At 40.2% G+C, this 72,089-nt stretch overlaps 2 protein-coding genes across 2 annotated transcripts; one reads left to right on the forward strand and one right to left on the reverse strand.

The window, feature by feature from the left end:
* Positions 1-9,834: 9,834 nt before the first annotated feature.
* LOC135198239 (protein NYNRIN-like) lies at positions 9,835-10,659 on the reverse strand. Its single transcript, XM_064225811.1, has one exon. The coding sequence runs from the start codon at positions 10,657-10,659 to the stop codon at positions 9,835-9,837; it is 825 nt and encodes a 274-aa protein (XP_064081881.1).
* A 5,217-nt stretch (positions 10,660-15,876) lies between these two features.
* Positions 15,877-46,224, forward strand: LOC135198596 (zinc finger protein 25-like). The gene is made up of 3 exons (XM_064226328.1): positions 15,877-15,980; positions 30,834-31,022; positions 41,552-46,224. The coding sequence occupies exons 2-3, from the start codon at positions 30,845-30,847 to the stop codon at positions 42,871-42,873; spliced, it is 1,500 nt and encodes a 499-aa protein (XP_064082398.1). The 5' UTR covers positions 15,877-15,980; positions 30,834-30,844; the 3' UTR covers positions 42,874-46,224.
* Positions 46,225-72,089: the final 25,865 nt, after the last annotated feature.

Below are 72,089 nucleotides of genomic sequence, written 5' to 3' on the forward strand. Positions count from 1 at the left end.
ATCAGGTTAGTGAACAGGATTCCATTATTACCTTCATAATATTAAAATCACCAACGCTTAGGCTAATAAGGAGCTGTTGTATCCCCCAACAGAAATTCCATATCATTGTCAGACACGTAAGGTAACTCAGAGAAAATAATATCAGTGACACATCCAACAGGCCTCAAAAATGACTACCTTTATTATACATCGCTCATGCTGTACGTGAACTAGACCATTCACAATCACAGTACAATCACCGCTACTTAAAATATCGCAAACAACCTGGGGAGTCCTCTCCTAGAAACCACTGGGTTTTACCTGGTGGGATAATCATGATTCAGGTTCTGCTCTTGGACAGGATAATAACTGTGACGGGTTGCATCGGTGACTTCCAAATGCTGTCAGGTGGATAGTGATCCCAAATAAGTGTCGAAAATAGACAAACTTCTACCGCTATAGCCTTTCACTTTTCACTGAGAAGTTTATATCATAGTTTCAAAATCACAAAATAAACAAATAATAAACAGACAACACATAATCATCTCAAATTATTGTCCCATTTGGCATAGACAACATAGTCTTGCCCTATAATCGTCAATTTTCAAGGCGTGATCCTTTAGCACACTTATCTTGAGGATCCGAGCATGTTTGGAACACCGTTGCCTGTCCAAGGCCTCTGCACTATAAAAGAAAGAAAAAGATAAATAAAACAGCAAAAACTAGCAAAAATTTTACTTTGGGAAATATATCCCGTTACGATAATGTTTCAAAAAAGTTGGTCCGGGAAAAACTGTACTCAGTCTCCTTCTAATATATATTATATTAATATATATATATATATATATATATATATATATATATATATATTGAATTAGATATTGATATTGGCCAGTTTTTCCATATTGTGAAGATAGGAGATCCAGACATTATACAGCGCTCTGCCCACGTGGCTTGCCTTTACCTCAAGCCATTCAACGTTGCCTTGTAAATAAATGTAATGTAAATTAATCAGCTGAGTATTCCTGGCGACTTTCCAGAACCAAATAAATCCATTTTATAGTTATCTTAGGTAAGTCAGAAGCGCTCCATTTTCCATATTCTCCCTCTTAATATTTTTCCCTTACGTTTGGGACTACAAGGTTGCATATATATATATATATATATATATATATATATATATATATATATATTATATATAATATATATATATATATATCATGCAACCTTGTAGTCCCAAACGTTAAGGGAAAAATATTCAAAAGAAGAGGATATATATATATATATATATATAATATATATATATATATATATATACACACATATATATATATATATATATATATATATATATATTATATATATATATATATATATATATATATGATATTATATATTATATTAATATTTTAATAATATAAAATATAATTATATATGCAACCTTGTAGTCCCTAAACGTAAGGGATTATAGGGAGAGGATATATATATATATATATATATATATATATATATATATATATATATATATATGCAACCTTGTAGTCCCAAACGTAAGGGAAAAATATCAAGAGGGAGAATATGGAAAATGGAGCGCTTCTGACTTACCTAAGATAACTATAAAATGGATTTATTTGGTTCTGGAAAGTCGCCAGGAATACTCAGCTGATTAATTTACATTACATTTATTTACAAGGCAACGTTGAATGGCTTGAGGTAAAGGCAAGCCACGTGGGCAGAGCGCTGTATAATGTCTGGATCTCCTATCTTCACAATATGGAAAAACTGGCCAAAATCAATATCTAATTCAATGCTGGTTTCCAAAATTGATATTATCTAGCGGTAAGAAAGCTCTTGCATGCGAGGAGACGGAGCACGTGACTCAGCAAATCTGGAAAATGTATTCCCAGATTAAACACAACATAAAATAGAGACATCTTGCACAATTTTACCGTTAATCACTTTTATCTAACACACACTGGGGGAGGAACTCTAATGTTTAAATGAAATATTCAATGAAGACTTAATCTTGGACACGTCACAGGGGTAACACGTGCCCTGATGATGGACAAAGGGATTTCAGTAGAGAAGTGATAAAAGGGAGATTTGAAATGGAAATAGCAAGATTCGTCTTGGAGGAATAGGGCTGGTTGGATTTTGCACTTTTGAGACATACCTTTAATCCTTAAAGGGTTGAACATGTGTCGTGGTGTAGGAGGAGGGCTCCAACCAGCGTCGACGAAACAAAGGGCTGACTTCCCATCAGAGAGAGGGCACGTCTGCCCAAATGAAGTAGCTAGCGTGGACTGAGGACGGACCAGTGCATGTCCAAGAAGCCTGGGATCACACACAGCCTACGGCATTGTCTGGAAAGATGCAAAAGACAACCAGCAGATTTGTGGGAAGAGAGGTCTTAAGCTAGGAATTCCTAAAGCCCACTTCAAAGCCTATATAACCCCTGCGACCTGCCTTTATTACTCTATACTTTGGGCCTATCGTTAACGGCTTATTGTCTCCCAGACCGGACATGCCAAGCCCCCCCCCCCCCCCCCCCCCCCCCCAAGTCATAAATGTGGGGGTAAAATGGCTGCCCTTCTAGCAAATATCAAAAATTACTGATACTGGGAAGACGAGGCGATCAAAATCCGTATATATATATATATATATATATATATATATATATATAATATATATATATATATATATATATGTAAGTGTTACATAATAAAAAAATATGGAATGTTATTCCATATATAAAAACTAAAACCATAAATAATTAAAACCAGTGACCCAAGAGGTCAACCAGTTTGCTTGCAGGAATGTGATCAGACCAGATAAGATAAAGTATGCCTAGATGACGTGTTGTATCAGTTAATGTCTGGTTTGCCGTCATCTGTGGCTATCAAATCTATTGTTTTGTAAACTGTTGTCTTCCTGCTTGAGACAACCACAGTGACCTATAACCCAGACGGCCTACATGACTTGTAATCTATGTCATCTGTGTGTATGTTCGTACGTTCAAGCTACTGTCTGCTCACTTTATGATTTGTAAACCAGATTGTATGTCAGATTTCTTTTAGCCAGCATCATTGGAAGACCTCTCCAATTTTATCTGATCTTCACAATGTAGACTCAGAGAATACAGATATTTTCGTACTCTGTGTTTCAAAAATAGAACCTCGCATCAGAAAGAAGATACTAAATGAACTTAGAAATTATCATCGAAATCCAAGACACTCCAATGAGGATGAAGAGTCATAACAAACCGACCTTAGCGTAAATTATCGCAGGTCTAAATAACCTCACAGTGCGCCTCGTTATACAAGGTATAGCACAACATATATATGTACTATATGTATATATAATATATATATATATATATATATATATATATATATATATATTTGCTATTTTTTGCTGTTTTATTTATCTTTTTTTTCTTTTATAAAAGATAAATAAAACAGCAAAACAAACATAAATTTTACTTTAGGAAGTATATTTAATGATCCATTTTAGAATAAAATAAACCCCGCTACGATAATGTTTCAAAAAAGTTGGTCCAGGAAAACTGTACTCAATCTCCTTCAAATATATATATATATATATATATATATATATATATATATATATATATATATATATATATATATCGTTCAAAGGGTGATAGACTTCTCTGTTGACTAACAAATGTAAGAAATTTTTGACGACTAATGTGGATAGACTGATGTGTATAGGCAGTAAGAATTAAATGAAAAGGCAAAAATGGAATCCCGAACCGTGACTGCGAGCAATAGTCAACCAATAAAGGAATTCAATATATCACTACGTTATATGTAACGTGTGGATCATATTTCTTTATTAGACATTAGAACGAGTGTTCTATACATGCTTTATGTCAGAAAAAAAAAAAAAAAAAAAGTGAGAAGGCAAAACTATCCTAAACCGCTACTTCTATAGTACTGTTAAGAACAAATTTACAAATGCAATATGTTTATGAAAGTTTTGGGTGCTACGTCATTGTTCAGATTTAAAGAAACCATTGATTGCATGGTTCTCGGAAGACTTTATATGTATATTGTTCGCTTGCTTTTTTATTCCACGAACCATATATGCATGGTCACCAGAATGAGGCTACATGTCATTTTACCATAGTTTGATAATAATTTCTTGCGTAAATGTAGTAATTTCGTTAACTGATACTACTATCGATCAAGGGTAGCAGTCGGCATGTTATCAAAGATCTACACGTAATGATGAGGATAAAATTAGGTTTTATGTATCAGCGTAAGGCATGTTCTTGCACTGCGGCGTTATATAACATGTCTTGCCCTTACGGATAATAAATACATGACAGCCCCTTTCTTTTCTTCAAAATATTTTCAACCATTGATTTCTTTTCAGTTCATTGTTCCTATCTTGGAAGCAATTTTATCTGCAATCGCATACACAACTTAGAAAATGTTGATAACACCGTAACAACCGTTTTCATACATCGTGAAATATAGAAACAAATCAACTACTTTGAAACTGGTAAGGTGAACACTTATTCTACATTAATTCTAGCCAACAATGTGTTTTACAAGTTTTCAAAGTACGAGTTATTTCTTGAGCATTTGGTAACTGATAGAAAAATAACGAATAATTCTTAGTATAATTTCTAACATATCAAATTAATTTTTCTGAGATACTTCATGATTTACGTGCACGAAAACTATAGTTTTTATTTTATTTTATTTTATTTTATTGATTATTATTAATTATTATTATTATTATTATTATTATTATTATTATTATTATTATTATTATTATTATTGGTATTCCTACAGTAGCAATCCGCGATGGCCTAGACTATAGCAATTGACGTTTTCCCATGTTAGTTTACTTACTGAACAAGAATTTAAAGTAATATTTATTCGGACGACTGTAATTAAACACCCAGGGGCCAGTACTAAAAACGGCGAAATACATTGGACGCCCCAATCCCTAGTGGATGTCGTATCCGCGGTTATGTTCCTTGCAATTCGTGCAAAACTATTCTTTAGAATTGCCCTGCAAGAAACGTAACCGCGGATACGACATCCACTAGGGACTGGGCCGTCCAATGTATTTCGCCGTGTTCAGTACTGGCCCCTGGGGATTAATTACAGTCGTCCGAATAAATATTACTTAAAATTCTTGTTCAGTAGGTAAAACTGCATAGAAAAACCGCGCAACTGCCATGGTCTGGGCCGCCGCGGATAGGTACCCTAGATCTACCTTATTATTATCATTATTATTATTATTTTATTATTATTATTATTATTATTATTATTATTATTATTATTATTATTATTATTATTATTATTATTATTATTATTATTATTATTATTATTATTATTATTATTTGAGAATTGCGTGTTGCGGAATTGTTTACAAAAGTCATGGGTAAATTATAGTTTTCTATGAAATCACAAGCTAATTGAAAGAAAACGAAGATAATCATAATACAATAAAAAGAGGGTACCTATTATAACCGCAAATAAAATGCATAAACAAATACAAACAAAATGTCGCAAATATTCTGGTATGCGACTAGCGAGAGCTATAAAAGCAAACCAGGTGTAACACTAATATAACAACAACAAAAATGTGCAGAAGCAGTTGTGTGTATATTGTGTCAATTATAATTTTTTTATTATTATCTGAAAGTCATTAATCGAAAACTTAGGTGCATTCAGAAAGATAAAAAATCATTTTACTCATTTTTGAAACTTGAGCTACTTTGCAAAAACGATCTTAAGATCCTTTTTATGTCTTTTTCAACTTTAATATCATTTAACTAAGTTAACGGGAAATAGCCGTTCAAATGTTTTTAGTAGAATTTGTTTGGTATTAGCAATGAACCATCACCATAGTGTAAGGACAACGCTTTTTCTATATTTTTAGATTGCATCTCATTATCAAGCCGCGTTGTTCCTTTACCCATTCATTTGATGTATAATCCGTTCCCTCTATGTAATATTATTCATGCATTTTCGTCTGTGAAGAAACACTGTCCCTTTTTTATTCATGTTTGTTCGTGCGTGCATGACGGACACTACGTTTCCAACCGCACCCGTCTATGTCAACCCAGTTCGTCTGTAATAAATGTATGGGCTGCTAGGTGAGCAAGAGCCCGTGCTGACACAAGGTCAGCTTAATCAAAAACAACAACAACAATAAATTATCGGTTACCTGTCTTACTCTCTGGTCCTCACATGCGGGAGTAAACAGAACCGCTGATACGGTCACAATGATTAATTAAAGAAAAGGTAATTATACAGTCGTGTAAGTAAAAAAATGGAAGGCAGAGCAAGTTTTCACAATTAAAATGGTGGAAATCATGCAGAGGCTAAGGAGATTAGCCAATTAAAAACGAAAAATATAAAATCCTGGTTGACTATCAGTAGCAAAACTTAATTTTCTACCATACTTTTTGGCACCTGTTTAATTATCGTACGTCTTTCTTACCGTTAATATGTACCACATTCGTAGAAAGCCTATAGCTACTCTCACGTTTTCAGACAAATTTGAAGATGTAGAACTCGCATTCGTTCCTTTAAACGACCCAGCTGACACCGATCCGTATTTGCAACGTTGCAAACATGTTGCAAGTAGATTGGTGGATGTTTGACATTCAGGGAACGCTGCTGCAATGTTACCCAGCTAACATCGAATTGAACGTATTTGCAACGTTGCAAACAGGTTGCAAGTAGGGTGTTAAAGGTGCCTCACACTGAGGGACCTGGGGCAATCCGGACGAGCTGTAAGGTCTTTAAGGTAAGGTAAGCTCTCTCTCTCTCTCTCTCTCTCTCTCTCTCTCTCTCTCTCTCTTTTCCAGTCATATAAAAAAGAAAAAACCGCTATTTCCTAGCCAGTAAAAAATCACTTGATATTCAAATTAGCCCCATATGTCAATGTGATTATGACTAGGTTAATAAAGAATGTTTGATTGATTACTTTCTTTTATTTCCTATAACCCAGCCATTATGTTATTAGTGGATCTGGATGATTTGTTGCTCCCTGGAGCCTGGGCCTTAGAGGCAACAATGTTTTATATATATATATATATAAATATATATATGATATAATATATATATATATATATATATATATATAAAAAGAAAAAAAGAAAAAAAGAATATATATATATATAGATATATATATATATATTATATATATTCTTTTTTTCTTTTCTTTCTTTTCTTTTTTTTCTTTTCTTTTTGATACCCTGTGGTTTGGTAGAATTACATTAAAGATTTTAATAAGGAAAAACTTGGAAATCATTGTAAGGAGTTATAAGTTACTGTTTTTATTTTACTATAATTCAAGGATATTTGAAAGGAAATTAAGAAGGGGATCTAAGAAAATCTAAGGAAATCTGGCGTGAATATTAGGAAGTCAATTTTTTTCTTGTGGAAACTGCCGTTCTTTACCGTTCGAGAGTCGAGGCACGCCGACCGCTGTCGACGCCGTAAGAGAAACCAGTAGTCATATAGCTCCCCACTTTTTCATTTGTAATCTACATTCTTCACTTGTAAAAGGTGTGTATATTTGTCTTAATTTATAACACAACACTTAGTAGTGTTCTTTCGTGTTTTTGTCTTGATATAACAGCAAATTAGCAAGAATTCTTATGATAATGTTACATACCTAAGTTACACCAAGTTGATCTTGCATGTGGTTGCAAATGTGCTAATAACAACCATAGGCTAAGATGTATGATATTCTCCCATTAGTTTATGAAAAATGTCAATTTTTGAGTTAAATGTCACCTGTTATGTATGTAACACCAGGGTAACTGTATCCTACAGCTACACTAACAAACAGTCAAGTTAGGCATGAGTACGATATAGCCTAGGCTAGGGACTGCATACTGTTTGATACAGACACACACACACACACACACTCACACACGCATTATATATAATGTATTAATGTCAGTAATATATTGAAATGTTTTGGAAAAATTTTACTGATTTTCTTTTTTCATATTTTCAGGCAAAAAACCACTGAGATGATCTGGTTGCATTAAGCCTGTCGGATAATGAAGTAGACCTGTCAGATAATGAATTTTGAATGTTGATTATATATGAAAATAAATAAACCAAATCCTATTTTTAAGTCCAATTTATAATCCTGCGCCTTTATATGAATGTTGCACGAATATCTCGTGAACGTTGCACTTTTGCAATGTTGTATGAATGTTGCATGAACGTTAAACTTGCAATGTTGCGGCAACGTTCCTGGGAGTCGACAAATTGATGTTGCTGCAACGTACAAACCAACGTTACTGCAACGTCCATTTGAGAACTATCGATAGTTCTCATATCATCCGCATCTTGCCATAAGTAGTACCTACAGGAGATTTAACAAACTCTTGCTGATACTTACTAACGTGATTCAATGTATGTAGCCCACTACATGATTTACTTTTACTATGAGCAAACAAATCATGAAGATTTTTTTTACTCACCTGGTTTTAGTCCATACTGCAGTCATACATTATATTAGACTGTATTAATTCCCTTGCTTATATGTCCTGGAGGACATTGACTCTTACCCTCTTATAAAACTTGTTTGGGATATGCTAATCGTGTTTATGGTCTATATTCTTCAAGAAGGCTTGTGCTCGTGTTAGAGTCAAGGATTAAACAGTTTGATGTGCACACGCTCAAACAATTGGTGGCAGGGTTTTATGATTTTTCGTTCACCTGCCTGACGCACGATTCACTCCTTATTAACCTATTTTTCTTTTCAAAGATAAAAGAAATCTTAAGTAATGACGTTAAAAACAGCCACTGATATTTTTAGAATACCATGTTATATTATTATGTAAAACTATTTTCCATATAGTAAAACAACCACTGATATACATTACCAAATGTACATTATCAAATACTATCACTAGTAGTATCGCACAAACAGTCTTTATATTATCATTTCAATATTAGGTTGAAGGTAGTTGAATGATCCCATTTGTTAAATTTTACAGAAAACATTGGAAACTCACAAAATGCTATTAAATTTAAACAAAAGAAAAAAATTATAACCTAACAGTGTGAACCATGCGACCTCACTCTATTGCTTTTGATGACGTTATGTGCACGGGAATCTAATGTCAATGTGTCATTTATCAGTCTAAGAAACATCCCTTGCTGAGCGAGAGACATGTGAGGTGTGAACAAAGAGGTAGGTAGAAGTGTACTGATCTTTATTACAGGTAAGGAAATTCAAATATACAGCGTGCGGGCAGAAATGTGGTATCCGACCCGCGAGAGAGTAAAAGTGGGTCGGTGATAGCCGATTTGTGTTTCTTGTGAGACATATAACTTAGAATATAAAAGTACACAAAACATGATCTTGTTAGATATATACATTGGTGGAAAGCCCGCTGAACGCTCTCAAGGAGGGAAGTAAGAACAACACGATTGTAGAATTGTATACAGAGGAATTTGCGATAAGGCGTTGTCCTTACAAATACTCCCCCCAAGACAATAATTAGGGCGTAATTGTTTGATTATTTAGTGCTTCTCATCGCTATTTGTGGAAGCGAGCGGGCCGGCGGAGGCGGCCTTGGGTGCGTGAGACCAGCTGCTGTGATAAATCCTCGGCCTCGGAATCCTCTGGGTTTTTTGAGGACGGGATGCCTCCCCTGAGGTGATCCTAGGGGAGTTCGACAGTCTTCCGAGGGCGGCCGTGGCTACGACTGGGTGGTTTGGTGATCAATGGTGTCGCTTCTCGCTGAGGAGGAGGAGTGAGGCTCCCTATAGGATCCGCGTCGGCGTTATTTCACCCATCAGGAAAGCTGGTTTCAGTCGGTCGATTGTAACCCAGTTCTCACGACCATTTATGGATATGAAGTACGCCTTGTAGGTGCATTGGAGGACGTGGAAGGGGCCTCAGTGGGGTCTCGTCAGCGGCATGTGTCGTCCTGATGAAGACGTGTTTGCAGGAGGATAGGGCCTTTGGGAGGAAGTGTTTGGTTCTGTCGGAGAAGGTCTTGATGCAGGGCATGAATTTTCCGGCGGATTCCCAGAGTCTGGTGATGGAGACTGGCAATGGTTCCTCGTATATCTTCTCCGCAGGTGAGGCTTCGCCGTTCGCCTGAGGGGTGGTCAGGAGGACGAGGAGGACCCACAATAGTTGGCTCTTCCAGTCCTCGCTGGTGCAGCGTGCCATTAGGGAAGCCTTGAGAGATCGGTGGAAACCTTTCCATCGTGCCGTTAGCCGCCGGGTTGTAGGCGGTGGTGGTGTGTGTGATGTCCTAATCAGGCGGGCCAAGGTGGTCCACAACTCCGACAGAAAAACAGGTCCGCGGTCCGTCGTGATATCATCCGGCACTCCGAATCGACTGATCCAGCTGGCAAGAAGGGCTTTGGCGCATGCTTTGGTGGTTGCCTCCGAGATCGGCGTCGCCTCAGGCCATCTGTTGGAGCAGTCGATTATCGTCAGGAGGTATCTGGTGCCTTCAGACGGGGGCAGGGGACCCACGACGGTTACGTGAATGTGGTCAAATCTTCGCTTCGGCTGCGGGAACTCCCCTACGCCCAATTCTGTGTGCAAGCTTACTTTACTTGATTGGCACGGAACGCAGGTCCTGGCCCACTCGAGGGAGTCCTTCTGAATTCCGTGCCAGATGAACTTCTCCGTCAGGAGGCGCATCGTTATCTGGCCCGAGGGGTGCGAGAGTCCGTGTATGATGTTGAATACGGCTCTCCTTCAGGAGGCTGGAATCAGCGGGCGCGGGCGACCCGTGCTGATGTCGCAGAGGAGCGTCGTGCCTGCGGGTCCGAAAGGCACGTCCTCTCACTTGAGGGAGGTGGTGGCTGTGCAATATGCGGCAGTCTCCGGGTCGGCGGCCTGTTCCCGGGTGAGGTCTTCGTAATTGATCCCAAGGTGCACGGCGTTGATCTCTATCCTCGAGAGGGCGTCAGCCACGGGGTTCTTCTCGCCGGGGACGTAATGGATGGTGCAGCCGAACTCAGCGATGGCTGCCAGGTGCCTCTGTTGTCTCGCTGACCAGGCGTCGCCTGCCTTGGTGAAGGCGTGCACCATGGGGCCGTGGTCTGTCCTGATAGTGAAGGGGGCGCCCTCGAGGAGGTAGCAGAAGTGGCGCACTACTTGGTACACCGCCAGGAGCTCGCGGTCGAATGTGCTGTATCTCGTCTCGGCGGGCGACAGTTTTTTACTGTAGAAGGCAAGCGGCTGGGAACCGCCCTGGACCATCTGCTCGAGGACGGCCCCGCAGGTGACGTTGCTGGCGTCAGTGGTGAGGCGTAAGGGCACAGCGGGGTCCTGGTGGGACAAGGTTGCGGTTCTGGTGAGGGCCATCTTCGTGTCGTGGGAGGCCTGCACTTGTTCTGCTTCTTTGGTTTGCCCTTCAGGACCTGTGTTAGAGGGGACATGGTGCAGGCGACACGGGGATGAACCGGCAGTAGTAATTCACAATTCCGATGAATTCTTGCAGGGCCTTGACTGTAGTTGGGGTCGGAAATGTCTGCACTGCGTCTACCTTCAAGGCCATGGGGCACACGCCTGCTGCAGAGATCTCGTGTCCGAGGAAGTCCACCATCTCGGCACCGAAGGTGCCCTTGTCGAATCGGACGACCAGCCCGTTTTCCTGGAGGCGTTTCAGAACCGCTCGGACATGGTGTAGGTGCCCCTCCAGGAACCTGGAAAAGATCAAAATATCGTCGACGTAGCAGATGCAGAAGGGCAGGTCCCCCAGGATGCTGTCCATTAGGCGCTGGAAGGTGGCCCCTGCGTTTCTCAGGCCGAAGGTGGAGTAATGGAAGATGTAGGAGCCAAAGGGCGTGATGATGGCGGTCTTGGGAACGTCCTCAGGATGCACCGGAACTTGAAAATAAGATTTTAAAAGGTCCATTTTTGTGAAGATTTTTGCTCCATGGAGTACCCCAGTCAAGTCCTGCATGTTTGGCAAGGGGTAGTGATCGGGGATCGTAGCAAGGTTGAGTCTCCTGTAGTCTCCGCATGGCCTCCAGCTGCCGTCAGATTTCCGTACCATGTGGAGGGACGAAGCCTAAGGACTTGATGCTTTCCAGCAGATACCCATTCGTTCCATTTCCGAGAACGCCCTTTTTGCATCCTGAAGGCGGCCTGGGGGGAGTTGTCGGAACTTTGCGTGCGTCAGGGGCCCCGTAGTGGTGATGTGGTGGAATATTCTGTGCTTGGGCGGTGTCCCAGCTACCTGACGAAGTTCCGGTTTGAAAACTTCGGGAAATTCCTGCAGGAGGTTGCCGTACTTGTGGGGGGCGATAGTGCAAATTGTGGGGGCGCCTGGGCCAGCTGCGAGTGGTAGGGAACGGCGTGTCCCCGTGTCGAGGAGGCGTTTGCGACCCACGTCAACCAGGAGGCCGTTATGCACCAGGAAATCCACCCCAATTAGTGGAATCCTGACGTCTGCGATGGTGAAACGCCAGTCGTAGTTGCGCCCCAAGATGGATATTTCGAGGGACTTCGTGCCGCAGGAGTGGATGGGGGTCCGGTTTGCGGTGATGACTGACGAGGGCAGTTGGGTTGTCAGGCCCGCGGCTGTGGTCCTTTCCTGACAGTGGGAATATCGAGTGCATCGCCCCGGTGTCCACCAGCATCCTCCAACCGGAGATTACGTCGCGGACATAAAATCCTATGGGCGACTTTGATTTTGTCTGCCGTCGCCGTTTTTTGGCTGCTGGAAGGTGCAGGGTCTTTCGTATTATCTCCTGGAGTACCTTCCGAACTTCCGGTGGTAGTGGCACCAGGAGTTTTCTTCCCGCTGCGGGTGGGAGGACTTCATCTGGGTCACGGCACCGATCTCCTGCGTTGGGTCGTCTTCTTCTTTTCCCTTCTCTGCGGCTAGGCACACGGAAGATCGGGGAGCGGCGAGCTTTGCAGTCTTGTTCGACAGTGTCAGCTTTTTAGCTTTCTCCACAAGTTCGTTGTCGGGGAGGGTGTATGTGTCTGTTAGCTGTCCACGGACATCTGGCTTGAGTTGCCGCAGGAATATTTCGCGGCCCAGGCAGATTTCCATCTTCTTCCCGTCGGGACCTACTTCGGGCAGGCGGAGGGGGCCCGTCACCGTGTCCCAGGCATCCTGTGGGTCGGTGCCTTGCATCGGGTTTGTACCTAGGTCGAGGGCGTGGGCGGCTTTCTCTGCGATGGGAGTGGAGTAGGCTGTTACAGGTTTGGTCTGTGCCCGACCGGTCAGCCAGAGGGTTATTCGGTTAATACCTCTGTCGGGAGGACTGACATGATGAGGTCAGCCTGCAGTACCTTGTCCGAGAGTCCCACGACTCGGAATTGCCCTTCAGCTCGGATGAACCAGGCGGTTGGGTTTGCTGTTGTGAAGGGGGGAAGCTTGACAGCTTGAGCAGCAGCTGTGTGCGAGGCTGCCGTTGAGGCAGAGGAGGCTTGGGTGTCTCGCGCGGAACTGTCTGCGTCCATTGTCCACTTTCACAGAACGGTCGACAGGAGTCGTAAATGGCGGGCCAAACCATTTGAGGAATGCCTGAACATACCTGGGGAAGGTATGTTGTATTTAGTCCGTTAGAGGCATTGGTTTTTCCATGGTAGGAGCTTTCAGAGATGTAAACTGAGGCGCCGTGTGAGTTTGCTAAAGATCTCTGAAGGTGAGCGTCGGTAGTTAGTCCCTTAATGGCTTAGCCAAAACCGCTTGGGTCACCGTCCAAACCGGGAGGTCACCAGTTGTGAGGTGTGAACAAAGAGGCAGGTAAAAATGTAAAGATCTTTATTACAGGTAAGGAAATTCAAATATACAGCGTGCGGGCAGAAATGTAATATCCGACCCACGAGAGAGTAAAAGTGGGTCAGCGATGGCCGATTTGTGTTTCTTGCAAGACATATCACTTAGAATATAAAAGTACACAAAACATGATCTTGTAAGATATATACATTGGCGGAAAGCCCGCTGAGCGCTCTCAAGGAGGGAAGTAAGAACAACACGATTGTAGAATTATATACAGAGGAATTTGCGATAAGGCGTTGTCCTTACAGACAATCATTGCACTGCATTCGGAGCAAGTTCCTGTTGGAGAGATATCAAGAAAGCTTAATATACCAGAGAGAATCATACATAGATGAATTAAATTGTTTAGAGAATGGCAAAGTTTAGAACATGGGCTTAGAGGCGGAACTCCTTGAAGCACCACAAGAGAGCAAGACAATACAGTAGTGTAAATGTTTGTGAGTAACATTCATTTGTGAATTTTGAATTCTAGCTCGTCACGATATTGCTGAACCAGGAATCATGACTAGCTCTACGCCTATGACTGGTGTCTGATGAATACTTTATATGGGGAGGCCAGAAGAGATTTTTAAAAATACACTTGAAATCTTAGATAGGTGTCTAATGAATAAGTCTAATGAATAAGCAAACTTACCTTTGATGGATGAGAGATTCAGTTAGGCTTACTCTTTTTGTTTTGTTTTTTACCGGTGGTCAGGGAATACCACGGATAGGGAGGGAAACAGATTCAAGATGCATGCATTTTTTTTCTTCAAAACTTAAAGAATACATTTTATTGGGAGATACTTTATTGATATCATCCTATTCCCTCCATCACTCCTATACGCCACCTCTGCTCTCTTCCACATCTCAGGTGACTTGATCCAACTTCTCGCTAAATGAGTATTCATTCACATTACGTATCTGAAAGAGTAGTATACTGCTGAAAATAGACTTAGGCTAATCATGTGAAAATCAGAAGTCAAATTTAGGCCTACTGAATGTGTCATGCAAACTATTTTATTGATCAAAAGACAAAATTAGTTTAATTAAACATCGTTATTAAAGAATGTTAATGCCTTAAGGTAGTATTTATTGGCTGTAGGAGATGAAATGACAACACCCCAGTGCAGTACGATACGTTGGGTCAAGACTCGAGCGGCAGCAAAACCGACTTCAAACTGCTTATGCTGTCACGAAGCTAGAATTGAGAATAAAATTAGAATTCGTTGACCCATCAGTATATACTTTCCTCACTTTGCAAAATAATTATCTTTAATACGTTGAATAAGTCTACTCAATTCTAATGTAATTCATTTCAAGTATAGCACCTTTGAAAGGAAATATTATTTATTGTTAAGAACGAACAATGAGTTAAGAAACTACGCAAATTCTTCCTTGGCTGACTGTACTATTAAACAAAGTAAAGCTTTAGACATTTAAAGTTTGATATTGTAAGTAACAGGGGAATACAATGTCAATTTAAATAATGAAAACTGTTTCAAGTCAAGTAGCTCGATCTGCACCAAACAGAACAGCTGTGACGGCAACTGTGTTAATTAGGGCTCCTTTTCGATCCCTCTTAGATGCAAATATGTTTTCAGGGGTTTGCATGTTCGTGCATATATGATAATGTACCCATATGTATCAATCCTCTTGACTTTATTTCAACTAATAGTGAAACTAATCAAGATTTATAATGTGTGTTCATTTGCCCGATGACATTCTCGTTGTGTAGATTATAATTATGGTGTTGCAAATGTTTGCAACGTATTTTTATAACCCAACTTTTAAGAAACTAGCAGGAAATTCCTAATATTCAATATATTTTCAGCTAGAGATTGCCTTTTATTGTATTTCATTGGAGTAATCCAAATTCCTTATTTAACTGCAGCGAAGAGAAACAACATCCTCGATCATATCGTTCGAAATGCCCCAGGAAGTTATTTCAAACGAAGTTTCACCAAATTTGCTCCTTCCGTGTTACCAAAATTTACTTTCTACCACAAAGGCGCAGGGCTTTTTTCTTTCTTTCTTTCTTTTTGCTTGCATTTTTTTTTTTTTTTTTGCAAACATGAAAGAATGATATAGACATCCACGGGGAGCACCGTAGGTTTGGCGCTCCGAACCGTAGAGACTGTGCCATCTATCGTCAGATAGAGAAACTACTCGATGTAAACAAAGCTAGAAATATCGACCGGAGAATATACAGACCTTTTGCCTAGCTATCCGGTGCCTCGTAAGCCTAATTTTATAATTTTATTTATCTTTAAGGCTAAATATTATACAGAAATTGGTGTTTCTTCGTAGAAATGTTATTTTTGTGTTAGTGTGGGAAGTTAAACGCTCTCTATAAGCCAGTATAGGCTGGGATAGCAAGCTAAATGCTAGGCACAACAGTTCAAGCTGATTTCCTTGAACTGAAAAAAACTGAAGTATTGAGTATCGTTTGGCTATTTATGGCCATAATAATCGTATCCTTACTCATATGAATATTATAGCTTACAATACTGCAGGCATAGGTGTAAAATTAGAAGTCTGATCATTAATTGTGGTGGGTTAACCTAGCCCATTGATAGACTGAATCTGGCCATCCTTCCCCTCCCCATCAGAGTTTAAGGGCCTATGGAGAAATAAGCTATCGAGCCAAGCATACCCTTAGGGAATAAGGTACATTTTTACTTTAATACCGGCGACACTCATGAACAGCTTGCTTACCTAGTAGTACCATCCTTATGGAGATACCTAAACATTAAAACAAAAGGGTAAATGACTGAATGGCGACACGGTGGCCACCTTTCTGAAAAAGTTCTTTAACCCGTTCAATGACCCAGGATAAACCTCAGTCAAGAGCTAGCGTCCGTCGAACCAACGCTTTGAGACCTCTACTTTCCATTTGAAGTAGGGTAAACAAAAGCATTGAGTCCGTCTTACTCAAGAAGAATAATCTTTTTCACTGATATTTAATTGAAGAAACAACAATGCAATTGCATCTTTGGACATACCATTCAAAAGATTGAAGTTATAGTGGAAGTATGAGACATCTTAATCCTGGGGTTATGGTTTGAACAGAAATGCATTTACCTTGAATCAGTGGTTTTATCCTTACTGCCATCAGAACAGTGCTTAATTGAATGTACAGTGGAACCTCTACATACGAAAGTCCCAATGTACAAAAAATTCAGTTTACGAAAGGAAAGATGAAGATTTTTTTGCTTCTGTGTACGAAAATAATTTAGGTTGCGAAAGGGTAAAGTCTGAGATTTGCCCAGGCCGCCGAGAACAATTTTAAAACTGGTGCGTCGCCAACTCAGTAGACTCACCACCATCCTCCTGCTCTCCTATTGGTCAGCATCTGTCCCATCATGCCTCTTATGTAAAGGTGTTCCTTGACCATTTTTTGCAGGAGCGTTATCGTAAACACATGGAATTCGTTTGTTCACATATATTTTGTTTGTTAACGTAAATTCATGTTAGTGATTTCTCGTGTTGTGTGTGAACTTAATTACTTACGTTATTAGCCATGGGTCCCAAGAATGTTGCTGAAGTTCACGGAAAGAAGAGGATGTTTTCTATGGAGACAAAGATGGAGATAATCAAGAAGTGTTAATGTTTTCTGCCATTTGTTAATGTGTTTTGTAAAGTGTAGTGTTAATGTTTTCTGCCAATTTTTAATGCGTTTCGTAAAGTTAAGTGTTCATGTTTTCTGCCATTTGTCCTCCCCCTCTGTCGCCACTTTCGGACATCACCTCACTCAAAAGGTAAGGTTCCACATTTTACTACATACGTATGTACATGTACACAGTATTTTTTGTACCCTGTACACTAATACACATTATTTACAGGTACAGTAACGGTTAGGTCAAGTATTGAATGGTCCAAATTGTTGTATTTCATCGTTTATTGGTCAGTTTAGCTTTTATTATAAAATTTACTGTGGTGTTTTTGTAGGGCTTGGAACGAATTAGGCAATTTACATGTAAAACGTAGGTAGTTCTAGATACAAAAAAATCAGGTTACAAAGGCCGCTTCGGAACGGATTAATTTTGTAACCTGAGGCACTACTGTAATCATACACATTTTGTTCTTAATTCACTTTAAATTCCACTTGAAATACATTGAGAGTATGTTGACAGCGAAGTTGTGGCGGGAACAAATTTCCAGCCTTGTCGTACATCTGGCTGATGAAAACCATCACTGAGCAGATGATAGATTATTGTATTGTTTATGACAAAAATTTTTGTATTTTTTTCATAGCAATTTTCGTTAATTAAGTTTAGGGAGAACAACCGACCGGACTAGTGGATCCAGTTTCCACTGCGTTTGGATCCACCTTCTGAAAAAGTACTTTAACACGTCCTTACACTGGAGATGGGCTCCAGTCACGAGTTGTTGGTGGTGAGAGCAAGAGCTCGAGACCTCTGCTTCCCTTTCGAAGTAAGTATTAAGGTCATATTTTAAGATTAAACAGAGGTTAATGAAAGTTTGGCTCTACACAGTGCACACATACCTCCATGATGCTTTTGAAATTTTTACTTACAACTATGAATAATTAGAAGATTGACGCCATCTCGATGTTTGCGGAGTCATGTGTCAATAAATTTCCCATTCCTTGTGCTAAATCCGCACACCACTTGTACCTGTAGACGCTGGGGCACTTTCTTCACACAAATCGTAAACAAAAACACCAACCACGGCTTATCAAGGAAACTACGATTTTATGGTAGAAGAAGAAGACGAAGCGTGCACTAGATAATTATTTAAATAAATAGTTGAATGGCAGTATAAGATCATAAATTGAATAAATTTTTTACATATTCATGATTATTAATTTGAAAATACGTATTCGTTGTTGAGAAAGTAAATAGATTACTAACTCAAATATTAACAGTTTTGCTGTGAACAGTACCTATGGCGTTCTTCGCGCTCTTCTATTCTTTATCAGTGTTGCCAATTGGTATGTGTTTACCCTCCAAACTGGGTATAAGACTTACACAAAACCGGGGAAATAAGTGAAATTAGCGTATCTATTTGTATTATATATACATAGAACAATTTTATCATTATTGCATTACTATGACTACTACAATTCATGGAAACAGTTTGTAAATGCATCGGCGTATGTGTAAAGCCCCACTAAATTGGCAATGATGAGTCATTTTGCCATCTGCTCGTATCTACTTTAGACATATTTGTAATTTTTGGGGGTTAATTTGGTCGCAAAAAAAGGATAATAGACATGAATTAAATAAACATTTTGAAGTAACAAAGTAAAGTTAAACTAAATAATGAGTAAAGTAAACAATTAAGGGAATAAAGCTTCGCACCTCATAAACCGTGTAGTCGTGTGCTGCCTGCAACTGTGTTTGTGGAGTGAGCACTTAGGAACCAGGTACCGCAACGTAGTTCAAGTGCAATTTGGAGTGAATTAAGACCAAAACATGTATAATTACAATCAAATAAGCACTGTGGAGTTTCAGGTGTAATGGCAGTAAGGATAGAACCACCGATTACAAGATAAAAATGAATTTCAGTTCAAACCATGACCCCGGGAATAAGAAGTGTCATACTTTCACTAATATAGGCAACTAAATGTTGTTTTATTGTGCTGATTACAACTGCAGTCTTGAGTAAGATCAATAAACGTTACATATACAGTAGTGCCTCAGGTTACGAAATTAATCCGTCCCGAAGCAGCGTTTGTAACCTGATTTTTTCGTGTCCAGAACTACGTTTTACATGTAAATTGCCTTATTCGTTCGAAGCCATTAAAAAACACCACAGTAAATTTTATGTTAAAGCTAAATTGACCAATAAACGATGAAATACAACAATTTGGACCATTCAATACCTAAGCTAACCATTACTGTACCTGTAAATACAGTGTATTAGTGTACAGGGTACAAGAAATACTGTTCGTACACGTACGTATGTAGTAAAATGTAGAACCTTACCTTTCAAGTGAGGGGATGTCCGAAAGTGCAAGCGTAAGCCTGTCTTTCATAGGCATATGTCCGGGTAGCTTCTTCTCATCCTCCGTGATGTACCTTCGACGAGGCATTTTTTTCCAAAAAAGGCCGGTCTTGTCACAGTTGAAGACTTGCTGAGAACTGTAGCTTTCCTTGATTGTCATCTCGTCGAATGTCTTAACAAAGGCTTGGGCTGCTTTCGTGTCCAAGCTGGCAGCCTCCCCATGCCACACCACCGAATGGATGCCAGTCTGTTTATGAAATTCCTCAAACCTACCCCAAGAAGCCTTGAAGTCTGGGGTTGCCTTCGATGTCCCTTCTCCTGCGTCGTCTTCGGCCTGAGCACTCAGATCACCAAAAATGGCACTGGGCTTCTGGCAGATTGCCGTCTCTGTTATCGTATCGCCAGTGATTTCCTTGTCCTTAATCCATACGAAAAGCTGCCTCTCCATCTCATCATGCACGTGACTCTTCTTGTTGGAAAAAATAATCACGCCCTTGGAAGGTGTAGCTGCTTTGATGGCTTCCTTCTGCTTAAGGATGGTGCCTATCGTCAACAGGTTTTGGCCATATTCCTTAGTGATCACACTCAACCGCATGCCAGCCTCATACTTCTTGATTATCTCCATCTTCGTCTCCATAGAAAGCATCCTCTTCTTTCCGTGAACTTCAGCAACATTCTTGGGACCCATGGCTAATAACGTAAGTAATAAAGTTCACACACAACACAATAAAGTAACTTACAGTACATCGAAAGGTAAATCACTAATACAAATTTACGTTAACGAATGAACTCTACGTGAACGAACGAATTCCACGTGTGTACAATAACGCTGCCGAAACGAAATGGTCGAGGAACTCCCTTATGTAGATGCATGATGGGATAGATGCTGACCAATAGGAGAGCAGGATCTTACAGCGTTAACTAGCATCAGGAACCAATGGGAGAGCGGGAGGATGGTGGCGAGTCTACTGAGTTGGCGGCGCGCCAGTTATAAAATTGTTCTTGGTGGCCTGGGCGAATCTTGGACTTTACAGTACACCCTTTTGCGACCTGAATTATTTTCGTGCACAGAAGCAAAAAAATCTTCGTCTTGCCTTTGGATGGATCCACTGCGGTGTTTCCCCCATATTACTGTTTTGACTTTTTATTTTTAATAATTATACCTGTGCCTGAAATAAATGTAACCTTTAATGTTTGCATGCTAGGAATAGCAAAGTTTCATTGCTAATTTAGTGGAGCTTCACACATATGCCGATGCATTTACAAACTGTTTCCGTGAATTCTAGCTGTCATAGTAATGCAATTATTCAACTATTCAGTGAACAACAAAGCAGTTGCGAATTAAGTCTTGATAAGAGTTATTTTGCTTGGTAGAAGCCCTAAGGAATACTACATACATGGCCAGAACTGTTGTTGATGTTAATGGAATTTTTTTCTATTGTGTATTACCTAGTTTGCTAGATGTTTTTATATAGGCAGAAATTGCACTAAGGAATAGTAACATAACCTCTTATCTCACAAAATATTTTGTTCATGAAACTTACCTGTCAGATATATATATAGCTGTATTCTCCGACGTCCGACAGAATTTCAAAACTCCCGGCACACGCAGTGGGTGGCCAGGTGGTTAGTACCCATTCCCGCCGCTGGGAGGCGGATATCAGGAATCATTCCCATTTTCTATCCAGATTTTTCTCTGTCGCCGGTCGGTAAACAACTGTTTACAGACCTCCGCCTAGGATTTTGAAACTTCTTGTGCTAACTTGAGTATTCTGATTGACTTTTGGTTTTGATTTGGCTTGTTGGCTTGGCATACGTGATAGTGGATTTGATTTGGATTTGGCTTTGACTTTTCTTTGATTACGATGTCTGGATCTAGCTCTGCTAGCTTCAGGGTGTGTAAGGTACAGGAATGTAAGGTGAGGTTGCCGAAAGCTTCGGTAGACCCGCATTCGGTGTGCTCGAAATGTCGTAGTCATGTATGTATGTTGAATGATAGATGCATCGAGTGTGAGCAGTTGACTGAAATTGAATGGAAAGCATATGATTCTTACGTGAAAAAGCTTGAGCGTGATAGAATCAGGAGGTCTTCCTCTAGAAGTGCTTCAGTGAATAGAAGTCAAGGTAGAATTGTATCTCCATTAAATCCTCCTGTAGATGTAATTCAACCTAATCCTGTTGTATTGCCTCCGAACAATCAGGAAGTGTCTGCAGAAGGAAGCGTATTATCTACGATCATGGAGTCGATTCGCGCCTTGGAATCTAAAGTGATTGCTCTACAATCAAATATGAATTGCAATAAAAGTGTTAGTGCATCTAGTGTTGTGGAGGGGGCGTCAGATCGGTCCCATAATGCCTCTAGGCCTAGGCCCCTGCCGGACTCCCAGGCCTTAGGGAGAGGGCAAGCCGAAAGCCGAAGGAGGGTTACGGGATCTAATGACCGGTCTGACGTCCCTTCGGCAGAAACTGAGGACGAATCTCAGGCTGCCGGTGTTCGTGCACGGGCACGGATACTTAAAGAGTGCTTCTCTTCTTCCGAGACTTCCTCTCCTCGCCGAGGTTGGGACTCTCGGAAGACCTCTCATGGGGAGAGCGGCAGGGGCGCAAGGTGTCGCACAGGCAGCCATCGCCCTCGTCGCCCTTGTCGCCCTCGTCGCCCTCTTAAGAGAGGTTTCAGAGAAGAGGACGCTTCACGTCCTTCTGATCAGTACGTAGATTCATCACCTGAAGATTTTGAAGCTTTTCCGCCACAGAAAAGGAACAAGACTTCATCAGGGGAGGACTCTTTCGAGCGTCCAAGTCGCTCTAAGCATGTTCCTGAGTTGAAGGAAAGGGCATCCCCTCGGCCCGCCCATCTTCCTCGCACAGGATGAGTCCTTCTCCTGATCGAGAACTTTCCCCATCAAGGAAAATGCTTTGGGAAATGCAGAAACAGTTAGCTTCCTATTTTGAGAAAAAGGAGGCAGAACCTAGTCATCGGAGGAAGGATAGGTGGCTGCCTGTTAAGAGGACTAGGCAGTCCCCGGCGGCTCCTTCTCCGCGTTTTTCGGCCTTTGAGTCTCCTCCTAGTAGCCAGATGCATTAGAGAACGTGATTACGTTCCTCAATAAAGGGCGTCTAGGAGAGACGAATTTGACAGAGACGTGAGTTGCCGCACAGGCGGCCGGCGTCTTTGTCAAAAGGCCGAGAACGCTCAAGGATCCATGACGGAAGTTCAAGCTTTGCATGATGATAATCACGCTCGGCGTCTTAAGCAACGAAGCGCTTACCAGGACGCTCGAGAAGACGCTTTTCAAGAGACGCTCGCCGGACGCTCGCCAGGACGCGTCGAGAAGGCTTTTCAAGACGCGCGGGACGCTCGCCAGGACGCTCGAGCTGACGCTGTTCAGGACGCACGGCGTCCTCACATCAGGACACGCAGCAGGACGCTTCTCAGTACGTGCGGCGCCTTACATATCGGGACGCTTGCCAGGACGATCAACAGTTGAGTCCGAAGCGTCAGGATATTTCACATGTTAAAGTGTCGAAGTCATCGCGATCTTTGAAGGGCGCTGATGACCGAGAGAAGGATTCTTCTAGTGATCTCTGCCCTACGGATGATGACGAACCAAATGCGTCAACGACTTCAGACTATAAGACTTTGACGGATTTACTTAAGAAATTGTTCCCAGACAATTTTCAAGCGCCCGTTCCTTGCTCTCCACCTTCACAATTTGCCTCATCGAAGGCCAGGAAGGCTCCTGGCTTCGTTAAGATGGCCACTTCGCTCTCTGCGAAGAGAGCGTTTAAGAGAGTCCAGGATTGGATGGATTCAAGGAAGGTTAAAGGGAAGACTTCGTTTGCACTTCCTCCATCTAGACTGAGAGCGGGGATCTGGTACGAAACAGGAGAAGAGGCAGGATTGAAAGCACCGTCTTCTTCTCAAGGAGATTTCGCCAATTTGGTGGACGCTCCAAGGAGGTCTTATTTGTCATCGGCTAAGGTTTCCTGGACAATGACGGAGACAGATCATCACCTCAAGGGGTTATTTAAGACGCTAGAAGTGTTTAACTTTTTAGATTGGTGCCTCGGGGCTTTGGATGTACAATCGAGGAGTCAAGACTCGATTTCGCTGGAAGAGCTTTCGAGTGTATTAGCTTGTATGGATAGAGCAGTAAGGGATGGCTCTGATGAGTTAGCATCTCATTTTGCTACAGGTCTGCTAAAGAAGAGAGCTCTCTATTGTAGTTTTGCGGCGAAAGCAGTTTCTCCCGCTCAGAAAGCGGAGTTATTATTCGCCCCCTTCTCTACGCACCTATTTCCGCAGTCCATGATTAAGGATCTGTCGGTAAACTTGCAAGAGAAAGCAACAAGGGACCTCTTGACTCAATCTTCCAGACGACCTACTCCTCAGGCTTCTACTTCAACAGCTCCAGCACCCAAGAAGAAATTTAAGCCCTTTCGTGGAGCACCTTCCTCTAGAGGTTCTTCGAGAGGAAGGGGGTCCTTTAGAGGTAAGATCTCTTCTATCAAGAAGGGAAAAAATTGACATTTCTGCCCTTCAGGCACCTGTAGGTGCGAGACTCACCTTATTTGCTCAGGCATGGAGGACGATAGGGGCGGACACCTGGACCCTAGATGTGATCGAGAGAGGATACAAGATCCCTTTCCTCTCTGCGCCTCCTTTGAGCACGAAGCCGATAGACCTGTCGCCCGCATACCAGTCAGAGAAGCAACAGATCTTACTCGACCTTCTAGATCAAATGTTGGAAAAGAAGGCCGTAGAAGAAGTCCTAATGCTGGATTCCCCAGGCTTCTACAACAGGTTATTCCTGGTTCCGAAGCAGTCTGGGGGATGGAGACCTGTCCTAGACGTCAGCAGACTGAATATTTTTGTAAAGAAAGAAAAATTCAGGATGGAAACTTCTCAGTCTGTGCTAGGGGCCGCCTTGAGACCAGGGGATTGGATGGTGTCGTTGGACCTACAAGACGCTTATTTCCACGTCCCGATCCATCCTCAATCAAGGAAGTTCCTGAGGTTCGTCTTAAAAGGGCAGGTCTTCCAGTTCAGGGCTCTTTGCTTCGGTCTGAGTACGGCGCCGATGGTTTTTACTTTCCTCATGCGGAATGTAGCGAAATGGCTTCACCTATCGAAGATAAGAGTCTCGCTTTACCTGGACGACTGGCTAATCAAGTCGTCTTCGAAGTCAAGGTGCCTGGAGGACCTTCAGACGACATTGCAGCTGACGAAGGCCCTGGGCCTTATAGTCAATTACGAGAAGTCCCATCTGATCCCCACGCAGTCCATCGTGTATCTGGGGATTCAGATGGATTCAGCGGCTTTTCAAGCTTTTCCATCAAAGGAACGTCAGCAGAAATGCTTAGAGAAAGTGTCAGCCTTCTTAGGGAAAGAAACATGCTCGGTGAAGGAATGGATGAGTCTGCTGGGAACCATTTCTTCACTGGAGAAGTTTGTTTCCCTGGGGAGGTTGCACCTCAGGCCACTCCAGTTTTTTATGGCAGAAAACTGGAAAGACAAAAAGAATCTAGACTCGACTTTGATTATCTCAAAAGCGGTCAAGGATCAACTGAAGTGGTGGCAAGATCCGATCAAACTCTCGGAAGGAATGTCCCTCAACCTTTTGAGCCCCGACCTAGTGTTGTTCTCAGACGCCTCCATGGTGGGCTGGGGAGCAACACTAGGCAAGGAGGAAGTGTCAGGCCTCTGGAGAGGGGAACATAGGTCCTGGCACATAAAAAACTTAAAAGAGTTGGAGGCCATTCGGTTGGCTCTTCAATTCTTCGAAGAACGATTGGTGGGCCGAGTTGTCCAGATCAACTCGGACAACACTACGGCTCTCGCTTACATCAAAAAGCAGGGGGGGACACACTCTCGATCACTGTTCATGATAGCGAGAGACATCCTTCTATGGGCGAAAGCTCGAAACATAGTGATCCTAACAAGGTTCATTTCAGGAATACAAAATGTTCGAGCGGATCTTTTAAGCCGTCAACATCAGATGCTTCCCACAGAATGGACCCTACATCTAGAGGTTTTGTACAAGAAACTTACCCAGCAGATATATACTTAGCTATAGACTCGGTCGTCCCGACAGAATTTCAAAACTCGCGGCACACGCGACAGGTAGGTCAGGTGATCCACCATTCCCGCCGCTGGGTGGCGGGGTCTGGAACTATTCCCGTTTTCTAAGCCATAATTTTGTACATGAACTTTCCTGTCAGACATATACTTAGCTTACGTCTCTGACGTCACGACAGAATTCAAAACTCGCGGCTAACGCGACAGGTAGGTCAGGTGATCTACCTTACCCGCCGCTGGGAAGCGGGTGTAAGAACCAACATACCTTTCTTGCCAGATTTTTTCTGTCGTCGGTGTCGACCACACCTGTTGTCGGTACCTCTTGACAGTTGGATTCTTTTCTCGTTTTCGCCCTGGATTGTTTCTACGGTACGGACTTTTGGTGAAGTACCCGATCTTTTGGCCTGGCATTCGCGATTTGTGGACAGTTATTGGACTTTTCTTTGGATTTTTCTTGGATTCATGATGTCTGATGTTGATACTAAGAAAACTGCTATGTTTAGAGTTTGTTGTATGACTGAGTGTAAGGTGAGGCTATCGAAAGCTGCGGTAGACCCTCACACGGTATGTTTGAAGTGTAGAGGGAATGAATGCACCTTTAATAATCCTTGTAATGAATGTGAAAAGCTGAATGAGGATGAATGGAAGTCTTTGTCTTCCTACTTGAGGAAGCTTGAAAAGGATAAAGTTAGGAAAGCTTCTTCCAGGAGCAGTAGTAGATCTCGTATTAGCGAGTTGGATATAGATAATCCTATTTTAGAAGTAGCTCCTTTGTCAGTTTCAGCTCCTGCTCCCTGCACCGAAGCCGAAGATGCGCCTTCGGAAGTGGCCTCCATGAAAGCCACCATTCGCAGTATGGAGAGGAAAATCAAACAATTAGAAGGTAAGAGTGATTCCAATAGTGATTTGTGCAGTGAACCCAGTGCAGTGGAGGGTGCGTCTGATCGGCTCCCTAATGCTTCCAGGCCTAGACCTCTTCCAGACTCCCAGTCCTAGTGGAGGAGGAAAGTCGAAAGCCGCAGGAAGGTTAGGGAGCATCCCCAACGGTCAGGCGTCCCCTCGGTAGCTCCTGTTGATCGTTCCCAGGCTACCTCGGATCGCTCCAAGAGAGAAATATTGCACCAATGCTTCTCGTCTTCGCCTTCGCCTTCTCCTAAACGAGGATGGAGCTCTTCGGAAGCCTCGCGCCCTTCGAAGAGAGCCTGGAACGCTCCCTGCGCCCGCCCTTCCAGCCCTGAAGTTTTTTCGGAAGAGCCTGAGGTGGAAGCGAAGAAGCGTAAGAGATCTCAGGAGTATCGTTCCCCGAGCGGAGATCGAGCCTCGTCACCTGTTCACGAGTTTGTGAATTCTCCTGCAAGGGTGTTGGCTAACCTTCAGGCGCAGATTTCGGCTCTGGCTGGCTCTCTTTGCGTGTCTTCTCGTCGTAGGAAGGACGTCTCGCTTCCTGTAAAGAAGTCCAGGCTCCCCTCTCCTGACTCTCGCTATTCGACGGAAGCGGCGCACTCACCTGTGCGTTCGGATTCTCGCAGGAGACTTTCTGCTTCGGACAAGATCACTTCTGCGTCCAAGCGCCATTCGCCTGACAGACAGGTTTCTCCTTCGGACAAGGAGCAAACTGCGCGTGGGAGATCTTCACCCTACAGACGCTCTTCTCGAGACAGGATCGCTCCCCTTGACAGGCGCCAAGAGCCTAGTAGGCGCTACTCGCCTCGTAGCCGCTCCTCGTCTCGCCTCCACTCTCCGGTTGACAAGCGCCCTAAATCGGACAGGCGCCCTTCGCTGGACAGGCGCCAAGAGCTTGTTAGGCGCGTTTCTCCTGGCAGGCGCTCTTCTCCTGACTTTCACTCTCCTCGAGTCAGGCGCCGAGAGCCTAGCAGGCGCTTCTCCCCTTGTAGGCGCTCACCTAGTAGGCGCTCGTCGCCAGAGATCCTCTCGCCTCGGTTCAGGCGCCAAGAGCCTGGTAGGCGCTTCTCGTATGGCAGGCGCTGTTCGCCTGGTAGCCGCTCTCCTTTGGATAGGCGCCAAGAGCCTGATAGAAGCTCTTCTTCAAACAGGCGCTCTGCGCCTGACAGCCGACTTACTCCTGTTAGGCTCCAAGAATCTGGGAAACGCACTCCTCCAGACAAGAAGGATGTTGCAAGTAGACACATTTCTGAAGCATTGTCTCCAAGACGTATACGTCTTACTTCCTCTAGAGAGACTTTTAAGAATAGTCGCGCCTCTAAGGATCATGAGGGCTCTTCAGCTCAGGAAGAACAGGACCCCTCAGAAGAAGAAGGACCAAAAGACTCCTCTGTTTCCTCCTATAAGAGGCTGACAGAGTTACTCCTGCAAGAGTTTGGAGATATCCTTTCTCCTGTGGCTCCTCCTTCTCCTCTTTCGTTATTCTCCACTTCGAAGACGTCGAAGGTTTCGTCTTGTGTAAGGATGAAACCTACTGTTTCCATGAAGAAGGCGCTTAGAGGTTTTGGGGAATGGCTCCTTTCTAAGGAAGAGAAAGGGAAGACGGTTTTTTCTTTCCCTCCGTCTAAACTGACTGGCAGATTGGGATTCTGGTACGAATCGGGAGAACCTTTAGGCCTCGCTCTCCCTTCGTCTGCGGACTCGGACTTCTCTTCATTGGTGGATTCTGCTCGTCGTTCCGCCCTCTTGTCCGCCAAGACTACGTGGGGAATGAACGAACTTGACCACCTACTGAAGGGAATGTTCCGAGTCCTGGAAGTTTTCAACTTCCTTGATTGGTCTTTAGGTGTTCTGGCTAATAAGACCCAGACCCCAGATTCTCTGTCTCCTGAAGATCTTAACTGCGTCCTCACTTGCATGGATAAAGCAGTGAGAGACGGATCGAGTGAAGTCTCCTCACTGTTTGGAGCTGGAGTGATTAAGAAACGGTCTGTCTACTGTTCGTTTCTCACGAAGGCAGTGTCACATGCGCAAAGGGCCTCGCTTATGTATGCTCAACTCTCTCCTCTTCTGTTCCCCAACCCGAAGATTATTCAAGATGTCTCGAGTGCCCTTTCAGCTAAGGCTACTCAGGACATGTTAGCCCAGGAGGCCAGGAAACCTCGCTCTGTCTTCCAACCCAAGGCCAAGAAAGAGACTCCTCTGAGACAGGAGCCCTTTCGAGGAGGACCCGCTGTCAGAGCTTCCTCTCGAGCAGTTTATCAGTCGAAGTGGGCTGTCTTCAGGAGATGGTGTAGGAAGAAAGGTATTTCCTCCTCCACGACCTCTGTGAACCAAATTGCTGAGTTCTCCTGCATTTGAGAAATGTGGACAAACTAGCAGTGCCCACAATAAAAGGATACAAGAGTATGCTGTCAGCTGTCTTCCGTCACAGAGGATTAGACCTGACAAATGATAAAGACCTTCACGATCTTTTGAGATCGTTTGAGACAACCAAAGTACTACAACCGAAGGTTCCATCATGGAACCTTGATGTAGTTCTAAGGTTCTTGATGTCGGCTCCCTTTGAACCTCTGCATGCTGCCTCATTGAGAGACACTACTAGAAAGGCGATTTTCCTAACTGCTCTTGCTACAGCAAAAAGGGTTAGTGAAATTCAGGCAATTAGTAAATATGTGGGTTTCAGAGGACACAGTGCAGTGTGTTCCTTGGATCCTAATTTCTTAGCTAAGAATGAGAACCCATCTAACCCCTGGCCAAAAACCTTTGAAATCAAGGGGTTAGCAGAGTTCATCGGACAAGAGCCAGAGAGAGTCCTGTGCCCTGTCAGGGCTCTCAAATTTTATATGCAAAAGACCAAAGAGTTCGTCGGGGTCCTTCTGAAAATCTATGGTGTTCTGTTAAGAGACCCGACTTTCCTATGTCGAAGAATGCACTGGCATTCTTTTTACGAAGCACCATCAGGGAGGCCCATGCGTCCTGCTCGGATGGTGATCTGAAGCTTTTGAAAATAAAAGCCCATGAAGTGAGAGCTGTTGCAACTTCAATGGCATTTCAAAAGAATATGGCACTTAATGATATCATTAGCGCTACTTTTTGGCGAAGCAACTCTGTGTTTGCTTCACATTACCTGCGGGATGTGAAGACGGCATATGAGAACTGCGAGTCGCTAGGACCATACATATCCGCAGAAATGTTGTTGGGGGCAGGGAGCAGCACAAATCCTATCCTATAGAAAAGGGGTAGGTGTGCTTTTTAATTTTGGTGTTGGTTTATGGTTGAAGGGTTAGTTGCTTGAGGCGCTTTCCCTTTCTTTAGCCTAGAAGTTATGGGACTAACTTCGATAGGTTAGGTCAGGTGGTGGTTTTTAGCTTCGTTACCCTCACAGTATGGTCAATATGGTCTAGTCACATTGTGGTCACGCCCCCGTTGACAGATCATCTAGAGCGCACCAACTATACACAGGTCACTACCTTGTTGGCAACTCTAGTAAAGCAAAAGCAGACTTCGGTGACAGTAATCAAGAAGTCAGCTATGCTAACAGGTAAGGAATCAAGATGTCAATCATCTGCACTTGAGGTGTTTCCTAAATCCTTCTATTCTGTCCCTTCCCACCTCCAATGGTGGGATTCAGCTATATATATATCTGACAGGTAAGTTTCATGAACAAAATGTTATTGTCATGATACAATAAAGTTTGTTCATACTTACCTGGCAGATATATATAATTAAAGTACCCACCCACCTCCCCTCAGGGGACAGTGGTATGAAAAATCTGAATAGAAAATGGGAATGATTCCTGATATCCGCCTTCCAGCGGCGGGAATGGGTACTAACCACCTGGCCGCCCACTGCGTGTGCCGGGAGTTTTGAAATTCTGTCGGACGTCGGAGAATACAGCTATATATATATCTGCCAGGTAAGTATGAACAAACTTTATTGTATCATGACAATAACATTTTTATCTTTTAGTAAGAGTTCCGATAAGGGTACTATCAACTATTGTATTTAAAAACCTAAAGATGTAATCCCATATTGTATACTAAATATAAAAATTATACTAAAAAGACAAATCCTTGCTTTTTGTACATGGGGCTTGTATGTAAATGAAAAGTAATAGCTTTTACACCATTTCAGCTTGTGGCCAGATGGCAACAGTTGGAGGTGAGCTGGTTGGAGGTGAATTAGGAGTGGTGTTAGATGACACAACAACTGTTGGGGTGACTTTTGTAGATTCACCATCTTTGGAAACCACAAGCTTGAACGTTGATTCATTGAACAATGATCTTACTGTTTGCCAGTACATACTTCCTCATGATGTCACAGGTATAAACTATATTTTTATTTTGGTATTAAAATCATTGTATAAAAAGCTTATTAGTTCCTTAGCATTTTAAGAGTAACCTGTAGTTCTGAGTAAGTTTCTTAACAATATAGTAATGGCGAGGTAAGTTAGCCAAGGGTCAAGGTTAAAATTATTAACAAATGCCCATATTGTAGAATAAATAGCCTACATGGAACAGATAACTTTTTTATTCAATTGATGCTGAAAAGCAGTTATCTCTGGTCATCTCTTTTCACTTCCTACTCAAAAATCACAAGAGTAATTGCAAATATGCTATGGTGTTGATAATCCAGTGCACTGAAAAACTAATAGATAAGGTCAGTTCATTTATTTATTTTTGAGAGTTGTAGTACTTTCGTTTGGTGTTATTCCTCCTTTGGTTAGTGTCTTGATTTATGCCCTTTGTCCATGGTTTTATATGCTTTCCGTCAGGTCTTCATCCCTCTCTTTCCATTTCTATTGCTTTTCCAACTAATGCTCCTTACTCCTTCATGCCACAAACCCAAACCATCTCTAACTTTTAGGCCTCTGGACACCACATTTCTCAGCAATTTCTTTATCAGTACACTGTAATTATCCCAACATACTCCAGTATTTTATATAAGTAACTTACCAAGTAATTAATAGCTAATATATATCTAACTGGCATGGCAGCTTAAATTTTGAAATTCATGGTAGTGCTTCTATTGTTATAGTGTTGGTGACAAACCTCACTCACTTCCAGGGGAGAATAGGGACAACACAGGTGAAGAGCTCAATTTCTTCCAGCCAGTTAACGACTGAACTTCAGTTTTATTGGGCAACTTTATTTAGAATTTGGTCACTGGATGGTTGTACTACTTGTTCTCCATTTGGTGAAGTACAGTAATATGTATCTCAATCTTATGCAAATTCACAATCGCAACTTTTGATTGGAACCTAATTGATTATCATATGCAAGTTTTTCACACACACAAACGCAAACGCAACATTTTCTAATTCTCGAAGAACCCTGTAAAAGTGTTTATTTTTTATGTAATTTGTAGGTTTTCAAGCATTTATATGTAAATTAAGTAACATTAAATAATAAAAATAATATTTTCTCCTCTCTCTCTCTCTCTCTCTCTCTCTCTTACTGAGATAAGAGAGTTTTTATGGTACATATATGTACACATGTTTATTAATATTTTCAAATAATAAGATTAAATAATAATGATGATAATATTAATAATAATAACAATGATACAGTGTTCCTCCCGTATTCGCGGGGGATGATTACCAGAACGCCCCACAAATAGCTAGAATCCGTGAATAGTTGAAACCCTTATAAATAAAAATGCTTAAAAGTGCCTACACATTTTGTTAGTTAAAACTCAAGAAAAAAACACGGAAAACGTTTATAAGGCAGTCCCCGGGTTGCGACGGGGGTTCCGTTCTTGAGATGCGTCGTAAGCCGGAACATAGCCAAAAATCCTAAGAAAACCTTACTTTTTAAACATCTAACTCACCTGGTAGTTATATATATATATATGTTTACGTCCCTGATGTCACGGCAGAATTTCAAAACTCGCGGCAATCCCTGATTGGGTAGTCAGGTGTACCACCTGTGCGCCCTTTACCCAGGTACCTGGAACCATTCCAACTATTCCTCAGATCTTCCCTGCCACCTTACCGGTGACATCGTTGGAATTTTGCTCGTTTGGCCCGTGTTTTTTCGCAGCTTATTTGATGAAGTACACTTTGGCTTTGGCTTTCGCTTGTTTTTGGATTTGCTTTGGATTTCTCTGACCCTTTTTAGATATTGTTGGTTTGACTCTTGCTTGTTTTGATCTCTCTTTTGGATTTTTCAACATGTCTGACTCTTCTTTGATTGTAGAATGTGTGAGAGGATGTAAGACTCAGCTGCTAAAGCCTCGTTAGATCCACATTCGGTTTGTATGAAATGTAGAGGCAAGAGTTGTGAGTTGGATGATAGATGTGATGAATGTTTAGATTTACCTGATAATAAGTGGATGGAATATTACCGCTATGTGCGAAAGCTTGAAAAGGACAGGATCAGGAGAGCCAAGAGTAGTATGTCTCGCTCTTCTAGAGATAGTCAGGGAGTTGACAGTTCTCTCCCCCTTGCTAATGAGCCTATTGATCCTTCTCCCGTTGTGGTAGTTCCAGATCCCCCTACTGATACAGGTAATGATCCAACTTTAAAGGACATGGTGGCGGCCATTCAAGCCCTTGGTAAAAGTGTAGAATCCCTCGCAAAAGACAGGGAGAAGTTATGGTCAAATGTGAGAGATTTAAGAAACACAAGTGTCAGTGCTAAAATCAGTGCAAGTGCAGTGGAGGTGCGGCCGCTCGGACCTGTCGTGCTCCTAGCCCTATGACCTCTTCCAAGCTCACAAACCCAGTGAGAAGGAAAGTCGACAGGCGAGAGGTTTTAGCTCCCAAGCGTCGTCCTCGAGCGTACCTGTTGACGTTTCCCAGGACGCTCACCCTCGCCATAGGAAAGGTGAGGTAAAATTGTGCTCTTCTTCGTCGGACGATGCAGTTCCCAGACTGGGCTGGCGTCTTATGTCGGAGTCAAGACCCCTCAAAAGAAAATACACTGTTGAGCAGCGTCGTGAAGTGACGCCTCAGGCCCCAGGATGTAGCCATTGGAGCAGCCCGGAGCGCTTCCCTTCCAGCTCCGATGGTAGCTCTCCTGCTAAATACAGACGTAAATTGTCGCACAGGCGGCTGTCTGCTTCGGTAGGAGACAAAAAGATATCGGACGCTTTTCTGCCTTCGGTGCATGCTCCCCCTCCTCCTTCGGATTGGTACTTGTCTCTGAAACGTTTTTCCCAACCCTTACGTAACGTGGAGAGGGAGTTGGATGATGTTGCGGCTTCCCCAGTCTGTCCCCAGCAGCAAGAAGCTCCTCAAATAACTTTGCTTCAAGACATGCAACAGAAACTCTCCTCCCTGATGCAGGTCTGGCAGCCTGCAGCAAAGAAAGATGTCAGTAATCGTCCAGCTCAAGAGGTTCCAAGCGCTGTAAGTCATCCTGAGGAAGCTTTTGACGTGTGTCGCACAGGCGGCGAGCGTCCAGCAGCAAGTGACCTCAAGGTTCGACAGGACAGCAAGCGTCAAAAGATTGGACGCCAGGACGCCCGAGTAGTTTGGACGCCAGGACGCCAGGCGTCAAGAGGTTGGACTCCAGGACGCCAGGCGTCAAGAGGTTGGACGCCAGGACGCCGAGCGTCAAGAGTTTGGACGCCAGGATGCCAGGCGTCAAGAGGTTGGACGCCAGGACGCCGAGCGTCAAGAGTTTCAACTCCAGGATGCCAGGCGTCAAGAAGATAATAAGGAGACGACGACAAGGAAGCAGGACGTCGCTACTTCGGTCTTAGGACAATCAGAAGAAGGGAACGATGATTTCCCCCCTTCTCCTGTTAATTCCGTAGAGGACATTTCCGATGAAGAGGATCGGAAGGAACAGCACCCCTCGTCGGACTTAAAAAGACTCATGAGGTTCTTTACAGAAGTTTTTCCGGAGAACTTTATTCCAGCTGCCCCTCGTCCCCCGCCTTCAGAATTTACTCTAGGGAAGTCGTCAAAGAAGGCCATATTTACGAAGATGGTTTTGTCCCGCTCGTCCAAGAGAGCATTGAAAGTCATGGGGGATTGGATGGAGACTAAGAAGGACCAAGGAAAGACAATATTCTCGTTTCCTCTGGCCAGATTAGCGTCTAGATCGAGTATCTGGTATGAGACTGGAGAAGCTCTCGGCCTGGGAGTTCCTGCCTCTTCCCAGGGGGACTTCTCGAGTCTGGTGGACGCCTCTCGTCGGGTGGCCATGGGAAAGACTAAGGTTTCTTGGTCAGCATCAGAGATGGACCACCTCCTCAAAGGAATATTCAGAGCCTTTGAGGTCTTTAACTTCCTGGACTGGACTCTGGGAGCCTTGGGAAAGAAGATAGAGTCTTTCAAGACCGCTGACACCGAAGAGCTGGTACATCTAATGTCATGTATAGATAAAGCACTTAGAGATGGTTCTAACGAGTTAGCGGCGCTTTTCTCTGGCAGGAATTCTTAAGAAAAGAGCCCAAATTTGTTCTTTCCTTGTTAATGGGGTCATGCCCATTCAGAAATTGGAACTGCTTTATGCACCTCTTTCCACACACCTTTTCCCGCAAGAGTTGGTAAAGGAGATGGTTCTAACGAGTTAGTGGCGCTTTTCTCGGCAGGAATTCTTAAGAAAAGAGCCCAAATTTGTTCTTTCCTTGCTAATGGGGTCATGCCCATTCAGAAATCGGAACTGCTTTATCGCCTCTTTCCGCACGCCTTTTCCCGCAAGAGTTGGTGAAAGAGGTCTCCTCTGCCTTAGCCCAAAAGGCCACGCAGGACTTAATAACGAAGACAGCGAGGAAAGTTCTGCCAGCGAGCTTCTTAACACAAAAAATTAAGGAAGAAGCTCCTGTGTCTCGGGTTTCTCAGCCCTTTCGGGGTAAAGCCCTCGGTTGAGGTAACACTAGACCTACGGGAAAGAGTACAAAGAAGAGAGGCTCAAGACAAGGACAAAGCAGGGTCTGACAGCCCTCTTCTTCAGACAGCGGTAGGAGCCAGACTGTCCAACTTCTGGCAAGTATGGGAGAAGAGAGGAGCAGACCTTTGGTCCATTCAACAGCTCAAGGAGGGGTACAAGATCCTTTCCTGAGAAAACCTCCTTTAGCAGTAAAACCAATAGATCTTTTGGCCAGATACAGAGAGGAATCCAAGGCACAGGCGATACAACAACAAGTTTCTCTGTTGTTGCAGAAGGAAGCAATAGAGAAGGTTCAAAATCTGGAGTCACCAGGTTTTTACAATCGATTATTCCTGGTTCCCAAGAGTTCGGGGGGATGGAGACCAGTACTGGACGTGAGTGCTCTCAACGTTTTTGTACAAAGAACAAAGTTCACAATGGAGACAACGAAATCAGTCCTAGCAGCAATCAGACAGGACGACTGTTTTTGGATCTTCAGGATGCGTATTTTCACATCCCTATCCACCCGAGCGCCAAATTTTCACGAGGCTGATGAAAAACGTAGCAGGAATGCTACACACGAGAGGTATCAGGGCCTCACTGTATCTGGACGACTGGCTTCTCAGAGCTCCTTCCTCCACTTGCTGCCTGGAGGATCTTCAGACAACAATTCGTTTATCAGAGGAACTAGGCCTTCTGGTAAACAAGCAGAAGTCGCAACTGACCCCATCCCAAGAGATCCTCTACCTTGGTATGAGGATTCAGAGTTAGACTTTTCGGGCTTTTCCATCTGCGTCAAGGATGGAACAAGCCTTAGTAAAACTGCAGGACTTCCTAAGGAAACGGACGTGCTCTGCGAGGGAATGGATGAGTCTGCTGGGGACCCTTTCTTCGCTAGAGCAGTTTGTCTCCCTGGGAAGACTAAACCTTTGCCCACTTCAGTTCCACCTCAATCGGCACTGGGACAAGGGGAAGGAACTGGAGACAAAGTGCATTCCCGTGTCGGAGACGATGAAACAATGTCTACAGTGGTGGAATGACCCCGTCAAGCTTTAGGAAGGCCTTGCCCTAAAGCAGAGGAACCCAGACCTAGTGTTGTTTTCCGACACCTCGGAATCGGGGTGGGGGGCAACACTAGGAAAGTTGGAGGTCTCGGGCTCCTGGACCAGAGGACAAGAGAGGTTCCACATAAATCAAAAGGAGCTGACTGCAATCTTTTTGGCTCTCAAAGAGTTCGAAAGCTCAGTTCAGAACAGGGTTGTGCAGGTCAACTCCGACAACACGACGGCGTTGGCCTACATCAACAAGCAAGGCGGAACCCACTCCAGGTTCCTGTACGAGACGTTGAGAGAACTCCTTCTCTGGGCGAAAGAGAAGAATGTGAGTTTAGTCACACACTTTATTCAAGGGGAAAGGAATGTCAGGGCAGACATCCTGAGCAGGAAAAGTCAAGTCTTGGCAACGGAATGGACTCTACATCAGGATGTGTGCAAGAGCTTGTGGCGGAGTTGGGGACGTCCATGCATAGACCTCTTCGCCACAGCACAAACGAAGAGGCTGGAGACTTACTGTTCTCCCGTACCAGATCCCGAAGCGACTTGCATAGACGCGTTCCTCATGGATTGGTCGCATTTAGACGTGTACGCTTTCCCTCCTTTCAAGATAGTACACAAAGTTCTACAGAAGTTCGTGTCTCACGAGGGCACCAGAATGACTCTAGTGGTCCCTTTTTGGCCGACAAGAGAATGGTTCACAGAGGTACTGGAATGGATGGTGGACACCCCCAGAAGTCTCCCTATGAGAGTAGATCTACTCAAACAACCCCACTTGGAAAGGTATCACCAAAACCTCCAAGCTCTACAAGTAACTGCCTTCAGACTATCGAAAAACTCACAAGAGCTAGAGGTTTTTCGAAGGAGGCAGCTAGAGCGATCGCAAGAGCAAGGAGGTCATCCACCATTAAGGTATACCAATCCAAGTGGGAGATATTTAGAGGATGGTGCAAGGACAACTCTGTTTCCTCTTCCAGTACCTCTGTGACCCAGATAGCTGACTTCCTTCTTTACCTTAAGAGGAGACGTAACTTTTCGACCTCAACCGTTAAGGGATACAGAAGCATGTTGGCAGCTGTCTTCAGACACAGGAACTTGGACTTGTCTGACAATAAAGATCTCCAAGACCTTCTCAGATCCTTCGAAACCACTAAGGAGAGACTACAGTCCTCACCAGCTTGGAATCTAGACGTAGTCCTGAAGTTTCTCATGAGTGATAGGTTCGAGCCTTTGCATAAAACATCATTAAAAGACCTCACCATGAAAACTCTTTTCTTAGTCAGTTTGGCTACAGCAAAAAGAGTCAGTGAAATTCATGCCTTCAGCAAAACTGTAGGTTTTAGACATGGCAAGGCTATCTGCTCTCTACAGCTGGGGTTTCTAGCAAAGAATGAATGCCCATCTCGGCCCTGGCCCAAAGCGTTCGAGATTCCGAATCTATCAGATATCGCAGGTGAAGAATTAGAGAGAGTCCTGTGTCTGGTAAGAGCTCTTAAGTATTACCTGGAAAGGACGAAGGATTTACGTGGCAAGTCAGAGGCGCTTTGGTGCTCAGTTAAAAAGCCCTCTCTGCAAATGTCAAAGAATGCGCTATCCTTTTTTATCAGACAATTGATAAGGGAAGCTCATTCGGAATCCCTTCAGAGTATCCTGGACACAACCTTCTGGAGAAGCAAATCAGTGTTTGCCTCGCACTACTTGAAACAAGTGCAAACTCTTTATGAAGACTGCTACACGCTGGGGCCATTTGTAGCAGCTAATTCAGTAGTGGGAGAAGGGACTACCCCTGCAACCCCATAACCCAATACCCTATTTTTCCTTGGAAATATTGAATTTTTATGGTTGTTTGTGAAGATTGGACGCAGTCTTCCACAATCATTGATTTTCAGTCAGGTGGTCATTTTGTTCCTTGGTAGTGCCTGGAACAAGGGTATTGTAGGAGGTCTAGTCACATAGAGGTTATACACCGGTTGACAGCTCCTTGCTTTTAAGCTTGTTATCCCGCCACATTGACACTCTTCATTGAGTGTCGATACTTTATCCACTGCTGACTTCCAGTGCAGGATCTGGAATGCTTGTTCATGGCTTTGGCAGACCACTTTCACTTCCTTTTACTTCAAGGATATTGTCCACAGGACCTTCGACACTTTTCCTTCGGTCCAGTGCTGGCTGCCCAATAAGTTGTTTAACTCATCCTGTGCCCCTGGCTGGACAGTTTGTATCATACCTAAGATGATTGTGAGGAAGAGAGAATGAGGGAGATGACTGGTCTCCTTTTTTCCCTTTTTTTTTCCATTTCTCATTCCTATGGGTGGATTGAAGAATAAACACATCATAGGCTGGATCTGGCTTGATGTAGGTGAGTACAGCATACTTACTGTTACATATACCTCTTATTTTTATGTTCCTTACAACATACAAACCTGCTTCTCAGTAGCATATACTCCTCTCTCCAGCAAGGGGAGTGATGAGTGGTGACAAACCGTTTGCTTGTGGCTGTCATGGTTGTTGGTTGAACAGATGATGTTTCTGGTTTTCTTCCATGGATGCAATGAATCAGGACATCTCGTTGTGTTGGCTCCGGAGGACTGAGTTTTAGATATCTATATATTTAATCATTCATAGGCTTAGACTCCCTTCTTTTGAAATCTCATTTCTGGAAAGGGTGATCGGATGTGCCGAACCTCTAGTCAGTTCAGGATTCTCATACTTCCCTTCAAGTATGAGTCTATCCTATTGTTTAGACCGAAGGTTTGTTCCGCATATGAATAAATGGCAAATTTTTAATCAATTTGTATTTTTCATAGCTAACACACCTGAGGTCTTAACATTGACTGGCCACCTCTAGCCACCACTTTAGTAATCCTGGTTTGGAAGAAAGACTGCATGTGTCACAAGGTTCATGCATGGTTAATGACCACTCCACCTCTTCTACGCATTAGATGCTAGATGCCGCAGATTCTTTGAATTTACAATCTGTGATTGTTTTTTAACTGGTTTCCAGCTGGTGCCAGAAGATTTATCCTATTGTTAAGATCTCAGGATTACAAGCTGCTGTGTGAGCAAGAGCCCGTGCTGGCATAAGATGAGCTTAATTAAATACAACCTCAGGTTTGTTGGCTATAAAAAAGGGATTTTGACGTAGGAAAAATCTATTTCTGGGTGATTGGCTCGTGTCCTATTAGCTCTTTCATATTTCAATCCGGAAAAAATTAGTCTGCTTCTGCTGGATCCTGAGCCATGTGGGCATCCTAGGCAGTAAGCAAGTGGACTTTTTGGCTTACTCTGGCTTCTTTGGGATGCCCACTTTTTAAAATCATCCATTTTTCAGATTACTGCCCGTTATTCCGTTACTACTTACAAAATTGCTGGCAGTCTGTCTGGTCCAGTATCTCAAATAACAAGCTCCATACAGTTTATCGTACTACTTCCTCATCTAATATAACCTAGCAACCAATAATTCTGACCATACTGTATCTATAATCAGCATAATATAGCACCATATGGTCTCCAAGACCTGGTGCTTGATTGATATTAATTCAGTTCAATTAAATTCGAGGCATATTGGAAAAAGATACAACATTAAGGTAAGAGTGGAGAAGGATTCAAGTCAGATAGTCAGATGCTACAAACCGAACTATATTTTTTCATTAGAAGAAACTTAACCTTAGACTGTCAAAGTAGGTAATCTTTGTCAAACTATGAATAGACTTGGTGAACTGGAGGATAACATCAACATCAAGGATAGGCAGCTTCATAGGTCTTTTTTGTTCAATTCCTGGGGATGCAGTCACAATACACGTACTGTAGTTTTGTCAATACATTGCACACCAGTTTCATAAGTAGGAACTGATTTCAGAGGAAAGATGAATGCAGAGGCTCTTCACTTTGAAAATCATTCATAGATGGGTGAAGAGTACATTTAGAAGGACACAAAGATTTCAGGAATATAGGCCAGAGGGGAGCATTAGTTTTACCTCAGCAGATTCAATCTTTTTGTAGTGGACAGGACTGTTACACTAGGGGATTTTATAAAAAAATGAACAGTAACCTTAAGGTCTGACAGTTCAATAATGGGAAATGAAGAACTAGGTCAGTCTTGTGCAGCACAACCCTAAGGTTCCTTTTCTTATCAGAGGAAAGATTTATCTTGATGAAAAGGAGCATAGCCAAAGTAGGATGCAAAAGTTTTGCATTTTAGTATTTCTTACACCATATAGTGATACATTTATATTTCCCAGAAATTCTGTATACCCTTATGCACAAAGTATGGAGATGCATCGCACACAAAAAAATTTAATCTTCATATTGCTATTTCCTAATGATTCCTTGGGTTTGCTTTTGTTTGAACGGTCAGTTGATTGAAATGTTTTGGTTTTTATATCATTTTTTAAATTTTATACAATTCTGCAAATTCTATATTTTATTTTGTTTCTGGGATTTACCTAGTTTGGAGGCTTATAAGAAGACATTTGCCTTCATGCTCAAGTGTTTTGGACTTCAAAGTAGCATTTCCTTGTGTGAGGGGTCACATGAGAATTCAACTGCTTTCTAGAGTTGTTGGATATGTTATTCAGTACATCTTGTTATTCTTTTGCATTTTGAAAGAAATGAATGCCTTTCTTTAAATACCATGTTCACCTTGATAATGGTTGTATTTTAACATGTACAGTAATTTTTGTAGTTTTATGTGCGTGAAAAGATAATTTGTAGATCTATTTTGATGCTATTTTTTGAAAAACTAAGAATCTTCATGCTGGATCCCATTTTTTATACCCGTTACCAAGCTTAAACTTTGCTGCAATTACACTAAACTACTCTTATTAGATGTTGTCCAGGCATGATGACTTACTATATACGTATGCTGTTTCTTTATCATGAATCTGTATGTACTACAATACTATGCATACTGTAGGAAAATATTTCATTTTTAAGGTACTTCATGTTCATTTCTGGAATATAATATTTTTGTATACAGTTGCAGGATTTGAAGAGGTTGTGGAAGAGGTGGAATTGGGAGCAACCTCTTGGGACAACCTGAATAAGTCTTCCTCATCCTTGAGCCATGAATCAAGAATTTCCTCTGATCCAAATCCTGATGTCTTTTTTACTCTCATTGAGGAAACGGTAGCACCACCAGGTTTACTGGCGTCACCAACAGGACAGGAAGGTGGTGAGGTCATTGTTGAGAAAATTTATGAGATGAAAGATGATTTATGTTTTACTGAAGGTAGTGGAACCCCAGAAATAAAAGTTGAACCAATAGATACTATTGAGCATTCAATAGATAGTGAGGAGCATGTTATAGAGACCATGACATGGGTCAAAGAAGAAAAGATAGAAGATGTCAAAGAGGAGATGGAGGTCAGTACCCCAGAGACCAGGAAAACGACACGAGTTCGTGTGGTAGCTTATCAGTGTTCTGATTGTGTAATGCATTTCTCAGATGAAGCTGATTACAAGGCTCATATGGAAGCCCACTTGGTAAAATTACAGAATTCTTGTGCACTTTGTAACACAGAGTTTGAAACAAAATCAGAACTCCAAGAGCACATAAAAGAACACTTCTCAGAAAGTAGTGCAAATACTTATCATACATGCAAACAAAGTTTTATGACCAAAAGGGGTTTGAAAAGGCACAGAAAGCAGCTTCACAATCTTGGCACTGTTGTGGTTCTTAATCCAACTTCTGTGAAGTGCAATCAGTGTCAACAAATATTCTCTGATAAATCCTCCTTGAGACAACATGCCGCCATTCATTCTTCTAAAAAACCCTTTAGTTGTGATGAATGTGGTGCCACCTTCACTCAGAACGGTTCACTCCAGGTACATCTCCGTCGACATAGGGGGGAAAAGCCTTTCTCTTGTCAGCTGTGTGGTAATAATTTCACTCGTGCGCATAGTTTGAAGGTGCATATGAAAACACACACAGGAGAAAAACCATTTTCTTGTGAATATTGTGGTGCATGTTTTGTCACGTCCTCGCATTTAACAGTGCATCGTCGAACTCATACAGGTGAAAGACCATACTCTTGTAGTGACTGTGGTGCTACATTTATCACTACGTCACATTTAAATGTCCATCGGAGAGTGCATGCTGGAGGAGGAAATACAGCAGGTGCTCCTGTTGGTTGTCCCCAGTGCCAAGCTTCTTTCAATGATCCTGCTCAACTCCGGCATCACCAGCGTACTCAGCATCGATCAAGTCAGCCACAGTCGCAGTTCATATGTAAAGTTTGTGATAAACGTTTTCCCAATCATCGTCAATTAAGTAATCATATGGTTCATGAGTGTGGCTGAGTATGGGTAAACTTAGGAGATATAATCACTTGTCTATTGAAAACATTTAGGTTATTAACTCTTTGAAAGATGATGAAATTAGCAGTTGGAAGTCAGGTGTGTATAATGTAGGATGCAGGTAAAGAGTTCTTTTGGTTTTGCAAAAGACAAGTAAGTACAATATACTGGGAATTATAATACAAAATGGGAACTTTGAGATGTATGTCTAATTCATCAATTGTTTGCCACAGACTGTAGATTATAATAAGGAGCTACAGTTGCCTTTTAGAATTCCCTTTGGGGAGTAGCATCATTTATTAGTGTGCCATGGGACAGATATCGTCAGTCTGTCAGGGTGGTATTGTTGTACGTAGATTTTCGGCATAGGTCTCAGGTGGTTATCATGTTTGAAAGCATTCTGATTTCTTCAAAAGAGTGAAACCCTTTCATGCAATAGAGAAACCAAAGATGTTGTGTGCCGTATAGTCAGCAGAGAAAAATGGTGAATATGTATGCTATTTATTTTTTATTTATTTTTGACAGGTTCAAAATATCCTGATTATTTATTATTTTACTGTAGTCATAATGGAATGCATGAATGGTTTTAGCATTCCTTATTTATTTGTTAGTATAAATAAATTATCATTACATAAGTTGGTATATATGTAAATATTTGTATATATATATATACCAGTGCATATTTACTTACAGATTGAGACTTGAATATGCATATGCATTTATTGCACAGGATGCTGTTTAGAGCTCCAATTAGAGAAATACTTGGTTTATGTAGGTACAGTGAGGACTTCAGTGATGTCTGTAAACTATAGGTACGTGATTTGCTTTCATTGCATCTTGTAATGTTAAGACATAAAGGTTTATAAAACCAATACTCTGGTGACACTCAGTGCTTGTTGGATATTTGCATCTATTACAAATGTTCTTATTGTCGTAACTTCCAGTACAGTACCTTTGGACAAAAATTGATTCTAGTCATTGTGTGTAGAATAGTATTTTTTTGTTTATTCAAAAGGTAAATGCAATACAGTATGTGTTGTGTTATCTATGAATAGCCGTGCAGTTTCACGTCCTTTTTAGTTAAGTAAAAAAATATACTTGGCCATTTTTATGAATTAAATATCCTTCAGAGATTAGGGACAATTATTTTCTCTACTTAATTTCAGTGCCTAATGGTAAAAATTTGAATTTTCTACTTAATTGGTTTTCCCTACCTGTAAAGTTTGAATCTCACCAACCAAGAAACCATTGTTATATGTCAGTACATCGTGTTAATACACTTCCTCTTTGAAGTGAATGATACTGATAGGTATTACTATGCATTTATTTTTTCCTCTTGTCTAAGTTAAGATGTATCCATGACATAGGTATATCTAGTTCAAGGAAGTATTACGCTTTATTTAGCATGGAGTTGAAATTTGGTAAGGAGATTTTTAAGTTAGCTTTTGTACAACTTTTAGTTAAATGCAAACAAAAAATTTCTAATTTTCATTTATTGTGTTTAAGATCACAGCCTATTAAATTATTTTCCCTTGCATTTGAAATTGTTCTTTTGGAGTTCAACATTACAATTTTGAAATTTGTACCAAACATAGTCATTATCCAAGGGGTTGTGTACAGTATTACAAGTTCTAAAATCTTGCCATGATATTTCTTCTTGTTAGAGTATTTATTGTTTAGTAAATTATTTGTATGAAGGACCGTTAAAATTATATTGTTTTCCTTGATGCTATCATGTTAAAATTGGTTAACATTTTTCAGTAACCTATTTGTGCTTTCCCTAGTATGAAAATTAAATAAAAATTTTTAATTTTTTCATGTTTCCTTCTTATTGTGTTAGCAGAAGTATACAGTTATGTTGGAAAGTAATTCATCTTGTAGTCTGCCATCAAAGGTGCCATTTCTTAGTGCCATGTGGTTTCCAAGCTACTTTGGTTATTTATTTTTGTATTGTTACATTTTAGCAACGCTTCCAGATGTTTGATGATGCATACAGAGTGACAAGGGAAAGAATAATGTTGCATACAATGATGATGCTGTTGAGTGCTTAGGGTTTTGACTGTACTACAATTACAATATTGATGAAAATTCATGTTTCTTTTTTTTTTTTCTTTTAAGTGAAATATGGGGTACTGTATGATATGATTTTATTAAAATTGTCTTCCTACAGATGGTAAATACTAAGTACATGTGCTAGTTACAGTATAATTAGAGAAGTGCTTTTACATAATTGTTTGTCTCTTAAATGTGACTCTTCAGAGGCAGGAAGTGATTCTCATGCACATGGAAGGTCATTGAATATTTGGGAAGATTACGAAAAAATATTTGATACGTTGTAAGGCTCAAAATATACCATGATAAATTGGAAAACAATCTTAAAAGTGGGATTTTATTAAAAAATCAAAATTTTACAATCTGGAAAGCAGAAGTATATTGTACACATTATTTTGTACATCATTTACTCCATTTAATCTTCAGATGTTCATTGCTTCTGTCTGCTTTTGATGTGTTGTTACGCTGCTCAGTGGTTCTACTTATCTCAATGTGTGTGATTTTCATTGCGCTAAAGTGTTCTGTCGGTTTAGATTTTGTAATCAGCTGCAGGAAAATGGGGTGCTGTCTACTGAAGAGTAAATTTCACATTAAGTTGTTTTCATGAAGGTGTATTTTCAATTGAATTTAGTGTAGTGGTCTTAGTGTTCAAGAATTTTTCGCTGAACCTCTGTTTCCTTTGTACAGACTCCTTTTCTTGATTTGTTCTAAGCTGTTCATTGGTCTGTTGAAATTGGTTTCAATCATATGTTTTGAACCATGATCACATTGTCTTTGTTAGGCTCAATAGCTGTTGTTGACTCCTAGTCTTTTGTTTTTTTTTTGTTTTTTTAATGTGGATTTGCTGATTAGAACTTGTGTTTTACCAGTGTATTACATTTCATTTAAGTATAAACAGAAAATTGCTTGTGTAGTACTCTCAAAATTTTGTTCCTGTTTTGATGTGATGTATTTGCTGCAGTCTTATGCAGACTTTATTGAGCAGTGTGATACAGACGTGGATTTTACCAGCTGCATCTTATTGTAGCTTTACTAAAGTCAAGGAAGACGCTGGAGTTTTTAAGACAGTACAGTACAATGCTTTATTATGTTACCTACAGTTGCACTCCTAGGGCATTCAGATAGTCATTAATATAGTATTGTTTACAAGGGGTGTCTGTATGATTATATTTATACCTTAAAATCTAGTCATTTTTTCCCTCCTTTATTTTGTATGCTTCAGCCAAATTAACAATTTGATACATGTTTGTGACAGTTTGAATTATAGTGTAGCCAAGATTAACTAAAAAAGAATGGATTGATCATTGTAGTTTTTTTTAGTAAGTTTTCCTATCACTGTAGTAAAACGAATTTTATTGTAGATCTGTCTTGTTGACTAATTATTGTTTGAAAATCGGAATTAATTTTTGTAAGTTATTTGTGATAATCATTCAAATGAAATGGTTTAGTAATATCTATTGTTTATTGATCACAAATGTTAAAAGAACATATTTTAATTTAGTTTTCAGCTTTACTTCCAGAGTAAAAAATATTAAATTTGTAATTAATATTATTGTACAGCAAAAAATAATGTGTTTTCTATATACCTGTATAGATGTAAGGAAATAATTGAGAGGTGGGACATGATTGAAATGGAACCTGAATTCCTCATATATCAAAATAATAGCAATTTTCGTAACTGAAAATAATGTATAAGCAAGCACAGTAGGTATCTGGAAATCTTACATCCAAGAGCTATTTTTATGTGTTTCTTTAAACAAACTCGAAAATCATGTGTACTCCTAGTATTGCGGTCATGATTTTTCCCAGATCATCAGTATTTTGTCTGTCAGACAGATGGCAGTCTCACATCTTGAGCTCACACATCAGGATACTTGGTTATGTATTAACTGTCACCTCATTTTTTATAGAAACTGTATGCAAGGCAGTTAGATCTTCGGAAATGGAAGAGGGCACTCGTATGATTACTGGTTTTGTATGATGAACATACTATAAAAGCGTAGTTTATCTTACCACATCCCCTTTTATTAAATACTGTACTTCACCAGTGTGTTTCTTAAACGTGTCAGGTCCAATAGAGTACTGTACTGGGAAACCAAGTTTTTAATATCTTGTTAATTTGTAGAAAATGTCCAAAGTCACTGAAATTTAAAGCAAGGTACCCATATTGGGTAAGAGCCTTTCAGAATTTGAGAAGCTGAATGCTTACCATCAACATGAGATGTAGTAGCCAACATCTTGGAACATTGTTATGAAAGATCAGTGAAGAAGAGAGCAAGGGTTTGCTACCTCTTCTGCTGATAATATGACTTTTATTATCATTCACAGAGTTCAACTCTAAAAATCGTAAGGAGTAAAAAGTGACCTGATTGGCAACTCACATCTGAACAGCTTTGCTCCAGTGTCAGTTACAGCCATGTAATCAAGAAGCTTGCTTTAATCAAAATATGTCTGTATTCAGAGATTTCTTTATTTTTTCACCTAGTCATCTGGACCTGTGGGAATTTTGCCAGTAAGATGTAAACTCCTAAGAAGAAATCAGGAAAAATGAATAGCATAAACTGAAATGACACTTCTATCACGTCTTCAGTCAGTACAAGTACTATCCTACTTACAACCAAGTTTGGTTCCGACCCACTGGTTGTAAGTCAGAATGGATGTAAGTCGAACCTTAGAAAGTGGCCAACATACTGGGTAGGGTATACTATCAAACCCTTGCTATATAAAAGTGCCTACTTAGTACTGTAATGTAATGTACAATCATTATTTCAATCTTTTTACCATAATGTACTTCTACTAATACATTTTAATCATTTATGTAATAGTATATATTACATACAATCAGGCATTGAGTTACAATGGGGTTAGGTTCTTGCATGCATGTCAGAAGTTGATTTTTACGTAAATTGGTTTGCAATTCAGTCTACAGTACAGTTAATACCAAATGATGCTGCAGATAGGGCAGGGTAACTCAAACTGATGCTGCCTGAGTGATGAGAGTTCTCATGCCTGAGTGATGAGAGTTCTCATGAGATGGCGCAGTGCCAAGTAACTCGATGGTCAACTGTCTGCAGTAAGGTTGTAAGTACGAGTGGTCGTATGTCGAGCAGGTTGTAAGTCGGATAGTAGTTGTAGTTTGACCTGGCATGACATGGTGGATGCCATGCATTGCAATACAGCAAGAACCCACCTTGCGGGATTACATATCATCATTATTTGTGATATTTATGTCTTGAAAAATCAACAGGCATGGCTGCTTAAGTACCCTTTTTAAAATCCCCCTTTCTGTGATTAGGAGGGATGCAAGCATAATTACTCCCAAGCTCCTTGACGATCAGTTTGTTTAGTGCACACACAAACAATTCAAGTACAGGAAAAACTTTAGAATTTGAGGGAGGTGGAGAACAAAGTGAAGGAACTATCCGGCCTTGCTCTAAGTGGTGGGTCCAATGGATCGTTAAAGCCCCTTAGTGGCGTGGTTGGTATGGTGTTGGTGGCCACGAGTTCCATTCACGGGCATTTTATTGAGGTGTGGGAGATGTGTATTTCTGGTAATAGAAGTTCACTCTCGACGTGGTTCGGAAGTCACATAAAGCAGTTGGTCCCGTTGCTGAATAACCACTGGTTCCATGCAACGTAAAAACAACACACACACAATAGATCGGTTGAACAGTTTAATAAGAATAATAATTTACTGATTACCTCTAAGGTACTTTAGGCAACGTTTATCTCTAAGAAGTTCCCCCTGATTGCCCTCTTAACTTGGGACCACCTTGACATGGTGAATGGCCTCTTGAACCTCTGGATTTTTTTTTCCTAGGTTCGAACCCAAGAGTCTGATATATTATTATATATATTTAGGATTAATATTTGTGGATTTTTCCACCAATGTCAAAATTTACAAAATATTATAAATAGGAAAATATATCATGGCTTGAAGTGGAGTTCATTCTGAAGCTAATTTGTGGGAATTGTGGTAGAACCATTATTTACCCGACATTGTTCGGACCTGTTTTTTCATGTGGAACTATTCTGTAGAGCTTGACCACATATTCCAGGTGGTTCTAGTTCTAGGAATAAGACTCAAGGCTTTCTGTCCAGTTTGCCCATACGTAATGTGATTAGGATGGGGATGACTGTATTATTTTAATACCTTCAGTCCTAGCAAGTGGATTTTGTTTACACTTGGGCCATACTAATCATGTAATGTCATTCCCTTTTGGGGTACGGCAGGGACGCGAACATTTGGGAATCCGTTTCCACTTGTTCCATCAGCGGGAGATTGAACTTCATATAAGCCAATGATATCTTTTCAAGATTTACATTTTTTTCCAGTCTTATGGAAAATAGACCTAAAGATTAAAGTACCCCTGGGCCCCATGATGGAAAAATTCCAGTGCAGTTAATAACTTTTGGAATCAAATCCAGAACACCCATTGGGTGCTTAGAAATTAAAAAATAAACAAATAAAAACCAATTGGTAGACTCCAATACTAAAACAGTGGAACCATACATAATAAACAATAATTCTGTATCATCAAAGACAAGTAATCCGCCCAGCCTTCATCAATTCAACAGTTAGCCACCAATACAGAAAAATATAACAATTCTAATACACAAGCAACATACTACATGAAACAAGAAATGAAAAAAAACAAAAATTACCGAATGAATCCCACTTTGGTGCATTTTGATGGCCTCTTTGGTCCAGATAATTGGTCAAGATTTCTAGGAAACCGAAAGCAAATTAATTAACATATATCCAACTCAGGACATGAAATGTAGATGTACATCAAAAGTAATGAACGGGTAATTCAAGAAACCAACAAAAAACAGTCTACTGCCTTTTTAAATATAATAGAAGTAAATGATATGAAAAATAACAATTACAAGCCACGAAAATCAATTATGTACTATAAGGTATACTTCCGTTCTACCCAACAATGAACAAGAACTTCCTTCAAATCAGCTACTACTAGACGCCTTAAAATTGAGATATAACAATATTCACGATCTAGAAATAGGTATACTAAATTCCAAGCAGCAAAAACAAGAATACAAATATTAACATTTCCAAAATAAAACTTACAGGCCAAGATCTCTCATTTAACATAAAAATTCTCCGACAAAATAGAGAAGTTCGTCCATTTATTCCAGAACCACTATATTGTACACAGCGCTTAATGTATGGGCACAGAAAAAAATGCCGTAACAAGGCAATATGTGCAGTTTGAGCGGCAGAAAACCATACCACTAATTGGAACTGTAACCTCCCAAAATGTATCTATTGTGGGCTAGTCCATCACACTAAATCTAAGAGTACTCCTATTACCAAAATGTCTTTTTTCTTCTTCTTCTTCTTCTGGTGTAGTTGAAGTATCTTTGAATGGATTGTAATTTTCAACATAACATTTTTTTCCCTTAGGTGAGGTTCTTTCCACTATTCTTGTCTTGTCTTGTCAGTTCGACTATTATTATCATTATTATTTGATTCTTATATATATTTAGATTATTAATTATATATAATATATATATATATATATTATATATATATATATATTATATATATAGATATATCTTATATAATATATATATATTAAGATATATAACTATATAATATATATGTGTGTGTGTGTGTGTGTGTGTGTGTGTGTGTGTGTGTGTTTGCCTCCTTTGGAAAAGATGCTACGGGTGCCCATGGCCTACAACCCCACAAACATTCGACAGTACAAAATTGTTTGTTATTCACCAACTGATGGTGGAAAACCAGGCACAGCAGTATATGTTCATAACAGTATCACCTATGAACTTCTGAACATACCGTCACAATCATATTAGATAACAATGTGATCACTACTTGTAACTTATACAACCAACCAAGTTTTAATTCAAATTTCAGTCATCCCTTTGGGATCACAACAACCCTGCTGATACTCCGGGAACAAACAGAGAAATGCGTATTGGAATATGACTTGTGTTGCTTAAGTGAAAGCGACCTGCCAGCATACTTCATCAATACCCAACTTAACCTTTTCTTCAGTAGATATCTCGCTGTGCTCAGTCGACTTAGCTGAAAGATTTGGGTGAAGTGTCCTGAATGATTCATATACCAGTGACCATTTTCCCATCGTCCTTGACTATTTAGATTATAATAAAAGATTGCCACCCGTAAAAGATAATATCCAAAGAGCAGATTGGAGCATTTATAATCTACGAAACTACAATTTCCGCATAACCAAAATACAACGTGAATTTTTTCACAAATTTCATAATAAATGCTGCCGATAAAAGCATACCTAAAACAAAACCATACAAAAAAAAAAAAAAAATCCCTGTCCCATGGTGGTCTCCAGTCTTAACAACTTTAAGTAAAATCAAACTCATATTAAGTCGAAATCTTAGACTTAAAACAAGACTCAAAACCCTTAACAAATTGCCCAACAATACATACATTCTAAACAAGACAGTAGTAATCAACATGACAATCAATTACATAAAACCATTATATAATGAATATAATGACAAATTCCAAGAAATGGTAATATCTGAGAAAATATCACCATGGAAAAATTATGTATGAAGCTTGTCAACAAATGCATCTATGAAAGATATTTGGCAAAAATTTAGGGAAAATGAATGGAAAATATGTAAGATAGCCAAGAAATGAAATAAACCAAAATGGGAAATTATATTATCATGACCCTTTTGAAATATCGAAGATAATAGGCTAACACATTAAAAACATAAGTGCCTACTCCAGTTTAAATGAACATTTCAAAATATTTGGGTACTACTGCCGTCAGTGCACCTCATGTGGTGTATTGCAGGCATTACTTAAGGTTCTTTGCAGCGTGACTTCGACCCCTCGCTGCAACCCCTTTTGTTCTTTTTACTGTACCTACTTTCATATTCTTTTTCTTCCATCTCACTTTCCACTCTCTCCTAACAACTGATTCATAGTGCAACTGCTTTGAGGTTTTCCTCCTGTTACACCATTCAAACCTTTTATTGTCAATTTCCGTTTCAGCGATGAATGGCCTTATAGGTCCCAGCGCTTGGCCTTTGGCTTAAATTCTATATTCATTAAAGTTCAAAATGAAAGAACACAAGGAGAAGACACCATATTCAATTTTGAAACCACTGAAGATCTGGAAATTATGCATTTGATACGGATTAAATAAATAAAGCTCTAAATTCATGTCATCCATCGGTGCCAGGCCAGGATAAAACTACTTTTGAAAAGATACAAAGATTAACACCCTTTGCCAACTCATATTTATTAAAATTCTATAACACCATACAGGCGCTAGGGCTTAACATCAGTCCTAGGAATCAATTAACCATGAAAAAGCCGAGTAAATATACTTGGAAGAAAACAGTAACAAAGCATAATTAAGAGCCTAGTGCCTCACCACAAAAATAAAAATAAAGACAGATATGAAATAATACAGGCTACCGGGAAGACAAAAGGTGCATGAAAAGAAACATTCGGAAGAAAACTAATGAAATATACAGAGGTGTGGAGGAAAACAAAACTGTAACCTATAGTAGACATTGATCAAAACTTGAACCTCTCATCCAAGACAGAAATCAGCGCTTTAACCATAACCCCATCAAACAATGAAGAAAATGAGGTAATCACCATAGAATCAAGTGCGGCATGAACATGATCAGTTGACTTCTAATCACCTAATTGAAAGGAAAGCCCAAGAATCCCCAATAGGAGTTAGTGTGGATGCCCTGAATGTCTCTTAAGAGAGTTAAATGCTCCTCTCGGCATTTGTAAGGGTATTTTTGCAGCGTCCCTTCGGCCCTAACTGTAACCCCTTTCATTCCCTTTATTGTACCTTCATTCGTGTTACCTTGCTATCAACCGTTTCCTAATCATATTCATGCCGCACTTGATTCTATGGTGATTACCTCATTTTCTTCAATTGTTTCATAGTGCAACTGCGAGGTTTTCCTCCTGTTACACCTTTCAAACCTACCTTCTCTCAACTTCCTTTCCAGTGCTGAATGACCTCATAGGTCCCAGTGCTTGGCCTTTGGCCTAAACTATATTTCATTCCATTCCAACATGAGTGGACAATCAAGAAATTGTTAGTAAATGTTTGAATGGACACGTAATACGAAAAATAAAACCCCAATGAACGATACACCTATAAATAGATTCATTCAGAAACCTAAAAAGAAAATCAAAGCAGTTAATCACCATAGCTATAAAGATCGCAACCCACGTAGCTATCTATGCCTGCAGTGCACTGAGAACACCAAGTTGCGTCCATTGAGAATTTTCACTTTTGGTCATATAGTAAGTCAGAGTCCTACATTTCAGTATTCTGCCAGATATTATATATTCCAAGCAAAAACAAAACTCAATCTTGTGTGATAAACAATAAACAACCGAAATTTAATTACAGAACTATCTTTCAAAGTATAATGATCTAATTGATTACCACAAACATTATTATTACTTGGTGATTTCAATGCACACCGCCAAGTCAATCTCAAACTGCTGACAGACTTGATACAGAAGAGAACAAGTATTTAATAACAGTAACAACAGCTATGTTATCAGATGTCATCTCTTTATGCTCCCTACCTTTAATAAACCGATTTGATGTTTTATTTCAGTGATCTTTATCCAATACAACAACTTACACACCAAATCAAATAATCCCATTCCCACTACAATGTCCGTAGATGATGCAGAATGGGAAAAACGCTCTCCGTCTACCATATGGTATTCTAAGCGACCATAATAGCACTCCCAGATAAGTCACATTGCTGAAGCACAAATAAGTTATCTCAAAATCTTCATTTAACTACGGTAAATATGAAATTTGACTAGGGCCTGAAAAATTATCAAGCTGAACACTGAATCAACCATAAATTCGATCGTCTAAAAAATAAGACTTAATTTCTTGAAAAGTTATAATTTCGAGGATGACAAAATTCCAAAATTATAATTCAACCTTTTATATAAAAAATCTAAATCAACTGACAACAGTTAACAGCATAATTTGAGAGGGGAGTGTAAAGAATAATACCTCGATGGAGACGGTATATCTTCAATTAAAAAACTCGGCACACAATTTCGAGAAAATGTGAAAAAAAAAAAAAAAAGTTCATGTATCAAACGCAAGACCACCGTGACAGCCCATAATACAGGGGGTTTCGAAATTAGAAGCCCCACCCCCAACCTTTACAGCATACACTAAAATTGACATGGACAAAAACAAAAGTAATTCAGAACAGGTATTTATTTAAGTTTCTCTCTGCGTATTTAATATTTTGTGTGGCCTCCATCAGCCTGTACCACAGCCTGCATTCTTGAGGGGGTATGATTTCAGCAAATCGCAAAAAAGCTGAGACTCAAACTCCATTTCCCTGAGCACTTCGGTCATCTCTCTTCGCAGGTCGTCGAGGCTTGGTGTACCATCATAGTTAACTGTGCGCGCTTCAACACGATCCTTTAAGATACTACCGATGTTTTCACACACATTAAGGTCAGGGGAGCTACCTGGAAATTCACTTGACGAGAAGAAATCAATACCACTGTTTCGAAGCAGCTCCTGTGTCTGAAGAGCCTTGAAACATGGTGCCTTATCATGCAAAAATGTGACTTCTTCGAAAGATAGCACATTTTCAGGATCTTTGAGGAAAGGGAATACTCCACCAGTAAGCACAGTTTCCTCTGAAGTATTCGCCATTCCATGACTGTCCTTTTTCTTTGATGATCCACATTAACTGTTTGGCTGTGAAACAGAAAAATTCCCAAACATTCAGGAAATTTCCCAACGCAGCGATAGCACACATCATCGCTGATATCATCCAATTTTGCAGCCCAAATGATGTCATTTATATGATTTGCCTTCCTGACTGTGTAAATGAAGAATTCATCTGATGCAGCAACATGGAGAAAGTCAGCTTCATCCCAATCTTTAAGAAATGACCCACAAAACCATGCACGGTCTTCTCTCCATTGCTGAGTGATGTTGGGCTCGCTGATAACATGAAATAGATTGTTACCAGATTTTTTTCAACTCACGATATACAGCGCTATAATAACTTCTCTTCTTTTCTCTTTTTGTTTCTAGTTCAAGCGCCAATTTACGTAAAGACTTTCTTGGTCTACCCACTGCCTTACCTATGGTGTCTTTTGACTCCAGAGAAAGGACTTCAGGCCTGCCAAGATTCTCACTCTTTTCGCAATGACAGTAGTGTGGATTTTTGTTCCAGTTTCTTTCAACAAAGGATTCATCTCTTAATGTATTTAGCTATCCAGGAACGTGAAATGAAGGATGAGCCAGCATCCCTGGCCTCTCTGAAGGTTATAGCCCGGATTCGGTCAATCCATCTGATTTCCTCTGAGTCATTAGCCATGGCTGTACCTAACTCCGTCACTCAGTCTGAAAATACAAAAAATGTAAAATGAAAACTAGCTTAATAGAAACTTGAGATAATGTACTTGGAGATAGGCTATAGCAGAAAACTTCATAACTTTCAATTTGTTCTGTGGAGGGGTTGGGGGGGTGTCTCTAATTTCGAAACACCCGGTATATTATAGAGTGGGTTCATGATCTATTTACAATACCAAATAGCTCAGCTTCAGGTCACGATAACATCAATTGTGAATTAATCAAGCATCTAGCCCCTTTAAATAGAAAATATTCAGGTTTGTAATCACTTTTGAAAAAGGAAATTTTCCTAAAGCTTGACGGGTGACATGCAATACAAGTCACGCTTCAGGCAAAGATCTTAGCAGTCCATCAAGCTATCGACAATATCTGAAACAGTATTTGAATGATGGGAAAATGGTTAGCTCAAGGTTAACATGGTATACTTGCAATCAAACAATATGATTGACCCAAGCTTTTAATATTCACAGAAAAATATTTCTAACCTTGACCATGTCACAGAAAAGATTCGGAAAGGAATACACGTTGTACACGGAGGATATTTATTCAGCATGTTGCACAATGGCATCCCACAAGGAAATGTTTTGAGTATGGTATAAAGGTATCATACTGTTTCTCCTTTTCTTCTATGTCAAATTTCTTTGTCCATCTGATATTTTTATTAAATCAAAACTGAGTATCTTTTTCTACAAGAAAAGAAAAACAAAAGTCCGTGCAAGTAGAAAAAATATATAAAAAAATTTAAAACACTTTTATTAAAATGCACTAAAAAGTGAAAAATATATTTTTAAGACACAACGGGATTTTCTTACAATTAATCACGTCTGCAAACATAAAAGCGTGGGCGCCAAACATAGAAGGAAGTGCTACAAGAAACGAAATATATTTTTCCATTTCTTGTAGCATTTCTTTCCATGTTTGGCGTCCACGCTTTTGTGCTTTTATTTTTCAGACATGGTTAATTGCAAGAAAATCCTGGTATCTCAAAAAATTTATTTTTAACTTTTTTAGTGCATTTTGATAAAAGCTCGTTTAATTTTTCTATATCATTTTTATTTTATACCTTTTAGTTTTGACAGAAATTGTAACTGATTTATGATTGTAGCTAACGAAATAGATATACTACAGAGTCAAAGAAGGTGTGAAAGATCTGAAGTTTCATACACATCCTGAGATTCTGGGATGTTGTTGTTGGAGTATTAAGCTGGCTTTATGCCAGCACGGGCTTTAGCTAATGTAGCAGCCCGTAGGTCATTTGAATTATTTTTAGGTGCATTGGTGATTTAAGGATATGAGGCGATCTTTTTATTTATGATTTCTATGGAATGTGCAGGTGGAATGGTATGGATTCAAAGGTGAAAAGATTCTGGGAGAGGTCACGGTAGGGTCATTAGAGGTCACTGCTGACCTACTGATCATTTAAGGTTGTATTGTCACCGGAATTGAATAACCATGCAAATTTTCAAGTCCATCAGACAAGGGAGGGAAACAGGTCGAAAATTGAGTAACTAGTTTTTACTCAAACATACGCATTAGTCAAGTTAAAATAAAAAAAAAAACGTAAAAAAGGTGAACCATCCATCTCTCAACTGTGACTTAGTAACCGTTCGAAGCACAATAAAGATTCAGGCAAGTGACGCACTATCGATAAAGCCAATCAAATAGATATTCGTGGAAACGACCATTTACCGTACCAGTGAGAGCCAGCAGAATTTTTGAACCATTAAATGTAAACATAACGCATCCTCCAGCATTAGGACTTCTTTCTCCTTAGATTATGCTTAAAATACGAATCTGTAAGCGGTCTTGAACAATTTAAATTCCATCTAAAACATACATCTGCTGTAAGATTTTCTGAAGAAGTATTCAATGAGACAAAACTGCTCTCTATATAAAATTGTTTCTTTTTCACAATAGGGCTAGTCACAATATTAGCAGCAGTATACATTGTGAATAAAATGCTACCACAGAAATGTGTAGCTTTCCGTATACTTCAAAATTACTATTCTAAAATCATTTTGCCCAGTAGGCTTAGACGCCATACATAAATTGCATGAAACTGGCATATATGTAGACATGTGGACTCATACTCAGATACGCAATGAAGGAAACGATAATCATTTCAAAACTGTTGAAGTTGCAATTTCTCTAAAACTCATCTCCATAAATGAATGGCAGATTTGTGGAATAATGAACCTGGTATTGAATAATCAAAATAATAGAATTTACTGTTGGATGTAGGTGTTCTTCATTTCTCAAACAATATTGTTCCTTTTTTTTATATGATGAACAGGTTGCATGACCCTGCCCCAGTATGCAGAACAGGACTTGAACTTTACATATTCTATGACTATCCAGTTCACAACCAATACCGAATATCAAGTCTGGAGACAAATCTTTGAAAGAAATTTTGTCCGAATATTCAACATTTTTAGTTTACTCGTCAAACTTGTCAGTGGTAACTGCCTGACATCTCGAGTACATTGTTATTGATTGAATAGGGTTTTGGGGGAAGGGACCCTGGTTAGAGGGCATCAACCTAGATCTGCCTTAGAACTCGGCATTAATGAGTTGCTCTAAAAACTAAATGAGGTTGGCTTCCTAGGTTTATTCCCGCTCCTTTTTCTCTTCTTCCGCCATCGAGATTGATCTCTCGTTGCTGACGCATGGAAGTAGTTTAATTTGGAGTGTGAAGTCTTAAGAGTTATCTTGAATTTTGCTGCTAGTGGACAAGTAAGACCATGAACTTTTACAGCATGCATCCACGGAATGAAATATTGATATGTCACCCAAGTACTATTCCACAGTGATACTTAAGTCTCGTCACAGTAGCTGCAATAACTTTGGGTGTAAGTCAGTACCAAGGAAAAGTGAATTTGACATAAATTGACTTTTGTGACAATATATATATATATATATATATATATATATATATATATATATATATATAGTAATAACTCAGAGGTCTGACAATGTATAGTGCTGTTTGTCGTAGGCTCTGATTACACTTTTTTTTCGTCGTCTTTGAAGCTCTGAGGCTGCTAATTTATTTCCTGATTCCTAAGCGCTCACTTCACAAGTACAGTTGCGAGTAAACTATACTATTCACGTGAGGTGCAGAATTTTAATCGTTTTTTTCTCTCTTTTTGTTTTTAGTCGTCTTTAGTTTTACTTTATTTTACAGTGCTTCAAAACGTTTACTCTAAAGCCTGGGTCACGCATTGGCGATTCCAAACTGCGTATGTCGTAACGAGCCCACTACGCTCTCATTACAACCAATTCGCCATAAATCGGCATAAATCGTAACCAAGTCCCCGAGTTTGACGACTTTGCGCCAGGGATGGCGACTATGCAAGGCTGCTTTGCATAATCGCCGTCATTCCACGACTACTGTCAAAAGTTGCCAGGTCATGGCGCAACATGCAACAATTTCCTAATGGCCTCTTGACTTACGGCATTTTATCGCGCAAGCTGTAACTAGCAATGGCGAGTTACGGCATTCAGTACAACATACGCCATGTACTTGGCAAACCCAAAACGTGAGCAGTGGGGCTGTGCAGAGAGTCAGAATGCGTCAAGTGTGTCGGCAGCCTATAAAAGTATTTCAAGGGCTTAGTTAATTGCCCACAGCTGCCTCGGTTTTGGATTCAAGATTTTCTGCATTCTTGATATAATTTGAGAACTTCAGATATGGCTAAATCTGACACTGAATACAACCTAAACGAAAATATATTCTGAAATATAAATAAAGATGAAGTTTAACTTTTATTCACGAAATTTACACAGTTTTTTAACATGATTTTCTTTAGTGAGTTCATTGCAATCAAAGTCAATATATTAGCATGTTCTGAAGTATAAGAAATGAAAAGGCATTTTCTATTTTGAGTAAAATATGTATTGCATTAAAGATTTTCAGTGGGTATTCTTGATATATAAATATTTTTTAATTTTAGGTTTTATTCAGGAAATTTACATAGTTTTTCAACATGTTTTCTGAAGCATAAAAATGCATTTTTTTTTTTTTTTTTTTTTTCAATTTTTTTTTTTTTTTTTTTTATTATAAAGTATATCACTGATTCCTGCCAGTGAACGAAGCCTGAACAGGAGTTTACATAATCACGAAGACGACCTCCTGTGTCACAGAGTCCTCTCGATTTGCCTCACTCCGGGCAGTAGGATTGATTTTCTTTTGATAAAAGCTAAGTTGCGCAACAAACAAGCAGCCAACACCAAGGACTCGATACGATCATGAACAAGATTCATAGGAGTTCTAAAACACTGAATCTATGGGGGATAATTGGAAAATATTGATTTAGTTAATAGACTATATATATAAATATGGTAGCATCCACGTTCACGACTCGGTACAATCCCGTTACGTAAGTCAGAATATTACATAACTAAATTGCAAATAAATCGTCAAAAATCGTCATGCCTTCACGGAACTCGCCGTCTTGTAAAAACCGTTAAATGTGGGTGTGGCCTAAATCATCGGTGACTTGCGCCTGCGACTACGTACTTACCTAATCTCATCTCAACTTGCGCAATGATGTTGTAATGGTTCATTGCGGAAGTCGTCATGGAGTCGGTATCAGCTGACTTTTATTTTATTTTTTTTGTATTTTGTTGAGCCCAACCCCCGCGACTATAGGAGACTAATCGCCTAACCCAGCCTTTACGAATGTCGCGGTCTGATATCGCCAATGCGTGACCCGCTTAATTCTCGTCCTTTACCCTCTTCTGTAACAATAACCTCGAAAAATTATAGATGTTTCTAAATTGGATATTACAAAATATTTCTATCTTACTTTTAACCACCCCTATCAAAATTTTCGTTTTCGTTTCAACTGTGGCAGCGCCATGCTGTTAGCTTTGATATCCATCGCTTTCCAGGTTAACAACATTCTTCATTTTCAGGGCTAATTAAAAATCCTCCAAACAAAGTCCTTTGAGAGTGAATATGAAATAAGCCGCTCTGCTGCCCATCTCATTCTGTCTCTTTTTCTTCCTTCCCCACTATATATACGGTTACCCTTGGTGCCCACTCATGAATGACACTCGAAAGTTCCAGCCTACCCTCTGTAGTAGCGGTACCACTGAGCAGAAGTTACGCGCTTCTGAACGACGCAGACAGTTTGGAAGCATCTTGAGAAAAACAGAATTCATAAACTCCCGAGAAAATCGTAATTAACTTGCGTTCAAGCATTGCAACAAAAACGACAAGACCTCATTAGAATCTTAACACAATACAGACCAAAAAAAGAAAGAAAGAAAAAAAGCATCTCGGTGAAATGAACATTTGATTGTGCTAGAACAATGTGGATCATTGCAGTCTGCTCTCGAAGTCTCGAACTTCAAAAAAGAAAACGGTGTTAAAGGGGTAAGCTAAACAAAAGAAAAAGATACTGTGATAAAATATGTTTAACAAATTGCCTCTCGGTCTTTCTGTTCATTTTCTAAACTCTTCGCTGTGTCAGACAACATACCCAAAATACGTTTACAAAATATGAACGATGACAAATATAACCTCTGTTAATCTTCAAATGTGCCGTGCAGTTCAAATGATATGCGAGCAATTTATGATGCATAATGAACTACTGTGCATTTTCGTCGATAAGATCTTACCAAAGTATTTGGTATGGATTGTATTTTGGAAATAACTCTTTGAAACCACGGTCTAATTGACAAAAATATGCAGTAATGTCTAATGTGGATAATTAAGTGTAAGCAGGTTGGGTATACTCAAACACGAGCAATATGCAATAGCTGTATTTTCACACAGTTCAATACATGATGAGCAGCAGTGCACGTGACAGTGTTGAGGCTATGCTTACCCAAGCGAGACTGCCACAGACTCAATTTCTCCCGCCTTAAACACATTTTGGCGGGAATACAAGTAACTTTCATATGCATCATATGGAAACATCCTACATCCCTTCTCTAAAATAAATGTATTACACTTTTCATGAAATTGAAGGTTTATCAAGTAATTATACAGAAGAGAAGTGTAAGGCATACTGACGACAAAATGGTGTTATATGAAAGAAAAAACAAATCATATAAGTGGAACGTGATTACGTGCTCATTGCAAAGTAGGACGACATTTAGTTGCATGAAGTTGACAAGTTATTACAAAATGGTCACATATTCAGTGCAAAAAAAAAAAAATGCATAACTAAAGAGAAATCAAATTGTACATAATTGAAAAATCACAAAATGTAGTTTTTATGCCAACTCGGAGGATTTATTTTCCTCGTCCCTCTTCTAGGTTGGCGGTCAGCACACGAGTCAGCGGGGGAAAGTGAACGAGTAGGTGGGGAATCCTGCAATCTTATTTCCCGAAGATGTTTTCTGTTTCTCGTTGATATTCTTCCACTACCATCTAATTTTATGACATATTGGCGGTCTCCTTTCATTTCAATGACTTTTGCAATACGATCCCAGGCCTTAGAGACAACATTTTGCACTGCTACTGTGGTACCCGTTTGCAAGGGGCGGAGTCTCTTTGCACTAGAATCATGACGGAACTTGACATTTCTCAAGTGTCTACCCATCTTCTCCTCTCTGTCTATCATAATGTCTGCCCACTGCTCTGTTATCTTATGGTAGCTTTTAATCATGGGGACTGAGTCTCTGAGTTGTCGTCCCATGGCTAATTGTGCCGGCGATTTATCGATGTCTCTTAGGGGCGTATTTCTATATTGCAAAATGGCTCTTGCAAGAGTATCTGTGTCGAGGCTTCCGTCGCTTCTTGTGTTATCTTGAATGGTTCTTTTTGCTGTACGTACTGCTGCCTCTGCCCTCCCGTTGGATTGGGGGTAATGGGCTGAGGATATTCTCATCCTAACCCCCCATTTCTGTAGGAAGCTAGCCATTTCAGTGCTTACCAAATTGGTGCCACCGTCGAGGGAGATTTCTTCCGAAGTTCCGGGGCACCCCACTGCATGAAGTATCGTCGGAAGAGTGGGATCAACATAGCAGAAGTAGCACCACTTGGAAAGAAGGCAATTTCCAGCCAACCAGTAAGCCTATCTGCATATGCCAGATATTGTTTTCCACATATTTGAAACATATCCGTGACCGTCTGTTGAAAAGGATATTCAGGGGGTGGGGTAGGCAATAGCGGTTCCTTTTGTTGGGATGGAGCGATGACGTCACATGTTCTGCACTGCATCCTCTTGAGATTCAGTTGACCCTCCATCCCAGCCAATACACAGCCTGTCGTGCCCTACGAATCATTGAATCAGAGCTTTGGTGGCCTGAGTGTAGGTTAGAGACAACTCGGTCTCGTAGTGACACAGGTATTACTAGACTGATGTGCCCTTCATCATATGAATACACCACCAGTTCGTCCACGATGCCAAGTCGGTCCCGTACGTTAAAATACGGCTTTATGCTGGAGTCGACTAGATTTCTTGATACCGGCCAAGAACCTGCGGCTACCATACTCTTTAGCAGCTGATATTCCACATCGCTTTCAGCAGCTTTTTTGACAGAATTCCAGTCGAGGGTTATGACGTCATCACTCAGCGACGTGATCAGCGCTGCAACGCACGAACTTTCAACCTCCTCCCCCATCTCACTGTCACTCGCATTTATTGGGCTTCTGATTACTGGGTATCTTGAAAGAATATCGGCTGCTGAGTTTTTCTTCCCAGGAATGTATTTCACTGTGAAACTGTATTGTAATGTTTTTTCCTTTAATCGAAGCAAACGAGGATTTGCAATGTCTTTCAATTCTCTATCACCAAACACTTTGACCAGCGGACGGTGGTCAGTAACAAGGATAATATTAGGACATCCAGTAGGAAAAATCTAGCTTTCTGAAAGCACCATACCACGGCAGCAGCCTCTCCTTCAACGACTGCATAATTGACTTCTGCCGAGGTTAAATGTCTACTTCCACAGAGGGCAAGCTTCCATCCCCCTTTGCAACAAAATGGGACTTTATCCTCTTCGCAACTGCAATGTTGTTGTAACACCAGAAATCCCATCCCATCACGCGACCAGTCAGTGATTACCGCAGTTCGCCTAGATTTATCGTAATAGGCCAATCCATCCCCAATCAAATTGCATAAAACTTCTTTAGTCTTTTCGAATGCATTCTGTAACATTTCATCCCAGTATACCTTTCGACTGGTAGACTTTTTTAGGAGGTCTCGAAAGGGTTCCATTAGTTGAGAGGTGCCAATTGGTTTAACGAGGCCAAACCAAGACCTTATGTCAGTGATGGTTGGTTGATTTGGCATTGGGAAGCTCTTGATTGCAGACAACTTTTCCTCACCTGGCTTGAAATTGTCCCAACCTAATTCATAGCCTACAAGGTCTACCCTCGCGTTGGCAAAATTGAAATTTATCGGGATTGAGGGTAACTCCGTTCTCTTCACATACTTGTAAAAAACTTATCATGTGATAAAAACGCTCCTTCCACAGTATCATCATATAGGAGAACATCATCGACGCATTTAGATTTTTCTCGGAATGTCCGCTATTACATCATCAAAGCGCTTTGAGTATGCATCCGACGCAGAGACATGTCCCATTGGGGTCCTACAATACTGGTACCTACCCCATGGGGATATGAAGGTAGTCAGGTGCCGACTTTCCTCATCTAATTCCCCTTGATTGGAAACCCGAGAATAGGCATCTATTAACAGTTTTGTGTATGAACGCACAGGTACACTGGATGCCATGTGAACGGGGCAAAAGTGTGATGAGTTTCTCTTTTTGCAATTTTGTTTAGCTTTTTGGTAATCCACTGTTCTTCTTGGGTTTCCATTCCTTTTAGCTACTACTACCATTGGCGCACACCAATCGGTTGCAGTTCCTGTAGGAACGGGGCGGATTATTCCCAGTTTTACATCGTCGTCCAGCTGTTTTTTTACCTCTTGCTCCCAATGTTTGGGAATTGGAATTGGCGTATGGCATGCGTATGGGACTGCATCAGGGAGAAGGTGGATATGGTGTGGCTTTCCCTTCATTACCGGTAATGGATTCCGTTTAGTATTGAATACCGTACCAGAGAAACGCTCCAAAATCCACCTTTTGAGCTTAGGTACATTGGCCTCCTGAGGGGAGAACGGCAACTCTATGACGTCACGGGTGTTGCTCCCATCACTGGTGACGTCATTGGCATCTACACTATTGGGCCGTTTCCCTCCAATATTATTACTGATATTCGTCTACCTTAACATGATTGGGGAAAAGTTTGCATCCACTAATCCTAACCCTTAAACATCTATAGATAGGTATAGCCTAGAGACACCGCACACTACTAACACCTCTATGTTAGAGTCGTTATTTCTACCCAATGTTATTGTACAACGCACACTACCCAGTACTCTCATGGGTTTTTCGGCTGCATGATTAACCCTGGCGTTCGAACGATGCAACTGTTTCACGTTCAGTCCTAATTGATGAAAACCTTTTCCCCCATAATACAAACTTCAGCCCCAGTATCGGCAATAGCATCAATAAATGCTTCATACATTGGTATATCACGTCTCATTTTATGTTCAACTTTTATGCGCACATGCGGTAGCTTTCCCACCAATGCTGTCACCTGCTGGACCCCACACCACAGTGCTGCACTAATGTGCATGCCGTCACTGACATGGTGTCGTAATCATGGTCAACTTCAATGCCTGCTGCCTTGTTATTCGCACGTTTTTATCTGCAATATCTAGCTAAATGACCCTTTACACCACAGTTGTGGCAACACACTTCACTTGCATAGCAGGTAGATTTATTTTCCTCATGAATGCGTCCACAATTATCACATCTCTTACCTGACATGAGTAGCTTACTATCCTTTTGTCGACGAAAGTTCGATTTTACTGCCGCAACATCACTATGTTCTGTTTCATTATTATTATAGGGCATCAATTCTTTCCCCACCTTAGCAGTAATGAGTCTCTGGTTAATTTTGCTTGCCCCACTATCCCTTTCAGCTGCCTCATATATTTCACACTTCTGTAGTATTTTGTTTTGGCGACACATATTTTTCGTAGTCTTGGAGTATTTCTTGTTTCAATCCGCAGTTATTTAAACCACTGGCTAACCTGTGAGTCAGCATATAGTCACTCATGTCATTTTGGCACCGAGGGCAGCGGAAAGCACAATCTAAAGCCAATTCCTGACACCGATGTACATATGTCCTCGCGGGTTCCATAGGCCCTTGCTGTGCACTAAAAAATTTATCCCACAGAATTGCACGGTTCACAGACTTTTGAGTTACTTCTTGGACGGCATCCAATGCCTGATGTAGAGAAAGGGCTTTCCATTCATCGGACGTGTAACAAGCGTCCAATGCCCTTTGTAACTGATCATCGCAGTTACAAAACGAATGCTTAGCACAGCATCTTCAGTTGAAACCCGTGCCAATTTGGAACCAATCTGACATAGACCTACGCCACTTCCTAATTGCTCCTTGTGACATTTCGTACGAACATTTGTCGGGCATAATTGCTCTCATACCTGTGGGGGCACCACTGCTCTGTCGCTGCTGCAAGAAAAGGTTTGCCATGGCACTCAGAGCAGTGTTGCCAAAGCGCGGAGAAATGACCAAAAGTGCGGAGAGGATTCGAGGGGGAGGCATTGAATGCAGAGCTGAGGTCTGCACTCCTCACGTATGCGGCGCTGTAGGTCCGCATAGTATATATGCTTTTAAAACTTTTTTTCATTAATAAAAAATTATTGAAATTATATAATATTTTTGAAAATACTAATATTTTTGAAAAATTAACCATTTTCACTAGTCTCGAGTGTTCGTGAGCCAATTTCAGATACGATCATATACGATTTTCAATTAAGAACCGATTTTGTCAACAGCTGATGACGTAACCCAAGGCATTCATTCATTCTTCAATTTGCCTTTGTAATTATATATATAGGTTAGTAAAATTTGGTTAATTTGTGAAATCTTTGGGTGAAGACTGACTTAAATTAATGTAAACTTAGTCATGTGTAAAAAGTTTTTATTTATTTTTTTTGAGAAAACAACTGCAAATATGTATTAGGCAATTTCATTAGTTGAAGTGATTCAACTGATTATAACCGAATATGTTTCGATATCAGTATGCCACAAAGTGGTGTATTATAATCGTGGATTTTCTTTATATTAATGTAGCTTATCGATAAAAAAGGACCAATTATGATGTGCTCTTTTCCAATTTTTTGAAACTCATAGCCCTGAATAGGGCATTCGTTTGGCTTAGGATTGGCATATGTATACCATAAATCATGCCTAATATGCTGTCCATTCTCTTGGGGAAATATCTCATTTCAAAATATCCGGATCATAAAAGGTGGCATATAGACCTAGTACATGTTTCATATCGTTTGTGTCAGTTTACAATGTTTATGGCATTGATTTTAAGCCTAGACCTATGTTATATATTAGGTTGTTTATTATCATTAATATTTCAGCAAACGTTTGATTTAACATACAGCATATTACCTAAAGTGACAAATGTGGCTTAAAAAAGAAAAGAAAGAATAAACTACTTATGAATATCGAAGGATTGATGGAGCTTGTCAACTTACTCCTGTTGGGGAACGCAAAGAAATAAAAGAAATGAATTGTCCCCCCCCAAAACCAATCCGTTTGTTAGTAAAGAAATACATTTTAGTGCAGTTTTTTGTAACTTCCCACTTTTTGCTGAAAACTTTATGAATAAAGTTTACTTGCCCTTGTTCACTTTGTGGCCTAATTTACGCACCAAATCATATACAAACAATCATAAATATAAAACAGTAATCACAAACTCACACACATTACATATATATATATATATAATATATAGATACATATATATATATATATATATATATATACATATACATATTTTTCTATATAAATATATATATATATCTATATATATATATATATATATATATATATATAGATATATATATATATATATATATATATCGAATGTAATAGACCAGCTTCAAGACTGAACATTGTCCGCGTATCTCGTTCGATTCTAAATTTTACTATCATTAAAGTTACGTAATGTTTCTAAATATATGAAGCACCTGGAATTTCGGGACAGGGCAATTTCTAACTCTAAAAACAGGTTTAAATTAGTAAACAAACTCATATACTGGAAAAGATACGGTTAATATAATGTAACTATACTCTGTTTTTTTCCATCTGTCCATCCGCCTGTGGTGTTTTTGTATGGTAACACTGCGTCCCGGGCTTCAGATAGTTACATTCAGCTTACATTCAACGATTATAATAATATCCTATTTCGAATATTAACGGTGTAATTCGCATATAGTAAATTATTAAAACACTTTTCAGTTGCAAATGTACACCCAGATATCCTTTTATTTACCTAAAACTTACACACAGCGTAACTATTTAAAGCCCGGGACGCAGTGTTACCATACAAAAACACCACAGGCGGATGGACAGATAAAAAAAAAAACAGAGTATAGGATGACTATTTCGTCTAGTTAGTGTAGTAACATAACATTGCTTGGCAATTAACACTACACCTCCCGGTGCGGAGCTAATTTCTCGGGGACGTGCGGAGTCCGCGGCAACCCTGCTCAGAAGGTCGTCATTCCCACCATTGGTGCGGCTACGTGCAGCCCGTCGAATGGCCCCTCTTCTTGGTGTTGTTGAATATCTTGCACCCGACATCTTGAAGGCTTCCCAGGTCCTTATATCACTGCGCCATGTAAGCTTTTTGGGTATACTCAAACACGAGCAATATGCAATAGCTGTATTTTCACACAGTTCAATACATGATGAGCAGCAGTGCACGTGACAGTGTTGAGGCTACGCTTACCCAAGCGAGACTGCCACAGACTCAATTTCTCACATTTTGGCGGGAATACAAGTAACTTTCATATGCATCATATGGAAACATCCTTCATTAAGGCACTTATCAGAGTAAATCAAAGAAATGTAAAGGGAAACTTAGCTAAATTTTGTAGATACCCAGGGAGAGGCTAGTTGTAACGTAAACTATGACATCAGACGTAATACGCAGGGTTCCCAGTTGTGTGAATCACAAATATTCAACACTCTTTTAGAATGAGTATTAAAGGAAAGGCTAGGCAAATCACTGTTGAGAATGACGATAATATTGTGGTTTCTGTTGGTGATACCATGGTAATGATAAGAATTTGATATATATACAATATCATAGCAAGGGGATTTGGTAAATATACATATGGCAATATCACTATTTTCATTTTACAGTTTTATGTTGACTATAGGAATACATAGCAGTTATAACGCTATTTCTATTTACCTTTTGACTGCAGTTATACAAGATTTTTGGAATTGGTGAAATACAATCATATTGAAGCGAAAATACGATCATTTAGAGGCAGTTGGTATGATATTTTGCCCTAATGTACCTGGTAACCTTACATAATAGTAAACACCGCCAACAACAGGGCGAGAGCAGCCGATCGTCATTGGTCAAAGCTACTTCACCTATGATAAGCCCATCAAATTGTCCTCATGGCTTCAAGACCGCTTTCGTGTTGCGTGTTTTTTGCAGTATGCAACAGAGAAAGAATCCTATGCGTCATATGCTAATTGTTAACGGGTAAATGGTTAATAAGGCGATATATACAAACACCAAACAATTGAGACAAGAGAACAAAGGTGATCTTTATAGGGATTATACTAGAATGACGAGTATGGAAAAGAGATATACAAATATTTTTTATATCAAGGATATTTCTAACTTTTCAGACCAAGAATAAACAATGGCCGAATTTGCTTGACTAATAGATTATCTCACCGATTAGCCGCAACGACCATTTTTAACAACTTGCCTATTCTACTGACCTCCTTACACACACACACACACACACACACACATATATATATATACATATATATATATATATATATATATATATATATATATACATTATAAATTTCATTTATGTATTATGTATATATGCATTTATGTATGTACCATATCTGTCTATATATGTGTGTGTATACGGCATATGTATTTATATATGTTCTATCACCCTCTTCCCTGATGTCGAAGTACGAATAATGATAATAATGATGATGATTATAATATTAACAAGAATAATGATAATAACAGTAATGAACATTAATGTCATTATTATCATCATGATTAATAATATTATCAACACTATGCGGCCGTATGCATAGTATTGATAATATGCATTTTTATTCATTGGCTAAATACTGGTCTTTATCCACATAGGCCCTAAGACCGTTTGGCAAATTTCGCGGGTATCAGAACGATACTTCACGTATCCTTGAAACTGCAGGGTAACATTGGTTTTCACAGAGACTGTTTAAGACTTCGTGCATATTGTACTCTACTTGGGAGTTTGAATGTGTGAAACGATAAAAAAAAAATCCTTATACTACTGTTACTACCACTACCAACATCTGAGTCTTCATTCATAAAGTATATGGGCAGGGTATCTAGTAACGTATACGTCACTACAGTATCAATGAGTGGGAGGGTCATTAGTAATGACGTTATGCTAGCCTCTATGTACGAGCATGCTTGATTTAACTAAGTTTCCCTATAAATTCTTTGATTTACTCTGATAAGTGCTTTAATTATCAAAATTAGACATCACTGCATATTTTTGCCAATTAGGCTGTGGCTTCAAATAGCTATTTCCAAAATACGATCCATATCCGATGTTTTGGTGAGATTTTATCGACGAAAATCAATTAGACACGGCCCTGAAATGTACAGTAGACTACTATGTGTGTGCAAAAGAAGTGATAAGAAAACAGAGAAAGCGTTAAAAGGTAACAAGGAGAGAGAGAGAGAGAGAGAGAGAGAGAGTTGGAAGGAAATATATATTTCAACAGCCTTTCTCCTTAGGCGCATTTTATTCTTTCATTGTAAACTACATCATTTAGCGCCCTCTTTTCCCCCCTCAGAGGTACTTACCTCATGAATTTACCTCCGTCATTTTCATTTTCCGTCGCTGTGCGGGAATGTTAAAAAAGGACTAAGAGCTTGACAGCTTTAAAAAACTTCATTTATGAATCTCTCATGAAACATGTCATATGCCTTATAATCTTATCGCTTACTTGGGGAGTAAGTCTAAACTACTTTGTTGTTGTAATTCTTCCTCTTGTTAGGCGTTAGGGAAGGTCTATGAAAGAGCCTAAAAAGGCCTGAAAAAGGTATTTTACAAGATACAGGAATTTTAAGTAGGATATTTATGATTTAGTTATGAGAATGAAAATGTAAAAAATAAATAATGTGTAAGTTAAACAGTACAGCAAAATCATATCTAATAAAATATAGCGTATTCATTTTAATTTTCGTTAGTGAAACAAGGGTCTATTTGACCGTAGATTTTAGCGTGTTTCAATTTACGTTAAAAGTTAGGAATATAATGTTTACAACTTATGCGTGGGGGGGAAAATCGTGCATGCATCCCAAGTAAGCTGGAGGTTTGTATCACGCCTCACACTTATATACTATACACATCAGAGGGGAAAAATGACTAGAATGAAACTGTAACCTTGAAAATAGCGCTAGATGAAAATCACCTGCAATAATAAATTGCAGTGTAATCTGATGCTCTGAGATCTGGAACTATCAGCCTGGGAAAAATGCTAAAATTTTGGCCGTGAAGCTGAACCTTGACCTTGAGAAATATGTCAGTGAAAACAATTAGCAACAAGGCGTGATCCGACCTCCAGCTTACTTGGGACACGTGCAAGATTTTCCTCTCACGCACAAGTTGTGAACATTATGTTCATAACTTAACGTGAAGTGGTCCTCGTAATTAATGCTCATGCTGAGTACTACTCACACTAACAACAAAGATTAAATAAAAAGGACACAAATTAAATACGTTCATATATTCTCAGTTAGGAGGTGAAACACAGAATAACTGAACAGGAATATAGCCTAAATTCAGACACCAAATAAATTAAAATATGCTAAAATCCATGGTCATATAGAGCACTTTTTCACCAACGAAAATTAAAATAAATACGCTATATATTTCATAGAAATAATTTTTCTGTACTGTTTAACATGCACATGTTTTATTTTTTACATTTTCAATCCAGTTAGTAAATCCTAAATATCATATCCTAAAATTCCTGTATCTTTAACTCAACGCGAAACGCCTTTTTCAGACCTTTTTAGGCTCTTCCGTGGACTTTCCATAGCCCCCCAACAAGAGCAGCAACAAGAACAAGAACAACAACACAACAACGAAGCAGTTTGTAGACTTGCTCCCCGAGTAAGCGAAAATGCCACAAATTTGGCCGTTAAGTTGGACCTTGCCCTTGGGAAATATGTCAAGGTGAAAATAATGAGCAAAAATAAGCATCAGTCTGCAATGTATCTACCAACCAAGTTTCAGAAACATCAGAACAAAAAAGGGAGGAGTAATGATAATGACTATAATACTGACAATAACAACTCGGCCCAAAAAAGGTATATTTCAAAATGGTTGAAAAGTAGCCGTTGCAAATTATCTTATAGCATTTTAGCAGATTCCGATAATAGGCTTCTTTCATACGTTTCTGATTCATTAGAAGCGATAAAACATTCGCATTGAAGTTCTGCCGAAAGTTCATTTTGTGTGTTGAATATTGCCAAAAAGATCCGGGGCATCATAGAATGTCCCCCCCAAACCACCCTCTCTCTCTCTCTCTCTCTCTCTCTCTTTCTCTATAAAGGAATTTATCATTTTATAGGCTATGTATATCTGTATATTTGTATTATATACAAGCCTGATTTT

This window comes from Macrobrachium nipponense, chromosome 22 (assembly GCF_015104395.2).
Source record: "Macrobrachium nipponense isolate FS-2020 chromosome 22, ASM1510439v2, whole genome shotgun sequence".
Taxonomy (NCBI): domain Eukaryota; kingdom Metazoa; phylum Arthropoda; class Malacostraca; order Decapoda; family Palaemonidae; genus Macrobrachium; species Macrobrachium nipponense.

Bases quoted from the DNA above. Each gene is read 5' to 3' on its own strand.
- LOC135198239 (XM_064225811.1), bottom strand. From the start codon at position 10,659: ATGCGCCTCCTGACGGAGAAGTTCATCTGGCACGGAATTCAGAAGGAC.
- LOC135198596 (XM_064226328.1), top strand. From the start codon at position 30,845: ATGGCAACAGTTGGAGGTGAGCTGGTTGGAGGTGAATTAGGAGTGGTG. The intron at 31,023-41,551 runs GTATAAACTATA...TTTTGTATACAG, and splicing joins ACTTCCTCATGATGTCACAG to TTGCAGGATTTGAAGAGGTT.